General features: G+C 39.3%; 1 protein-coding gene across 1 annotated transcript; it reads right to left on the reverse strand.

Moving 5' to 3' along the window:
- Window positions 1-7311: 7311 nt before the first annotated feature.
- On the reverse strand, window positions 7312-57964 carry supv3l1 (SUV3-like helicase). The gene is made up of 15 exons (XM_028795967.2): window positions 57572-57964; window positions 50697-50774; window positions 47391-47498; window positions 44795-44909; window positions 43218-43386; window positions 37731-37842; window positions 34706-34783; window positions 33013-33104; window positions 31149-31329; window positions 30822-30915; window positions 27772-27991; window positions 24158-24238; window positions 21697-21873; window positions 16919-17067; window positions 7312-8719 (listed from the first exon to the last, which is right to left on the reverse strand). The coding sequence occupies exons 1-15, from the start codon at window positions 57846-57848 to the stop codon at window positions 8251-8253; spliced, it is 2400 nt and encodes a 799-aa protein (XP_028651800.1). The 5' UTR covers window positions 57849-57964; the 3' UTR covers window positions 7312-8250.
- Window positions 57965-62499: the final 4535 nt, after the last annotated feature.

Here is a 62499-nt window from a genome sequence, read left to right on the forward strand (position 1 = left end):
CAGCCTGTATAATAATTGACTCTCCTTTCAACAAAAAAGATAACAGTTGTATGTCTTTCATTTCCTAGGAACATCTGAGTTTACCGAACAAAGACTTTTAGTGAAGCAGTATTTAGTTGTATGAAATGAAATCAAATGTGAAAAACTGGCTGTGCACAAATGTGGGTCCCCTTGTAATTTTGCTGCTTTGAATGCCTGTCACTGCTCAGTGCTGATTACTTACAACACCAAATTGGTGTGATGAGCTCGTTAAGCCTTGAACTTCATAGACCGGTGTGTCCAATCATGAGATATAAAGGGATTTAAGGTGGTCAATTACAAGTTGTGCTTCCTTCCCTTTGACTCTCCTCTGAAGAGTGACAGCATGGGGATCCTCAAAACAACTCTCCAAAGATCTGAAAACAAAGACTGTTGAGTCTCATGGTTTAGGGGAAGGCTATAAAAAGCTATCTCAGAGGTTTAAACTGTCAGTTTCAACTGTAAGGAATGGAATCAGGAAATGGAAGGCCACAGGCACAGTTGCTGTTAAACCCAGCAGGTCTGTCAGTCAAGAAAAATACAGGAGCGGCATATGAGCAGGATTGTGAGAATGGTTACAGACAACCCACAGATCACCTCCAAAGACCTGCAGGAACATCTTGCTGCAGATGGTGTATCTGTACATCATTCTACAATTCAGCGCAATTTGCACAAAGAACATCTGTATGGCACAGTGATGAAAAAGAAACCCTTTCTGCACTCACGCCACAAACAGAGTCACTTGTTGTATGTAAATGCTCATTTAGACAAGCCAGATTCATTTTGGAACAAAGTTCTTTGGACTGATGAGACAAAAATTGAGTTATTTGGTCATAACAAAAAGTACTTTGCATGGTGGAAGAAGAACACCGCATTCCAAGAAAAACACCTGCTACCTACTGTCAAATTTGGTGGAGATTCCATCATGCTGTGGGGCTGTGTGGCTAGTTCAGGGACTGGGGCCCTTGTTAAAGTCAAGGGTCGGATGAATTCCACCCAATACCAACAAATTCTTCAGGATAATGTTCAAGCATCAGTCACAAAGTTGAAGTTACGCAGGGGTTGGATATTCCAACAAGACAATGACCCAAAACACAGTTGGAAATCTACAAAGGCAGTCATGCAGAGGGAGAAGTACAATGTTCTGGAATGGCCGTCACAGTCCCCTGACTTGAATATCATCGAAAGTCTATGGGATGATTTGAAGCAGGCTGAACTGAACTGGAGAGATTTTGTATGGAAGAATGGTCAAAAATACCTCCATCCAGAATCCAGACACTCATCAAAGGCTATAGGAGGACAGCGTCTAGAGGCTGTTAGATTAGCAAAAGGAGGCTCAACTAAGTATTGATGTCATATCTCTGTTGGGGTGCCCAAATTTATGCACATGTCTAATTTTGTTATGATGTATATTGCATATTTTCTGTTAATCCAATAAACTTAATGTCACTGCTGAAATACTGCTGTTTCCATAAGGCATGTCAGATATTAAAAGGAAGTTGCTACTTTGAAAGCTCAGCCAATGATAAACAAAAATCCAAAGAATTAAGAGGGGTTCCCAACCTTTTTTCCTATGACTGTATATATATATATCTATATATATATATATATATATATATATATATATATATATATATGAGGGCACCGTGGCGGATGTTAGCAGATTGCTGGCCAACCACAAAGCGTTACCTGGTAGGTAACCACCCACACTAACAGATTGTGACACAGACTTCGAATGCCGTGAATGTAATTACCCCGATCTACATGCTGTCAAATAAACGAACCACACGCCGTGGCACGTTAGGGGCATCGCCTCTGACGCTGACGTCCGAGGTTCGATTCCCGAGAGGGAGTGCAGTGGAGTGTGTACACCTGATGAGCCCAGAATGAGGGCGAAACACGTGTCGTGTACTCTTTGCATTTATTTGACAGTAAACTATTGCAACCATTCTATGATCTGCTCTTCACAAACTGAGGGCACCGTGGCGGATGTTAGCAGATTGCTGGCCAACCACAAAGCGTTACCTGGTAGGTAACCACCCACACTAACAGATTGTGACACAGACTTCGAATGCTGTGAATGTAATTACCCCGATCTACATGCTGTCAAATAAACGAACCACACGCCGTGGCGCAACGTTAGGGGCATCGCCTCTGACGCTGACGTCCGAGGTTCGATTCCCGAGAGGGAGTGCAGTGGAGTGTGTACACCTGATGAGCCCAGAATGAGGGCGAAACACGTGTCGTGTACTCTTTGCATTTATTTGACAGTAAACTATTGCAACCATTCTATGATCTGCTCTTCACAAACTGAGGGCACCGTGGCGGATGTTAGCAGATTGCTGGCCAACCACAAAGCGTTACCTGGTAGGTAACCACCCACACTAACAGATTGTGACACAGACTTCGAATGCCGTGAATATATATATATATATATATATATATATATATATATATATATATATTATGTGACCCTGAATAACTCAAATTAGCAGTCTGATCTCACAGTATATTCATATGGAGTCTAATTTTATGAAAGGAGTGATGCCCCCTAGTGGCTAAAGGGGTGAATTATGAAATACAAGCCTTTTATCTTATCTACCAATCTAATAAGACATCTTTCCAATCTATCTATGGAATATATGATCTTTTCAATCTGCGTTTATCTATCAATCATATGGCACCTTTATAATCTGTCTATGTATTATATGACCTTTTTGATGGTGTCTTTCATATCATTTAACACCTTTTCAATATTTCTCAGTCTTTTATGGGGTATTTCCAGTCTGTCTATCTATCATATAGTGCTTTTGAAATCTATGTATCTATTTAGTGTAGGGTTTCCAATCTATATACTCTCACCAGCCACTTTATTAGGTACACCTTGCTAGTACCAGGTTGGACCCCATTTTGCCTTTCTTCCAGGCATAGATTCAGAAAGGTGCTGGAAACATTCCTCAGGGATTTTCGTTCATATTGACATGAGCAGTTGCTTCAGATTTTTCAGCTACACATCCATGATGAGAATCTCCCATTATGCCACATCCTAAAGAAGCTCTATTGGATTGAGATCTGGTGACTGTGGAGGCCATTTGAGTCCAGTGAACTCATTGTCATGTTCAAAAAACCAGTTTGAGATGATTTGAGCTTTGTGACATGGCTGGAAGCGGACATAAAGGGATGGACATGGTCAGCAGCAATACTCAGGTAGGCTTGGCATGTGTGCCAAAAAATATTCCCCACATTATACCACCAGCAGCCTGAACCACTGATACAAGGCAGGATGGATCCCTGCTTTCATGTTGTTGATGCCAAATTCTGACCCCACCATCTGAATGTCACAGCAGAAATCGAGACTCATCAAATCAGGCAATGTTTGCCCAATTTTGGTGAGCCCATGTCAATTGTCTCCTCAGTTTCCTGTTCTTAGCTGACAGGAGTGGCACTCAGTGTGATCTTCTGCTGCTGTAACCCATCTCCTACAAGGTTCGACGTGTTGTGTGTTCAGAGATGCTCTTCTGCACACCTTAGTTGTACTGAGTGGTTATTTGAGTTACTGTTGCCTTTCCATCAGCTCAGACCAGTCTGGCCATTCTCCTGTAACCTCCGGCATCAACAAGACATTTTCGCCCAGTGAACTGCCGCTCACTGAATATTTTGATGGTTGTAGATCAGCCTGTTTCTGAAATTCTCAGACCAGCCCATTTGGCACCAACAACCATGCCACATTCAAAGTCACATCAGTCACCTTTCTTCCCCATTCTGAGGCTGTTTGAACTTCGGCAAGTCGTCTTCACAATGTCTATATGCCTACATGCATTGAGTTGCTGCCATGCGATTGGCTGATTAGATATTTGCATTAACAAGCATGGTGTATCTAATAAAGTGGCCGGCGAGTGTATCTATTATATAGTGCCTTTCGTCATTTGTCTGTCACCTGTCTATCCAGTATAGGGTTTTCTAAGAACTATTTTTTTAAAACAGTCTTTCTCTCCCACTGCCACCTTCATCCAATGACCAGTCCATTTCTCACACCATCCCTACTATGTGAACAACTCCCACCACATCAACTGGAATGGCCAGTAATATGTTTACCTTTGCTGTCCACAACTGAAGACCAATTAAGCGGACAACTGAGGAAGCTACACACAGGAAAAGCTTTTTGGACCACATGGAGTCAGTCCTCAAATTCTTAGTGTCTGATGACCAACTCTGTGGTGTCCACTGTCACCTGTTCAGTCGGTTCCTAAGGCTCCAGAAAGTGTCGCTGCAGTAGAAAACATCCTGCATTGTGCCTGTCACAAAGAAGGCAGGCGCCTCTTCACTTAATGACGTCAGACCAGCAGCAACAATTTAGGACTCAGTGCCACCCTCTGCAAATGGATTTTTGACTTCCTAACCAACAGACCTGAGCACTTGTGGACTGGCAGCATCACATCCTCCATGCTGACCCTCAGTACAGGAACACCACCAGGTAGTGTACTGAGCCCCCTTCTGTATTGTGTGTGGCCAGACACAGCTTTAACTCCTTCATTAAATATACTGTTACCACTACCAAGGGCCCAATTACCAATAATGAAAGGACAGCTTAAAAAGAAAAGGTCTCAGAGAAGAGCTGACTCAGTGGTGCCAGGACAACAATTCCATCTTTAATGTCAGCAACACCAAGGAGCTCATGATAGACATCAGAAAGCAGACAGAAGGCTGCACTGACATCTGCATCACAGGGGATCCTGTTGAAAAGATGAGCAGCTTTAAATTTCATTGAGTGACCACCATTAATGAACTGAAGTGGGCACAACACATTTCGTCATATAAGACTGATTGTTGTAATCATGAAGTAGCCCTGGATATCTACTCTCAGTTTAAGCTTTGGCTTTCACCACTGAAGACTGTATTTGTAGTGAAGAAGGGCAGACCAACATGAAGACCACAGAGCTGTCTATGGGAGCTTCAAGGCCTGGAGTCGGAGACCCCTGTGCTACTGACACTCTATAGATGGGCATCTCACTTCACCTGCCTGTGCTCCAACTGGAAAAACAAATGAAATGTAACCAACTGGATCTCTGGGTAGTAAGCTGCCTTGAATCAATGTGTCAGTCAAATACTAAGAAATAATATTATTAGGTCACTGGAGCTGCTTACTCTTGAACATACAATACCCAGTTGTTTATGAGTAAAACATTCCTGAATTAGATCAATTCCTGCTTTTCCTAGTGACTTGGCTTTTACTGATGGTCATTGTAAAACACAGTTTTACTGGAAAGTTATATTTTTAGAATTGAAATGGGTAATCAGGAATAGAAATTCTGTAATGTGACATTTTGAGTATAAATACTACTCAAAAAAATTAAAGAATCCTTTTTAATCAAATTATAGCATCATGTCAATGAAATTTCTGGGCTATTGATCTGGTCAGTTAAGTAGCAGAGGGGGTTGTTAATCAGTTTCAGCTGCTTTGGTGTTAATGAAATTGCCAACAGGTGCACTAGAGGGGCAACAATGAGACGACCCCCAACACAGAAATGGTTTAACAGGTGGAGGTCACTGACATTTTTCCCTCCTCATCTGTTTTTTCACTAGTTTTTCATTTGGCTACGGTCAGTGTCACTACAGGTAGCATGAGATGATACCTGGACCCTACAGAGGTGGAACAGGTAGTCCAACTTCTCCAGGATGGCACATCAATAAGTGCCATTGCCAGAAGGTTTGCTGTGTCTTCCAGCACAGTCTCAAGAGCACGGAGGAGATTCCAGGAGACATGCAGTTACTCTAGGAGAGCTGGACAGGGCCGTAGAAGGTCCTTAACCCATCAGCAGGATCCACCGGTATCTATTCCTTTGGGCAAGGAGGAACAGGATGAGCACTGCCAGAGCCTACAAAATGACCTCCAGCAGGCCACTGGTGTGAATGTCTCTGACCAAAACAATCAGAAACAGACTTCATGAGGATGGCCTGAGGGCCCGACGTCCTCTAGTGGGCCCTGTGCTCACTGCCCGCCCGGCACCGTGGGGCCTTGATTGGCATTTACCATATAATACCAGAATTGGCAAGTCCGCCACTGGCGCCCTGTGCTTTTCACAAATGAGAGCAGGTTCACCCTGAGCACATGTGACAGAAGGGTGAAAGGGTTTGGAGAAGCCATGGAGAACGTTATGCTGCCTGTAACATCATTCAGCATGACCGGTTTGGTGGTGGGTCAGTGATGGTCTGGGGAGGCACATCCATGGAAGGACACACAGACCTCTACAGGCCTGACAACAGCACCTTGATTGCCATTAGGTATCGGGATGAAATCCTTGGACCCATTGTCAGACCCTATTGCTGGTGCAGTGGGTCCCGGGTTCCTCCTGCTGCACGACAATGCCCGGCCTTATGTGGCAAGAGTATGCAGGCAGTTCCTGGAGGATGAAGGAATTGATACCACTGACTGGCCCCCACACTCTCCTAACCCAAATTCAAAAGAACACCTCTGGGACATTATGTTTCGGTCCATCTGACGATGCCAGGTTGCACCTCAGACTGTCCAGGAGCTCAGTAATGCCCTGGTCTAGATCTGGGAGGAGATCCTCCAGGACACCATCCGTCATCTCATTAGGAGCATGCCTCCCCGACCCGGAAACACTGTGCATGCATACAAGCACGTGGGGACCATACAAACTACCGAGTACGATTTGGAGTTACTGCAATTAAATTTCAGCCAAATGGTCTCACCTGCCGCATCATATTTTCACTTTGATTTTCGGGGTGTCTTTGAATTCAGCCCTCTGTAGGTTGATCATTTTCATTTCCATCAAACAATGTGCCATCCTTTCATTCCTAACACATTACTAGTACCATATCAGTAGAGATACCCAGCAGGATTTTTTTCCCATTGAGATGTGATGTGTTTTCAAAGTGTTCCCTTTAATTTTTTGAGCAGGTTACTTTCATCATTATTAGATGTTTATAATTTTCATTTGTTTATACTGATCACTCATGTACAATATTTCTTTGTGTTTTTATCAGTTCAATGTAGTTTTCATTTAAAGTCTACAGGTGTGAATGTATATCCAAAGCAGTGGTTAAAGTGCATATGCAAAAGTGCTGGTACTCTGTGTGTTCCACTGATAGATTAATGTAAAGACCAAAAAGATACAATTTTTGTGATTTCCCGATTAGAAGTACAACACTGAAATATGCCATTGACACAAACATTCCGACCCTTTACTATGACACTTAAAATCTGGCTCAGATGCATCCCATTCTATTGGTCATCACTGAGATGTCTGGACTCCACCTGTGGTGTCAATGTGACATTTCACTTTTTTATTTTTAATATATTTGCAAAACTTTCTTAAATCCTGTTTTCACTTTATCATTCTGGGATATTGAGCATTGCTTGATGTGGTTAAAAAAAACACATCAATTTAAATGATTTCAGCAGAAGGCTACAGTATAATAAAACAAGATGTAAAAAAAGAGAAGGGGCCTGAGTAGGCACTGTACACTCAGGACCTCCATAAATGACTACCCTGATTAAGGTTTGAGGGGAGAGTCTAACATGTGTCGTCTTTTCACAGGTATTCACAGTCACACACTGCGGTTTTGTTTATGTATGTCTAAGGCTGATAAACAAATAGTAAAGCTATAGCAGCTGCTAACTGAAGATGACATCCATCACTGAAGTACTAAGTATTTGGCTCAGAAAAAAAATCTGCAGTGATTCATCAGAATAAACTATGAAAAGATTCCACCTGATGTAAAGTTATCAAATCTTTCATATTTTTCTTCTTTTGAGAAAATTTCCCCAAGATTACCAGTGTTAATTAAACATTATCGCTCACTATAGTCTGGGTGGTCATTTTTTGGGATGCTGAACATATTGCTCTAGTATTTAAAGAGGGCGCAAGCATTCAGACATTGCATGAAATAAAAAAACAACAAAACAAAATTTTTGGTGATTCTTATAAAATGCTCACCTTCTGCACTGTGTGATGAGAGCTGAAAAGGCCAGGGTGGAAAATAATTAACCAGGAAAAGTCAAGCTCTTCTATAGTGAATTAAAATGCCTCCAAGTGCTCACTGAAATTAAGCATTAAAAAAAAAAACAAGTAAAGCTGATCAGTGAGGTTTATTAGTTTGTCTTTTCAACACCAAATATGAAAAGCTTTACCTATGATTGCTATAAAAATAATTCTTCTGGCGGACAGTGTTAAATGGACTATAAAATCTCTGAACTGCAGTGATCGGTTATTTCTTTTTCTTCTTCCCTTTCACCTTAACTGTTTGATTGTTCCCTGAGGGTTCCTCCTGGGCAGCTGACCACTCCTTCTGCAGCTGCTCCAACAGGTTTGCAGTGAGCAGCCCTTGCTGCACTAAGCGTGAGCTCAGCAAGCCATCATTGTTCTCAGAGTTGTCAGTAGTGGGCCTGAAACCCAGGGCCTTGGAACCACGAACTCTCCTGTGCCCTTGTTTCTGACTCAAGAGATCTGCTTTGTCCTGGGACAGCCTTTCTGACTGGAATATCTTATCCTTAACAAAAGCCTTGCATACAAGGATGTCATCGTCCAGTTCAGAGGTAGTCTCAGAGGCGGTGCTCGTTTCAGAGGCTCGGATAAGATGGGTGATGTTGTGCACGCCAAGCTGGATGATGCTATCCAGCTCTTTCTGTATGTCTCGGATGAGGTTGGCATCTGGGAACATGTCCATAAAACGGTAACTACGGAGGGAGAGAGAGAGAGAGCGCAAGTGAAGACAACAGTGTTGAGATGGAATGGCACAGTGGCAAAGAAAGAAACAAACAATCACACAAAAGTGACTGGCAAGGATTACAGAGACACCACCTTACTCCATTTTTGGACTTTTGTTTATCTTGATCTGATTAGAGGGGGTTAAAGTATATTCTGGAAACTCACAGTCGGTACACAAACCGAACTCACATTTGTGAACATGGGATCTGTTTATCCAGTGGGTGGTGCGGGGTCACACACTTACAATAACATCTTTAGTTTGGTTCTTTTGACATAAAGCACGTCTGATGATCGGGGCAGCATGATTAATTCAAAAAAAGGAGAGCACACACCAATAAGACAATATAAAGAAAATCTGGGAAAAAAGGGACGTGTTAGGCTGGGTACATGTGCCACCTCTGACATGCATTACTAGGTGACTAGAGGGGATCATGCTGATGCTTAACAGCCTCTTACAACTGAAACAGTTTTAGTTTTGCATTGTGTCTCAACGCATGTACTATGTGAAGAGAGGGAGGTGTAAATTTATTTAAAAGTTTTATTTTAAAATTAGTTCATGTGAGAAAGCAGTAAGACAATCTGAAGGATTTCTCATCACTGCACTTCAATAAAATTTTTATTCACTCAGACCTGGTCGTTACTTGGAGCAGAATACTGTGCGAAAATGATGACCTACCATACATTAGGAACTGTTTCCAGTCTGAGAAAGACAATGAAAAACATTAATTATCGTGTGACACACACAACTGAAAAATGTGATGTATGGTGGCCACAAGCAATAAGGCTTCAAAAGATTTTTAAAAACTAAATGGAGAAGTCCTGTTTTAAGAAAAGTACTGACTGTAGGCAGTGTATCTTGAACCCTCCCGCAAGCAGATTTAGGCTCTGGGCTACAAAGCACAAGGTTGCTAATGCGCCCCCATCACTGATTAACTGCATGGCCTTGAATGAGTCATTTAATCTATTACTATTCTGAAATGTGCAGTTTTAATTTGAGAGACAATTTAGATAAGAACAGACAAGAGAAAAAACAAAAAAAACTCAGTGGGAAAAAAGGAACAATCCAGTAACAGAAACATTAAGATGCATTCATTTTAATGAACCATTTAAAAAAACCTGTTGATTCAAGTGCATATTTTTAGAACATTCTAGACAAGACCAGGGCACTCAGTGTAACAAAGCTCTCCAGTCTTATCTACCTAATTCATCCAAAATAAGAGTTGTGAAGGTTCCTGAACCCCTAGTGTCTACCACACTACTTGGTAGCTTATTCCATGTGTCTAAGGTACATCAAAATGTTTGTGTAAAATGTACCTTTAACAGGTTTCCAACTGTGTCCCCATATTCTTGGTGAACTTTTAAAATCACAGTCTCGATCCACTGGACTAATTCTCTTCATAATTTAAGGCACTTCAGTCAGGTCTCCTCTTAATCTCCTTTTACTTAAACTGAATTTGGCTCAGCTCTTTTAGCCTTTCCTCATAATTCATCACCAGCCATCCTAAAATCAACATATTTGCTCTAGCAGTGCTTTGTCTTTTTTTGTAACCTGGAGAACAATACTGTACACAGTACTGCAGATGAGGCCTTACCTGTTTGTTATAAATATTAAGCAAAACCCCCTTGGACTTGTGCTCTACACATCAGAGTGCTATATAACCTGACATTCTGTTAGCCTTCTCAATAGCTTCTGAACACCGTCTGGCAGTTGATAGTGTCGAGTCCATTACAACTCCTAAATCCTTTTGATTTTCATATGTCCCACTTTACATGCAAATCTAACATTTTTATATTAAATGTCATCTGCCACTAATCTGCCCGAGCCTGTATGCTGTCCAAGTCCCTCTATAATGATTCAACTAATTATCTGCCAATCCACCTAGCTTGGCATCATCAAGCTTGTTATTTATATTCCTATCAAAATCATTTATATATATATATATTAAAAATAGCCATGGCGACACCACTCTTAACTTCACCCAATTCTCTGCCTTCCTGTGTTTTAGCCAATTTTGAATTATCTATACACTACATTCTTAACTCCCACTTCTTTTAGTTTTATGCCCAACATCTCACGTGACACCTTATCAAATGCTCTCTGAAAGTCAAGATGACTAATACTGCATGCACCAGTCTGGTCATATCCTTTTGTTGCTTCCTCATTGAATTCCAGCATGTTAGTTAAAATATGGCCTCCCTCATCTGAACCCATGCTGACTATTCAATAAAACTCCTGTTATTGCCACGTGTTCCTCAATCTTTTCCCTAATAATTCCTTCCATTAATCATGAAAGTTACCAGTACAGTGGAACCTCGGTTCACGAACGTCTCTGAACACGTACAAATCGGGTTACGACCAAAAAGTTTGCCAAACTTTTGCATCTGTTCACGACCACACACTCGGTATACGAACAAGCCAGTTTCCCTTTCGATTTGTGCGCGCCGATGATTTCCACAAGTGTTCAGTCTCTCCTTGTGCAGCGAGAGAGAGAGCGCGCGCGAGAGACACACACACACACGAGAGAGACAGAGAGAGAGCTGGCCGCATAGGGCTGAGTAGGCAGTTAAAGAATGCACCGGGCTTGTTTTTAAACAGACTGATTCCAGCATTGTTTTAACCTCGTTGTATTTAATGAAGACTTTTTTCTATTGGATTTTAACCTTCACTTCACTTCTGTTTACAGGGATCGGTTCGTAGCGTGCATTGTTGCAATGTTACTTTTCTTGGTTGTTTATTAAATTACAGATTTTTCAAATGTTCATTTTTTTCCCTGTGCTTAAAACTCATTAAAAAAAAAAGTGTTTTTAGCGAGTGGTTCGTAGCGATATAGTGCCAACTCTTGCAAATTTTAGTTTTCTCTGTTGTTCAAGGTTTTCTCAGTGTTATTCAATGTTTTTACATTTAGTTTACTATTACGCTGTGCATTATATGGTATAATTAACTATATTTGTGTTTAAAAATCTTTAAAAAGCATATTTACATACAGTTCGTATGGTCTGGAACAGATTAATTGTATTTACATACAATCCTATGGGGGAAGTTACTTCAGGTCACAACCAAATCGGGTTACGACCAGAGTTTTGGAACAAATTACAGTCGTGACCTGAGGTTCCACTGTACTTTTAATGAATAATTTCTAATATATAAGAACAAAACTAACAGAATAAATGAAAATGAACAATGTTGTTTTTCCACTCACATTTGTTATCCAATAATGTCCTATTATTGAGGCCCTGATGGCTATTTTTGCATGCAAATCTAGTACCTATAAGTTTATGATGGAAAATCTCTACAATTAGGACAATGTAGAATGTCCAGAAAGGGGAGAATCCAAATGCTCTTCAAAACTTCATGCCTTCTGCTGTTATGTTCACCCAAAATCTGGAATAGCTTGCCAATAGGAATTCACCAGGCTAATACAGTGGAGTACATTAAAACACTGCTGAAAACACATTACTTTAACATGGCTTTCTCATAGCTTCATCTTAGTTAATTCCTAACGTTCTGTATGTTCAATTAATTATCATTATTATTCATGGTGGCTCCAAAATCTGTACTAATCCCCACTCTCTCTTCTGTTCTTTTTCCAGTTTTCTGTGGTGGCGATTTGCGCCACCACCACCTAATCAAAGCACCATGATGTCCCTACATTGATGGATTAACACTAGAATTACCAGAGTCTACGAAAAAACTTGTAGATCCGGCCCACCTTAAAACCGTTCTCACCTCTCTTTTGTCTTCTAAATGTGCCAATTAAGACGAGCAGCAAGCAGCTGGCTATTCCATCCCTCACCGCCGCAGAACGTTCACTAAGTTTTCCCAGCTCATGCCTTGTTTGATTATCTGGGAATGACTGAAGTGCTGGAGTTTTAGAGTGGAAATAATAGATCGCTATTTGGAACACACGCATATTTTAAATAAATAAATATTTTTCATATTTTAGTAGTAAATGACAAAATGTAGGCATAAACTATACAATGTATGAAGCCTGAATAAACACTTTCACAAAAGATTCAAGGAATAGAGAGCTTCAATGGCGTAGCAGTAAGATTTGCTGACTTATTATCAAGAGTACCCGGTTAGATCCCCACTCACTCCTATATTTGCCGTTTTCAGTTGTGAGCTGCTCCTTTTGTTAATATTATACAGTACACACATACATTTGGTTTGCGTCTGTAACACACGGTGTGCATTTATAGGACTTGTGAAAGTTACCGTTTTTTTAACTTTTATTCTCTCTAAATCACGATCACGATACATACTACCAAAGGGATCTGACGCTGTTACTTTTCATTTGAAAAGGAATTACTGGAGATGTGAGTGGTGTTTTGAGACAATGAAACTGGACATTCTCTCATCTGGAGGGATTAAAGCTGACACACAAACGCTGGCGAATCTGCCTTCTTCGTATCTCACCGTCACTTGATTTTTTTTTATTCAGTTTTATTGAGTGTTCCTGCTCATGCTGAATTAGTGTGCACCTTATGATGTATGATGTCAAAAAAAAAAAACACAGACGTAGGTATATATATGATATTTGGAATTATTCGTTTTATGACCTGTACAGTACATTTCAGAAAACTTTATGGCACGGATGCAACATTATTCATGTTATTCATATTCATTCGCATAACATCTTGCGGTTTGTAATCAGTGACTGTGTGTTTTTTTTCCACGATCTTGCCAGTCCCCACATGTTGCTGTATGCTGTTTCTTTTGTACTCCAGGACATGCAGAGGATAGAATAGTACAGAGCAGTAAGTTCAGCGCTATATGCAATAATCAGATTCAAATGTTAACTGTTCACACACACACACGCACGCAAGGATCGTCTTTCCAACATTTACAACGTGTGTACCTGTTACAATGTACACGCTTCTCTCTATGCTGTGGTTCCTATTACACACCTGAAAGAGAGAGACAATATATGTGAAAACATCATCGCACTAACACAATATTATTTGAAAACGAAGAGCATCAGATCAGGTTTGGATTTATGCTGGCGCTATTACTGAAAGAAAAAAAAGATCAACATGTGCCTTGATTCTGCAGCACTGAATAAGCTCACGCGCTCAGTGCAGCAGGATCAACGCACATGTTGATCTTTTTTTTTTTTCTTTCAGTACATGTATGTGCCTTCCCTGTTTATTTATATATCTAGTGACTTTTCTGCCTGTCTGTCTGTCTCTCTATTACGCAGTGCTCTGTCTGTCTGTGTGTTAGGGATCTTAAAAATAACAGTTATAAGGACACTTGTTCATTGTTAATTGCAGTCTCAATTGTTAAAAAATATTTTAAAAGGAGCATCCCACATAAAAATATAACGATCTCATTAACTGACAGTGCATACCAATTTATAAATTTTATGTCAGTTTGAGGTTAAAAAAAAAATTTAAAAAAAGGAACACTTTCTCCTCTACGGGGAATCGAACTCAGGTCTCTGATGGACAGTAAGCCTGCTGCGCTCTGAGACAGCAAATCTTACCGCTACGCCATGGAAGCTATTGTATTGTTCTTGAAGCTTTTGTGAAAGTGTTTATTTGATGTTTGGACTTCATGCTGCTTCACACCTTCTATAGTTTATGCCTACATTTTGTAATATTTATTACTAAAATATGAAAAAGTTTCTTTTTCAACAATGTGTTTACACAGATTACTGTAGAAACGGAACACACATGATATGCGTGTGTTCCAAATAACGATCTATTATTTCCACTCTAAAACTCCACTTCACTCCCAGATAATCAATCAAGGCATGAGCTGGGAGATGCTCGTGCACGTTCTAAGTCGGTGGGGGGATGGAACAGCCGGCTGCTTGCAGCTTGTTTTTATCGGCACATTTAGAGGACAAAGGACACTGGCGGAGAGGTGCGAATGGTTTTAAGGTAGGCCGGATCTACGAGTTTTTTCGTAGACTCTGGTAATTCTAGTGTTAAAGACCAGAAGTCCATGTGACCGTCTTCATCAAGTCCTTCCATGAGAACCCTGAATACAATAAGGACTGATTGATGTCATTTATGATTGGTAGAATGCCTAGAGGGGGCTGGGCGGTCTCATGGCCTGGAACCCCTGCACATTTTATTTTTTCTCCAGCCGTCTGGAGTTTTTTTTTGCTTTTTCTGTCCTCACTGGCCATCGGACCTTACTTTTATTCTATGTTAATTAGTGTTCTCTTATTTTGTCTTTTTTTTTCTCTTTCTTCATCATGTAAAGCACTTTGAGCTACATTATTTGTATGAAAATGTGCTATATAAATAAATGTTGTTGTAGAACTGTGGCTTTATTAGTTTCAACTCTCTGCAGACCCCACTGAGGTTTATTTCCCCCAGGAACAAAACTGACTGTAGGTTTTTTTTTGTTTTCTTTTCTCAGCTGTCAAAATGCCATTTCTCAATGATAATGTTGTAGCAGTCTCTTGGTCTCACAGATTCACTCAAACAATTGCAAGATCTAACAAATTTTGCAGTACAATTCCTGGTCCAGGCCTTGGTCTTTTCACAGCTGGACTACTACAAATCTCCACTGGCCGGGGTAGCAGCATGTGTCTCAAAGCCGATGCAGATGATTAAAAATGTAGCAAAATACTTGGTGTTCAACCAGCAGAGACGGGCACATGTCACTCCTCTGTTCAGCTCACTACACTGACTCCCTGTTGTAGCAGGTATTAAGTTCACATTATTGATGTTTACATACAGAGCAAGTAATGGGTCAGTACCTGTATATATGGAGACAATTGTGAGGTCCTATGCTCCTTCTCACCCATTCAGATCTACTGACGAATGGTATCCTTTGTATGGAATCGAATTTTAATTCAGAACCTTTTAATGTGTAGCCCCTAGCTGGTGGAACAAGCTCCCCACTTCAATTTGAACTGCTGACTCCATCAGTGTGTTTAAGAAGCATTTCAATACTCTCTTGTTTAATGAATATCTGTCTAACTGATAACAGTTAAGAGTCTTGTAAGAATGGAAGTGTAACTTGCTTGTATTTTGTTCTGAGCTCTTCACTTGTGATGATCAATTGTGTAAGCTGGTCCAGTAATAGTTGTTCCTTAAACAGCCCCCACACTAATGTCTACCTGATTATGTTGATCTCTTTTGTAAATTGCTTTGGATAAAAGCATCTGCTAAGCAAATAAATGTAAATTTGAATGTAAATGATAATGTTAAGGTGTTGTTATGATTTAGGTCCTTCACTGAGATTCATTGTCTTTCATTGTGTATTTAACGTGACTTGTATATTTATTTATTTAAGAGTACATGTATAAAGACAGATTATTCATTGTTAATAATATGAATCTGCTTCTCACAAAGTGGCTTCTTTTCACTGTAACCCATTCCTATAATCCCACTTCATACTATTTGATATTAAAATGCTCTATTAGATGGCAGTTCAAGAGTAAGGACTTTCTTCAAATTATATAACTTCTACTTAAAGTGGTGAGCATTCCATCATTCATGTAAATTTCTAGGTATCCCCTGCAACCCCAGCATATCCATTGGAGCACTGAATGTGCTTAACCAGATAACCTAGTTTTACACCCTGGTTAAGTTTCATTAGCAGTGAGAGATCTTCAAAATTTTCTAGGGTTGCATACCATTTTTAATATCAATATTTAATTTGTGTCAGAGGTGCTACAGTATGTAACACTTTCCACTAATGTATTTGGGCAGCATTGTGGCACAATGGTTAACCCTGCTGCCTCACAGGTATTGGATCCTGTTAGTGTGCAGTGTTTGCATGTTCTCCCTGTGTCTATGGTGGGTCTTTCCTCAGGTACTACTGTTTTCCTCCAACATCCTAAAGATATGCAAGTTACGTTAGTAGTGTGTATGAGAGTAGCAGTGTGAGACTGCATGGGCCACGTAATTAATTGGTGGCCAATTCAGTGGTTTGCTTCTGTCTTATGTCCAGATATTTTGAAATCCACAATTCTGAACTGGAGTGTGTTTTAGAATGATATATTAAGTTACTAATGACTATGCAGGTCACAGTGAACTATGGACAGTTTCCAATAAAAGAAGAGTGGGGATTAGGCCATAAGGAATACTGGTATAGTTATTTGTATTTCAGAATGCCATAATGCAGGACAGCAGAAACCCATGTTCCAAAACTGTAAACATTTGCCCACAGTTGATGCACACCACTTTTTAGTCAGTTTGCATACCTTAGCCAGAGGTAAAGGTCAAGTACATCATGAACTGCTTCCAGGTGCACTAGGTCTTTAATGTTCTTGGGTGTGGCAACAGGCCAGCCAATGTGCCGGCACACCCAATCAAATGTCAGAGGCTCATCACGACTGAACTGCCTGGCAAACTACAAAAAGGAACATTAGTAAGTCAAACCAACAAAGCAGGACATTAATTATCAGAAACAGAACCAGTAAAGCCCACTGCTTATCATCATTCTTAACTTTCAATTAACATCATCTTAAATTCTGGATAGGGAAAATATCTTCTACCCATTACAAATCACTTATTTTGGGTTACATCTGTTTCAATTTAATTAACTATGCACTTTTCATTTGACTTTTTTTTTTGTTTATCCATAGTCTGGATTATGGGAACATGGAAAAAGGAGAGAGGCAGAAATAAAGCAGAAATCTTTGCAACCTTTAAGTACCTGAATGAGATATTGGGACAGCTTATAATTACGTAAACAAATGAGCTAGATGAACTGGATGATCTCCTCATGTTTGTCAAATTTCTTATGTTCTAATGATCTCCGGAGAGGACACTGATCCAGTGTGGGGTACAATAACACATATAGTACATACAGCTTTACACTTACACCATGTCAAATTAATTTCACAGATCAGTCTACTTCCATGTCTTTGGACTGTGGGATAAAAGTAATTTAAAAACACAGAGAGACACTGCCAACCCCCCACAAAAGAAAAGGCGGTTACAATGTTTTGTTACTTTGAACAAAGCATAGAGGAATGGTGACCGTAAAATAAAGCTAGGTTGTAGAGGCACTGGATTGAAGTGGTAAAGAAGATTATAATATATAAACCACATATGAATGTGGGAAAGAAGAAAATGAGACGTGGAGAAGAGACAGGAGCTGCATTATAGGGCAGTACACCAGGCATGCATTATTTAAGGTAAACGTTTTGGGAGTAATAATCTTCACTGCACAGGCTCCGGGTTGCAAGTTCATAAAAGCTGTAGAGGTATGAAGGTTGTTTGCTGACAACAAGCACATGGCTCTCGTGATCCAAGTGTGTGAAGGGTTGATGGATGCTGGTATAATAAGTGGAAATATTGGCAACTGAACTGCATAAATTAAATGGGGATGTTCTGCTAGTTAGCTGACATACAATCTGTGGATGCATTGAAAGACTTGGCAGTAGCAGAAATGGTAATAGGTGAACAGAAGAACTTCCAGAAGCTTTCCTACATTCTGACTTCCAATAGAGCCCCACTGCCAGTGGATGTATTTTATGCAAGCTGTCTAGGGGCAATATATGGCCACTGGAGGCAGAACATTGAGCAAATTTAGTAAGGAGTGAGGTGAAAATGGCATACCTTCTGGGGACTCCCTCGTTCTGCTGGGAGACTTCAATGCTCACGTGGGCAATGACAGTGAGACCTGGAAGGGTGTGATTGGGAGGAATGGCCAATCTAAACCTGAACGGTGTTTTGTTATTGGACTTCTGTGCTTGTCACGGATTGTCCATAACAAACACCATGTTCAAGAATAGGGGTGTTCATATGTGCACTTGGCACCAGGACACCCTAGGCCTCAGTTCGATGATCGACTCTGTGGTCGTGTGGTCGGACCTGTGGCCACATGTCTTGGACACTCGGGTGAATAGAGGGGCAGAGCAGTCAACTGATTACCACCTGGTGTTGAGTATGCTTCGATGGTGGGGGAGGATGCCGGTCAGGCCTGGTAGGCCCAAACGTGTTGTGAGGGTCTGCTGGGAACATCTGGCAGAGTCCCCTTTCAGAAGCAGCTTCAACTCCCACCTCCGGCAGAACTTCAACCACATCCCGAGGGAGGTGGGGGACATTGAGTCTGAATGGGCCATGTTCCATGCCTCTATTGTTAAGGCGGCTGACCGGAGCTGTGGCCGTAAGGTGGTCGGTGCATGTCTTGGCAATCCCCGAACCCGTTGGTGGACACCGATGGTGAGCGATGCCGTCAATCTGAAGAAGGAGTCCTACAGGACCCTTTTGTCCTGTGGGACTCTGGAGGCAGCTGATAGGTACCCGCAGGCCAAGCGGAATGTGGCTTTGGTGGTTGCGGAGGCAAAAACTCGGGAGTGGGAGGAGTTTGGGGAGGCCATGGAGAATGACTTTTGGACAGCTTTGAGGAGATTCTGGTCCACCATCCGGCGTCTCAGGAGGGGGAAGCAGTGCATTGTCAACACTGTATATGGTGGGGAGGGTGCGCTGCTGACCTCGACTCGGGACGTTGTGGGTCGGTGAAGGGAGTACTTCGAAGAACTCCTCGATCCCACTAACATGCCTTCCAATGAGGAAGCAGAGCCTGGGGACTCGGAGGTGGGCTCCCCCATCTCTGGGACTGAGGTCACTGAGGTGGTCAAAAAACTCCTTGGTGGCAGGGCCCCGGGGGTGGATGAGATACGCCCGGAGTTCCTCAAGGCTCTAGATGTTGTAGGACTGTCTTGGTTGACACGCCTCTGCAACATCACATGGACATCAGGGACAGTGCCTCTGGATTGGCAGACCGGCGTGGTGGTCCCCTTCTTTAAGAAAGGGGACCGGAGGGTGTGTTCCAACTACAGAGGGATCACACTCCTCAGCCTCCCTGGAAAAGTCTATTCGGGGGTCCTGGAGAGGAGGGTCCGTCGGATAGTCAAACCTCGGATTCAGTAGGAACAGTGTGGTTTTCGTCCTGGTCACGGAACAGTGGACCAGCTCTACACCCTTAGCAGGGTCCTGGAGGGTGCATGGGAGTTTGCCCAACCAGTCTACATGTGTTTTGTGGACTTGGAAAAGGCGTTCGACCGTGTCTCTCGGGGAATCCTGTGGGGGGTACTCCAAGAGCATGGGGTACCGGACCCCCTGATAAGGGCTGTTCGGTCTCTGTACGATCGGTGTCAGAGCTTGGTCCGCATTGCCGGCAGTAAGTCGAACCTGTTTCCAATGAGAGTTGGACTCCACCAGGGCTGCCCTTTGTCACCGATTCTGTTCATAACTTTTATAGACAGCACCCAGGGTGTTGAGGGGGTCCGGTTTGGTGGACTCAGGATTGGGTCACTGGTTTTTGCAGATGATGTTGTCCTGTTTGCTTCATCAGGCCGTGATCTTCAGCTTTCTCTGGATCGGTTCGCAGCTGAGTGTGAAGCGGCTGGTATGGGAATCAGCACCTCCAAATCAGAGACCATGGTCCTCAGCCGGAAAAGGGTGAAGTGCCCTCTCAGGGTTGGGAGCGAGATCCTGCCCCAAGTGGAGGAGTTCAAGTATCTTGGAATCTTGTTCACGAGTGAGGGAAGAATGGAGCGTGAGATCGACAGGCAGATCGGTGCGGCATCCGCAGTGATGAGGGCTCTGCATCGGTACTGTTGTGGTGAAAAAGGAGCTGAGCCGCAAGGCAACGCTCTCAATTTACCAATCAATTTACGCTCCTACCCTCACCTATGGTCATGAGCTATGGGTAGTGACCGAAAGAACTAGATCGTGAATACAAGTGGCTGAAATGACTTTCCTCCGCAGGGTGTCTGGGCTTTCCCTTAAAGATAGGGTGAGAAGCTCAGTCATCCGGGAGGGGCTCAGAGTAGAGCCACTGCTCCTCCGCATCGAGAGGAGTCAGATGAGGTGACTCGGGCATCTGATCAGGATTGCCTCCTGGACTCCACCCTGGTGTGGTGTTCCGGGCACGTCTAACCAGGAGAAGGCTCCGGAGAAGACCTAGGACACGCTGTAGGGACTATGTCTCTCGGCTGGCCTGGGAACGCCTTGGGATTCCCCCAGAATAGCTAGAAGAAGTGGCCGGGGAGAGGAGTCTAGGTATCTCTGCTCAAGCCGCTACCCCTGCGACCCAACCTCGGATAAGCGGAAGAGGATGGATGGATGGTTGGTGAGGTGAAAATGACTGGTGGGCTGGGTGAAAAGGTTTTAATTATGGGACAGGTTGTCAAGGTGCTGAGATGAAGGTACTGTTACTGAGGTGAAGCTTTGTGTAGAAAGAAACGAGCTACGATGGTGCTTTATTATGGAAGGAGTCCTAGGTCGAACCACTTATCAACTTCAGACTCTTTATTATATAGACCTGAACAGAGTGTCCCAAATCCTCACTATATATTATACTTACAATTAATAGCTTGTTAGAAATCAAAACATTAGAAAGGGGTATGCTTACATTATAGATTAAGGTTTTTAAATGTGGTCAAATCAGAAGCAAAACAATGGGTGTGGCAAAATAATACAAATACAACCTGGATATATAGAATCTTTTCCTGCTAGGAGTCCAGATATCCAATATGCCTAGACAATTAACTGGCTCTTTGTCTTAGAAAGTTGTCTGGTCTTAGAACAGACATGGTCTCTGGATGGAATGACAGAGTAAGACAGCTTCTCTATTAGGCTGAACGTACAGTAAGATAGAGAATGTCCAAATAAAAAGGCTCACTGAATGCATGGGGGGTATTGAAGCCTAGATATAGGTCACAGAAGTAGTACTGGTACAGTAATGGATGATACCTTTAGGGATGTCATAGACTGTAAACAGTGGACAAAGAGAATATAAAGAGTGACCAGTCAACCATTTTATGATAATGTCTGTTAGGTTTGTGATTGACTGCTGTTTTTCGGTGTAGCTCTGATGAGAACTGCATGCTTTTACTTGGGTGTTTAGTCACTATTACTCTCTCTCATGTGACACAATACATATACTGCTTGCACAAATTAAAAGCTTCTTATTGTATTATTTTCCATCCTGTGTTGGGGAAGATGTATCAGGTAGTCTCCTTACCTTTAAAAAAGATGTGCAGACGAATGGCTGCTTTTTATTAATGGGTGCTGTGCAGAACACATATCGAGATCTCAGGTTTAGAGGAATGTGCTGAATCATGTCTGCTAGGAACTTGAAGTCTTCTACATTGCACACAAAGTAGAGGCCATCGACTTGTGACAAGCTAACAAAAATATCCTGAAGGAAACAAAATAAAAACAGGCATACAATCTGAAGTGAACTGTGTACATATTAGAGATAATAAACTGATTGCCCGAGACTGTCTTCCAACATCCTCAAAACATAAAATAATGGAATTCCAGCCTTCTGAAGTTCAAGATCCAGACTCCTAAGGAAAATCTATGACAAGAGGCACTGAAGCTTTTTGAATACTTTTTGATTCAAGTGTTTACCTTATTTTTTCAGTTACCTGCACCTTGAATTTATTTAGTTTAAGCATGTATTCATTTCAACATTCATTATTTACCCACTTGCTTATTTTCTGCACAATTTCACTTTCACTGTGCATAGTATGTTTACAGTGGATTCAGAAAATATTTAGATCCCTTCCCATTTTTCATATTTTGCTATGTTGCAACCTTGTACTAAAATCATTTAAATTTATTTTTTTCCTCAAATCAAGCAACACTCAAGAATGACAAAGCAAAAACAGCATTACAGAAATGTTGATAAATTTATTGAAAGTACTAAACTGAAATATCACATTGACACAAGTATTCAAATGCTTTACTATGACACTTAATATGTGGCTCAGGTGCATTCCATTCTATTTATTACAATTGAGATTTTTTTTTTTTTTTTTTAAACCTTGTTTGGAGCACAGTGGCCACCATAATTCTTAAATGGAAATAGTTTAGAATAACCTCGAGGCTTCCTAAAGCTTGCTACCAGGTCAAACTAAGCAAATGCAAGAGAAAGGCCATGGTAAGAGAGGTGAACAAGAACCCGATGCTCGCTCTGGCTGGCCTCTAGACAACCTGTGTGGAGATGGAAGAAACTTCCAGAAAGACAGCCGTCACTGCAACACTCCACTAATCTAGTATTTATGAAGAGTGGCCAGCCAAAACACTCTCCTCAGTAAAAGACAAATGGCAGCCTGCTTGGAGTTTGCAAAAAGATACCAAAGGAACTTGAAGACTACGAGAAACAACATTCTCTGGGCTGATGAAACCAAGATTAGCATCCTGTCTGGAGGAAATCAGGCACTGATCATCACCTGTGCAGTACCATTCCAACGGAGATGCATGGTGGTGGCGGCATCATGCTGTGGGCATGTTTTCTGTGGCAGCAACTGGGATAAACTTAACTAGAAATGGAAAGATGAGTGGAACAAAGTATAAATATATCCCCAATTAAAACATGCTCAGAGAGCTCTAGACCTCAGGCTGGGATGAAGGTTCATTTTCCAAAACCATAATGACCCTAAGCACAAAGCAAAAACAACACAGGAGTGGTTTAGGGACAACTATCCTTGAGTTGCCTAGCCTGAGTCTGAAATTGAACCCATTCAAATATCTCTGGAGAGACATGAAAATGGCGATCCACCAACAGCCTCCACACAATCTCACAGAGTTTGAGATAATCTGCAAAGAATGGCAGTAAATCCCCAAATCCAGGTGTATGAATCTTGTCATATCAAACCCAAGATAACTCCAGAATCGAATCACGGCCAAAGGTTCTTCAAAGAAGTATTACGAAAAGGCTGTGAATACTTCTGGCAAAATAATATTTCACTTTTTTATTTTTAATAAATTTACAAAAATGTTCTTAATCCTGTTTTGCTTGGTCATTCTGAGGTATTGAGTGATGCTTTATATGTGGAAAAAATGAATTTAACTGATTTTAGTACAGAGTTGCAAAATGAAAAAATGTAAAAAGATAAAAAAAAAAAAAAGAAGGGTCTGAATATTTTCAGTCCACTATATACTGGCACATATACCTTATGTTTCCACTTTGCATTTACATTTGAGAACTTCAAACATAATGAAAATCAAACATATATTTTATTTTCACTTTGACAAAATCTGCAGTGTCAAATGCTAATAGGCACGTGTGCTTTGGGCTTGAATTCAATTAAAACACAGATTTTATCTTGCTTTCAAAAGACATTTCAAAGTACTCATCGAAAGGAAAAAATAAAATATTGAAAACACGCAGAACATAAAGTGTTTAATTAAAATGAAAAGTTGTAGATTCAATAAGTAAACAACAAGATAGCCAGGTTGTAAAGTAAGGTATTGAGAAAATCTGTGTAGAAATAAATAAAAGCAAGGAAAAACAATCAGTCAAAGCAATTATTTATTGTTTAGCTAGTTACACTTTTTTTTTTATTTCTGTGTAAGTCTCAATAAAGTAACACTAAAGTCTACTTGATAGAGACTATATTGCAATCGGATCTTACACATAATCTCAGTGAGTTATTTACTGCTCATATACATTTACACTGCTTCCCCATACTTACAATAAGATTGGACAGGGTCGCCTCTGGGAGGTGGTAGGCAAACATTTCAATCTGTTCGGCTGTGGGGTGCAGGCCTGCAATCTTTAAATGCAAATAAGCACACAGAAAAAAAATCAAGTCAAAGTCAAACCAATGAAGTATACAGTACATCCAAAGACATTTTAATTTTACACCAAAAAAACTGAACAACGCTAGTCCTTTTATAATTCTGCCCATTTCTTGTTTGTTGTAGGAAAGCACTGAATAGTTATAAAATAAAAACCCAAACTTATAAAGACCCTATTCAGATCTTTTAGTTTAAATAATATCTAAATTATCCAAGTATAATGTAGAAATTTTCTAAATTATATATGACTTGATTATGTGTTCCGTATTCATAAGACCACTTGAGGAAAGTCGCCTTTCCTAGTTTCCATTTTGAATGTGCCAATGTGTTTAAGAGTCACTGTTTAAATAAAAAACAATTATGTGGTATCAACTTCATACAATGCCTCTGAGTACTTGGAAAACCAGGAGACTAAGCCCTCACATAACCATTTTCAGTAGCAGATTATCACTGTACCTTGATGAAATTATGAAAGACCTATAATCAAGCAAATTGATTCAGTACTTTGCACAGTAGGCACAGCAGGCCAAGAGTGGGCTAAATTAGATCTAACCTAAATCATTAGTGATATTTTAAAACTGTATTAGTTATCACAACTGAGAATTTACTGTTTTCACTTCTAATATTAATGTACTTCGAATGAAAGCTTGAAAACTAGGATGTACAGGTGTCTGATTTTCTGGAATAAATAACGTCACATTGATCAAAACAATCTGCTGGAATTACATACAAAGAGATGTTAACCTGTTGGCAACTTACCTTCGTCCTGTGCTATGTAAAGTGAAACATTTTGGTCCAAGCATCATTTCAGTCTTTACCAATTTATACTGTTTAATAGGAGCAGCACCCAGTGTTGTCTGTGTAAGTAATGTTAAGCTCGTCTTTTTATCTGCTAGTGTGGCTTCTGTCTGTTCTGGTGATTCACCTGCTCTGGACCTCAGTGGCACAGGTGAGCCACCTGGTCGCTCCGTAATTTAAACTTTTTCTAGTAAATAGAAACAAAGACATCCCCAGAGACAAAAATTTGGGTTCCAAAGTAGTCTAGTGTCTCTCCTTGACAAACTGAGACGTGTGCAAATCTTTGTTGTGATAGGACAAAGGGTGTTGAAATGTGTAAAGAACAAGCATACACACTCTGCCACATTGAGGTTTACATATAAGAAAAGAGGTTGGTAGTAATGGAACTGAGAGTATGTTGAGGAAGGAAATAATGATAATGGTGAATTATTGAGAACATGATGATACTGATAATAAAAAAATGGAAGGACCTAGTTGCAAGTTATTTTTAAGAGAGAAAGGGAAGAAAGTAAAGCAGAAGGTGCAATTGGAGCAGGGTCAGAAACTCAAAGGATGAAATTATATTACTTTTGCAGTTCATAAGAAATGTTTTCAAACAGAGTGCACAGTTTTGAGCAATCACATTTTGGTGTAGACCATGAAGGTAACAGAAACAGTGAAATGAAGTCTGATTTTACTTCATGACTAGGAAAGAAACCACAAACTATTTTTGATAAGACAAATGCACGGCAAAGTGGCAGATGATGAGGGGAAAAAAGCTGTATTAGCCATGTGTAAAGCTAGGAAAAGCAGCTGACAGGTTGCTGCCAGAAAATGCTAAATGTGAATGAAACCGTCACCAGTTACGTTGCACTATAAATAAGCAAACAGTAGCTACAATACTGAATGAAAATAGTGAAAGCTATGGTGTGAAAGTGGAACTTCTCTATTTATTTGTGGTTTCCATGACAGTGATGGAGGGCATGAGCAAAGTAGTACAAAAGAATTGAATATGGAATGTCTTTTATGCTGAATCTTGTACAGGTGGTATAAAGTGAAGAAAGCCAAATTAGAACAAATCAAAGCCTGATGCAGGAAATGGTAGGTTGATGGCCTGATGAAGACAAGAACATTCCCTACTGCACAAGCTGCCAGAAGCAGTTTTTTTTTTTTTTTTTTTTTTTTTTAAAGCGGTGTATAAGGGCTCATTTATACTTCATGCTCAGAATGCGTACGCGCCCACATCATGGCTGCCACGCGTTCCCAGCGTTCATTTGACGCGTCCTCTGAGCAGGTCCTCAGAAATTAACGCAACGCGTGCATGAGTTGCAGTACCAAAAAAAGTCGGGGGACACAGTGTGCTAAAAGTCAGAACGTGACGTCAGAGCCTCTGTTTACTATGTATATGTGACAGAAAGCCTCTATGCAGATCCTACAGGATCAATGTGTGCGCTTCGATATTTGATGAATGGTTCGATGTGGTGAAGCAAAATGCCAACATACAGATGCATTTGTGGTGCTTTTATATTCAAGTGTCGCATATTCCCGATCGTAATGACACAATACATTTTAAGTCTCATATCATCTTTTGTGCCATCTTTTTTTTTTTTTTTTTGCAACTTCACAGCAGCAACATAATGTACAGCACTGTGTTTGAGTCACTGAGAAAAAAAATTAAGGACATGGTGAAAATGTGTATTTTGTGATTAAAGTGGAAATTTCGGCTTTAATCTTGAAATGTCCACTTTAACCTCGTAGTTTACTTTATCATTAAAGCAGACTGTCGTAAATGTCATCCAAGTTTTTAATCGCTATGGGAAGCAGCAATAGATCACCACACAGAACACATTAAATGTATGATATTCCAATTCACTGCAAATTTAGAATCTTTAGATTTATACTTGATATCAATTTCATGATGAAATGTATTAAAGTATGTATGTTACATTTTACAGATAAATCGTTAATTTAGTTTAAATAATGAATACTGTTAATAATTACACACATGGGGGTGACACGGTGGCGGAGCAGTAGCACTGCTGTCTCGCAGGGAGTCACATCGCTGGTATTCCCTTCCTGGAGTTTGCATGTTTTCCTGCTTGGATTCCACACTGTGCTCCACACTCCTTCTAAAGTTATGCAGATTTGGGGATTTGATGCCGCTAAACTGACTCCAGTGTATGTGTGTGCTTGTATTCACCTTGCGATGAGCTGATGTGTGCAGATACCAAGCACAAATATAGATTGCACTCTGTGAAAAGTGTGCCAGAGTCAGAAACTAGTGAATGTGTAAATTTAGGTACTGATAATGAAGTTATTTTGAAGGCAGTAGTGATGTACTTAGGTGAACGCAGGGAGTTTTAGACTGAGCAGCAGGGGAGAAGTCTGCTTGAACCTTAGTTTAACTTGGAAACAAACCTCTCTGGATTGAAGTAGAAAGCTTAAGCAAACTGGCCACTGGTAAGAATGATATTGATTATTCACACCTGAAGCAAAGGGAGGTGTCTGATGGAACCTTGGATGAAGCGCTGATTAGACAAGCTAACCAAATAAGATGTGAATGAATTGGTGGCAAATGGCACAAGGAAAGGGCTTGCCTTTAAAGATGTTCAAGATGGAGGAAATTGAAAAGGGCGGGGATCTGGAAGGAAATATGCTTATCCATGTAAAGCAAGCTAAAGGCTTGTGCAATGGTGATTGCTGATGAACCCAAACTCCAAATAATACCCACCTCAACAGGGTCAACAGGCCGATTTAGAATCTCACGAAGAACTGGCAAGTCATCCCGGTGCATAGTAGTGACCTCACCATCCTGAAAGCTGGAACCAAACCGACCAGCTCTGCCTGCAATCTGCAGGGCCTGTGAGGTGGTGATGGTGTCCATTTCTTTCTCTCCTTTCTCATTAACAGATGGTTTCACCAAAGAATTAAAAATGATTCTTTTGATGCTCCTGTTAAAGGCAAAGATAATAGCTGCAATTTAACACTACTACAGTCAAACTAGACATAACTGACAAACTATAATCAAAATTATTTTAAAATAATTAATAATTTATAAATTGTGTATTCAGAAATAATCTGAATATTAGCGATTCGCATTGGCATATGTTTAAATGATTGTGACAGACTTGCATCACATCCTGGGCACATTCCTGCCTTTCATTCATGGTACCACTTATCAATTCAGGGAACTTATTTTATGTCACACTAGTTCTCTTTTTTATAAATTATTGCTTTAAAATCATGATAAAAACTATGTACAAACACAGTGCTAAAAATACAATGAACAGTCAACTGTTATTTATGATGTGCACAACATGAACGGGAAAATCAGTCCAGATGCATGTGTATAAAGTGCACACACACAGAGAAGAAATATTCTTTTAGACTTTTGTCAGAGACCGGTCTCCTTAATTGGTCTATTACTGAATGGAGTACTTTTCCCCAGCACAACCAGTTGTACTGCGGTGGGCTGGCGCCCTGCCCAGGGTTTGTTTCCTGCCTTACGCCCTGTGTTGGCTGGGATTGGCTCCAGTAGACCCCCGTGGCCCTGTAGTTAGGATATAGCAGGTTGGATAATGGATGGATGGATGGATGGACAACCAGTTGTACATGTTTCTACCTCATTTATTATCATTTTAGGAAAACATACAGTGCAGTTGTTGCTGCTCCAGTGGTCGTATCTTCAGTTAAGACGAAATAAGAGAAAGTACGTGTTATAATGTAGAAATGATTACCTGAAGCCAACTAGACTAAAGCAGTAGAAAATGAAACAAAAAGAAAATCTAAGGCCTACATTGCTGTTGGCTACACAAACTGGAGAACAATTAAGTAGATAAAGGAATGTTGTTTGGTGTGGATTGATAGTTGTCTTTGCATAGGTTTACGTAACTGTACAGTTCTGTTCTAATGTTAAAAGTGACACCTAAGGAAGTGTTTGCTGCATATGCAAGACATTACAATGCTAGGAGGAGTTTTACTACTGTTATTATTATTAATAAATACGTCACACAGTTAACATGTGGCTTGTGCACTACTGTGAAAAATCATTGTATAATGCAGTATCCATCATAATGTTTGGGACAAAGACACATTTGTCCTTGATTTAACCCTCTGCTCCACAATTTAAAATTACAAATCAAACAATTCTGACATGATTAAATTGCACATTGCAGACTTTAACTTAAGGGTATTTGCATACATTTCCGTCACACCATATAGTAATTACAATACTTTTTCTACATGGTCTCCCCCATTTCAGGGCATCATAATATTTGAGACACAGCAGTGGGTAGTATATTAAAGCAGTCATATTCAATGCTCACTTGGATTTAAATTGGGTGACTAGCTTGGCTAATCAAGAATTTTCCAATTTTAGCTTTGAAAGTTTATGGATGTGGTGAGTATAACGGAGCAAGATGACGAGGACAGGAAGATATGGGAAAAAAATGACCTGCTATGGCAAACCCTAACGGGAGCAGCCAAAAGAAGAAGAGCTTTGAAAAACTCCTGTGTCATGTTAGCAGTTATGTTGGGGTCATTATCTTCTTGTAGGATGAAGCACCATCCAGTGAGTTTCAAGGCATTTACTGGAACATGAGCAGATCAGATGTTTCTCTACACCTCACAATTCATTGTGCGTCTGCTGTGAAAATTTCCATCATCAATGAAGACAAGTGTGCCAGTACATGTGGCAGCCAAACAACACCCCCACCACCATGTTTAACAGAGGAGGTGGTCTTCTTTGGATCTTGGGTAGTTCCTTTTCATCTCTACACTTTGTGCTTGCCATCACTCTGTTACAGGTTCTTTGTCTTGCCTTTTCACAGACCTTTATCCAGAATTCCACAGACTCTTTTTTGGGGCTTTTTCTTTACCATAGTGAGGATTCTTCTGTCATCAGCAGTGGGGGTCTTTCCTTGGCCTACCAGTCTCTTTGCAATTACTGAGCTCACAAGTGCGTTCTATCATCCTAATGATATTCCAGATAGTTGATTTAGTTAATCCTGAGGTTTTACTGATGTCTCCAGCAGTTTTAATTTTTGTTTTTCAGCCTCATAATGGCTTCTTTGACTTTCATTGGAACAGCTCTTGTCCTCATGTTGAACAACAACTACAGACTCCAAAGGTAGTCCGTAGGTGGAAGCAAGCCTACAGTAGGTATCTTATGCCTGCCCTAATGAAGCAATGAAACCCACCAGAGGAATCACAAACACCTGTCATGCCAATTGTCCCAAACATTATGGTGCCCTGAAATGGGGTGACCATGTATAAAAAGTGTAGCAATTTCTACATGGTGTGACCAAAATGTATGCAAATTTCCTTAAATAAAAGTCTGCAATGTGCACTTTAATCATGTCTGAATTGTTTGATTTATAATTTTAAACTATTGAGCAGAGGGGTAAAATCAAGGAAAAATGTGTTTTTGTCCCAAACATTATGGGGGGGCACTGTAACTATAGTCTACACTTTCAAGGCTAAGTGAAATTACATTGTTCACATGAACCAAAGCCAGGTGTAGCACTTTCAGTGTATGATGAACCCATGCTCCGCAGAATTAATTGGATTAAGATAAAACAATAAAACAAAATCAAAGTAAGAGAGGCATTTCAAAGAAAATTAGGAAAAAGGCAGCTGAGACAAAAATAAAATGTCTTTGACAACTACTTCAGCGAACTACCGGTAAATAGAAAAGATCTGCACAAAATTATGTTTTCCCAAGCAATTTACTTCAACTAAGAAGCCATAAATTGAGTTGCTATGTAATAATCTGACACTTACAGGTTCAGTCCCATTCCTATTGCATCAGTAGCAACAAGAATCTTGCAGGGGTCGCTTGGATCATTGAATTTCTTTGCCTGGTCCAATTTAGTTCCTATTGGGGAACAAATATTTATTTTGAATTAAATTTTATTGATTTAATACACAACATGACAAAGAGTAAGTCGTAGCTCAGCCAAGCATACAATGGTATATCATGCTGAAATTAAATCCAACACACAACTCCCGTACCCATCGAAACAGCAAACGGCACATCAAAAGGTTAGCAGAAGTAGTCCATTTCATGCCAAACCTTAATGAAAAATTGTGCAACTAATTCTGACTAACCTGGCGGTAAACTGCCATATATTACAGCACACTCCAGTCCTCGAGCCTCGATCTGTCTGCTTATTGAGTAAATGTCATTTTTATTAAAGCAGACAATACAGTCTCCTGGGTGCAAGTTATCCAATGACTCCACAGCATGATCCAAGATTGAAATTGGAGTTAGTCTTTTGTAGTTTCTAACCTTAAAAAAGGAAAGATGCTTTTTGAGACATAAATTAACATAACACTATCTAAATAAACATGGACTGTTCACACGATTAGCAACCAGCCAACCTGGGTAAATCTAGTCATTAATAAACATTATTTATTAAATTAAATTTCTCAGCACTGGAAATAGGTTGACTTTTGATATGGATCTGGTAATCAAATTGATTTAAATGCCATGATTATGTATTAACTATTTATAAATTTACTTCTATTATAGTATGATAGTAAAATAGACAAATATTACAGCAGGGCATGTCTGTCACTATGATGTCCCCTTTCAGCAAACTACTGATGAGAATCACCTAAAAGAGAGTACTAATATAAGCAATAATGCATCTTTTACTATAATTCTGCAACTAACAGGTTCACATTTGATACCAGTATAGTCTGTGTTCTCTTTATAAAGGAATTCCACTATATGACCTAATGGGTAATAACTATGCCAGAGTGCTACAGAAAAGATTCCGTTCAATAGATAAAGCTAGGACCTATAAGAAAGAATGAGATATGGGCTTTGAGGCTATAACATTGTTCTTGCACAGATAATTATTGGACAGTGCACCTGCATCTCTACTGTCAAGTCCATTCAGGGACAACTGTAGAAAATTAATATCTTACCAGCATTGCTGTGATTTTCATGTACAGAACATTAACGTAAACTTTCTTAAGTATGCAGTTCAACAAAAATAAAGTGACATCAATGCTGTGTGTGGATGAAGAAGTCTTTAAACCTGATCTGAATGTAATCTATTATGCACCACATATCATTGTATAGTTATGGGTGCCACAATGAGCATTAGAGATTGCTTACTTTGCAGCATTTTAAAACAAAAAAAATGTATCCCTCTATAGGTGAGGGGAGGTGCATACCTGAGGAGTCTTGTTCATGAACAGGGAGAAGGGAATTGTGAAATTAACTATCATACTGGTGGAGCATCTGGTGTGATGGTTGTTGCTCCAGTCTGTCTTTGCAAAACATGTTCAGAGCTGGATAAATGAGATTTTTCTTCTTAGTTGCAAGGTTTACACTTTATGAAGAGACAAGCAGTTTGGTAATCTGCAAAAACCTCAGAAAACTGCAACTGGTTCTTTAGACTGAAAGGTGCCAGTGGAGATGGTTAGAGCATCTGAGGATGCCCCCTAGGTGACTCATACTACTAAATTTACCAGGCAAGACTCACTATGATGATTCCATGTTAGACTCTAGAAAGAATGGAAGGATTACATAGCTTAAGAATATCCAGGTCTTTATGAGAAAGAACCAGAATCTATTACTGGAAAAATGAAGACTTGCCTTCTATAATCTGCTTGTTACCATTACAAATATTTCCAGGAAAATGGAAAGAATGACACATTTTCTAAATTCCTGTTCTACCACTGGTCAACCAAATATTCTTGACTGTCCATGATGTCATCCGTTGCACAGCTGCACTTGGTTCCTAATTTGGGATTCTGAGGTGATTTGTATTGTGGTGTGTGCAGCAATGTGCTGTATCAGTGCATGCTCCCAACCTCTCCTCTCTCCAAATGACCTCAGAAATTTTAAGTTCACTGATCTCATGTGCTTCTATTTTGTTTTATTATACTGTTTGTGTGTTTTACTATACTGTTTGTGTGTGTTTGATCAGTTCTACTACAGATATGTAAATAAACCAACCTCTAATTCTTCTCCTGTAGAATACATAAGTTCTGTAATGAAATTGACAGCTGCAGTTTCACCACAAACATGAATCTCTTCAGCACACAGGCCTGTAAAAAAAATCCACAAATTAAAATTAAATGAAGGCACTTTCTGAAAGCCTTCGACCATCTACATATATGGTTTCACAAAACAGTGATAACAATACAAATAACTAGAAATCAATCCATGCACTTTCTTTTTTTAATTTTACTGACTTTATAGATCATGTTATAATAAGTAACACAGATCAATCAAGTAAATAATGAATACTACACTTCAAATATTTAGGCTTCATTGTAAAATCAGTCTGCACACCACTCCCCTACTTAGTTTGGTGGAAGAATGGTGCTGGTCATACAAAATATCAAATAATCATTTAACTAATTTTTATTAAAAAGATCTTCATGAAAACTGGGGGAAGATGATGACCGGCACTTACACCCACTCCACTTTCAACGCAGAAACAAAAATCATGACGATTGTTGGTGTTCAAAAAAAAGAGGAAGAGCAGAATTCCTAAACACAAAACTGGGAAAACATGTGCAATACATCCTCCTGAAAAAATTTAATATTAACCATCTACACATGCAGTACCATAACACAAGAGAATTCAGCCCCTCCGAAATTTAATCTCAGTAATAATTATCCAGAATGCAAATATGGGAAGATCTTATTTATTAATATAAACAGTGGTGCACAGTATTAATTGCATGCAGATACTTCACCAATTGCAAATAAACCACATTTTAATAATTATTACTGTTTCATGTCACAAAGTAAATGTACTGTCCATGTGTATGTTTTCACAAAAGCATTCATGCTACTTTTCTAAATATTACCTTTACTCTGTTGTAAAAGAAACATACAGCGGCACAGTATGTAGTTGATAAAACAATATGTAAGTATTTTCTGCATTACCAAGGCACAGTAATGCACACAGACATCAGCATTTGGCTATGTATGTCAGTGAGGCTTTCTCAACATCAGTTGTTGCCTTTTAAAGTTTAAATTAACAGAGTTATTTTTAGAAGACAGGCATTACATTTCATCTGATGTACAATCGGAGGAAATAAAAATTTAAAAATGAAATATACATTCATAAAAATAACTTGAATGAAAAAAAACAACTTTCCTCTATATTTCTGTCTGTCACTATCTCTTACTGTATATGTGCAGTGGCTTACACTGTTGCACTTTTACAAAATAATATGCACCTCTTTTTGTTTAAATGCAGCTCGTCAAAATAAACTGAATTTTAAAGCTAAGCATATTCAATTTTGGAAAAATGTCTTTTAATAAATGAGATTTCAAAGCACTTGTTTAATTGGTGCAATGCTATAGTAGTCATAAAAATTGGAGTCCCACAAACTAAATTTGTTCAAAATCTGAATTTTAATGGTAGTGATTGGTTTACATATTGATTATGTATGTCACAGGTATTTTCACAAAAGAAATAAGCCAAATCATATTCAAGGACACGTTCAGTGTGTAAGTCAGTCAAACACTCAAATTTTGACTACACAATGTATAGAGAAAATAAAATGAAGTACTCACACTTACAGATAATCAATATTATGTAAAACAACCAGAAAAAAAGGTACTTTCATTTTAATCAGCAGTTAGAAAATCTTATTTTGTATGTTTTTTCCTGCTTATGAAAAACATATACCTAATAGAGCTCTTGTCCAAGCCCATCCTCTGGAAGGATCCTTGATCATCTGGATTTCATCAACAACAGCAACTTCATCTGAGAGACAATTAGAAACAATGATAATATTTAAACTGCAGTCCCAAAGGGTAACACTTAATCTTTGAGTATTCATACACACTTTCATACATTTTCATATTAAAAGTGCACTATAAAACATATTATATATTCTACTGTGCATTGATACATAGTGTACTACTTATCAGTAAGTTTTAAACCATTTTAAAAATAATCAAATTCTTAAACGACACCTACTATTTTATATAATGCAATGCCAAGTAAACACAAATGCAATAACAAAGCAAAAAAATTACACCCAATTTTGTGGGAAAAAACACTAAAATGTTAAAAGTATTATTTATTTTTTTCCAGACTGCCGTCTATATTTTAACTCTCAGTTTAACAAAACCAAAAGCTGAGTGTTTCTCTGCTGATATTTCCTGTTTTAGTCTGCTCTTTCTAGGTCTTTACTAGAAATTCTCTATGAGCAAATTAATTTGAGAAATGAGTGGCAAACTGAATACACATGTCCTCCATTATTCCTAAAAGACAACTTGAGAACTGCATAACAGCCTTACAATGTATACCATTTACTATTTTCTTAATGTGGTCACCAAAAACATTTCCTCAAGTAAAACATGGATGTCAAAAGATTAACTTTGAGAACAATACCTAGATTTTGAAACAATCACGTTATGTATGCTTTTAATGTTCCAATACTACTTTCCTAATATTCATTGGGAACATCCTTCTTTCTGGTGTACAAATGCCTATTTCCTGCCAAGTTCACCACAAAATTGTATTCACTTTGTTTGTTCCTCCTCACAAAACAGGATTCAATAGCTACCAAAATGTTAATTTTCAGAAGGACGACAGGGCCAAACAGTTTCTTACATCAGGCAGTTGTCACTTTTGATTTGACTCGCGTGAAACTTCTCAAATTCCAACAAACTCTGTCTTTTCCCTTCAATGAGTGGAACATGAAACTACTTACAGGCAGAAAGTCGATTTATATTTTTTATGTAAAAATATTTATACTTTTAACATCTACCCAACCACTCTCCAATTTGTTTATTTAATTAAGGGTCACAGGGAAACAAGGTGAAGGTGGGAACCTCTGAACAGGTTTGCAGTCTATCACACACAATACACTCAGACAAACTCATACAGGACCAGCTCCACATGACATATTGATCTGGTAGGCAAATTCCTAACATAAACTGTTTGTTTTTTTAGCACTGGAACAAAAATCACATTGTTATTGTATCAATCTCCAGTATACCACATCAGATTACACTACTGAATGAGTCGGCTTTGAAATTAATATCTGGAGATTTTGACATTCCATTTGAAGGATGCTAATCTGGTATCAACAACTTTCACTATAATAAAGGTTCAGCCATTAGAACAAAGCCAGTCAAATTTAGGTAATTGTTCCTTATCCACTGACAACATTCAAATGGGGGTTTGGGGGTTGGGATTACTTTTGACATTTGGATGAAGTATTGTTTCACCATAACATTTACTCATAAACTGCTTTTGTACAGACTCATCATATGGAGTTTTGTGACATACATTTTCAGCATAATGTAAACAGGCCTGGACAGGACACAAGGGTCCTCTAATGCACAAACCAGTGGTGGATTTATGACAAACAGTTTCAGAGATTTTTCAGGTAAGGAAGGCACCGGTTTTGAGCTAAAGTCATGGTGCCAAACAGTGATGAAGTGTTGCATCTTGGTTAGTACATGCGAGTAAGAGTCTTCACAGTACTCTGTACATGTAACAATAATAACCCTACAAACCACAGTGTAGTTTTATTAGATGAAGAGAGATGACCATAAAGAAGTTTTTAAAGCATGCTCTACTGTGCCTAGTTCACATATTGTCAATGATTTTTACTTTCTCGTATACACAGTATAGAGAAAGTATAGGAATCGTGAAAAAATTCGACCTTGAGATTTTGATGAATCTTGACGTTTTAGACCTTCCTGAGTCCGAAAATACCATTTTTGAAATTATGTATGTCTGTGTGTAAACAGGAAAAAACTCTTGGTCAATGAGATTTTGTACACCTGCTTTATACAGTATTAAAAATAAGGAATCCTATCAACTTTTGGGACACTCTTTAACTGAATACTTTTGCGAATTTTCTAGTAAACTATGGTTATAATTGCAGATAGATGATTCAGATTTTGTGTAGATATTTATAATGATAAAAAGCAAACAGATATGAAATATGAGAAAAATTACTCAATTGGAAGTAGTATTTTATTTAAATAACCATCCGAATTGTTTGTATCATGGAAGTATAAATTTGTACAAGATATTAAAAACTGTACTCAATATAATGCATATTCTTTCAGTAACTATTATTAATTTCATTTTAATTTACACATCATCAGTTTAATAATAATGTGTAATCATTGAACACGCCATGTAAATATAAAGATGTAATGGATACAATAAGTTGCTACATCTCCGTCATGTTCCTGGTAATACATTTATTTTTATTATTATTTTTTTTTATTTCTGCCATCATTATCTTAATTACAGTAAATGTAGCTAAATGTAGTTTAACCTATAGCAATTTATTTCAACAAATATTATATAATACTAACACTATTTTTTTTATGTTTTTAGGTGACTATAACTCTTTTATACTTTGCACATAATCTAGGTATTGCATATGTAATCATGAAAAAATTCCACCACCATTTTTGACTTAAGTGAGAAAATATCATTTTAATACAAAGTTTGATTATAAATAAATGATTGTGTATCAATATTATCAATTAGTTATGATGAGAAACAAAGAGATATTATATTTAAGAAATACTGAACAACTGGAAGTGGTTCGATGACCTTTTCCTTTATCTCAGTGTACGAGAAAGTCGAGGAGAGCAGACTCCCAAATTTTTTTAAAATAAATGTGTTGTGAATATAGTTGCTTAGATGTATTAATCTGTAGTAAAATGGTACTGACAAGGAGTGTTGACACTGCACATTTCAATAGTGCAAGCCACATGGTTGGATGGTCTTCCTTCTGGGTCAACAAATATCCGCTCCTCCCCTGTCACTAAATCGCATGGTACACCCTGAAAAAAAGAAAATTTTAAATAAAATTAACAACAAACTTACAAAAAAAGAATTTCTGTCACCCAAATGCACCACTCTTGACATGCCATCATACTTTTGTCAGAAAAAGCTTAAAAGTTGTTAATGGAGTATGATATCCCTCAAAGCAAGAGAATATATCAGTGTACTTTATAAACATCCCCAGTTCTCATTTTCTTATAAATAGCTATAAGCATAGAAAGTAACCATATAAATCTAAGTATTAGCATAAGTTTCTCAATTTAGATGTTAACTAAAAAGCACAAAGTATAACTGCATCATATGCCTTCCTCAATAGGGCTAAAAGTATGACTTTAACAGTGCCTCCAAATGGCAGAAAAACAAAAACAGATGGCAGGTAATCAGCAGCTTAAGTGCCTTTCCCTCTGGTCTGCACATTTTGACAAGGTAGCAGTTTAATTAAACTGCTAGCAGGTCTCAAACCAAACTTGTCTGTGCTTTCACCTGATTCAGTTACCTCTGCTGTGCAAGTGTTCCCTTCATGTGTGAAGATCAATCTAAACAGCAAAGGAAGATTCCTAAGCAAGGGAAGCTTCCTAAACTCAGAGTGGGTAACAGTCATAAAGTTATGGCTATTCATCCTGCACAGTGACCGACTGGAGATACCTTTTGTGACTTAGGCACCTACTAAGAAGGGATTTTTCAAAATTCAACCCCTGAGGGGGTGAAAAGGGGTGATAATTTTTTTTTAGAGTGACACCTGTATATCAGAAAATACTTAACTGAGAAACACAAAAATTGGTATACAGACACTTCAATAAAATAAATAAATAAACACGTATTTTTAGATTTTTCAAAATTCAACCCCTGCAGGGGTGACAGAGGGTGTGCAAGTTTGTATGGAAAAAAATTGAAAACTGGACTTTGGTCTTCAAACTTGATAAATATGCTCTACAAAAGAAATAATTAAACACATACTTTGGAGTTTTTCAAAACTTAACCCCTGAGGGTTATATACACACACATACATACATATATATACTGTATATATTGTGGCGAACAGCCCGGACACAGACAGGTAGACATGATGTTATCACCACACACACATTTATTCATCATATTTCTATTATATACAGTGCACATACCCAGTGCCTCGGCACCAATCACCCCTTTAAGTCCTGGCCACAACACAATGCCTTATCAGTCTCTGGTCCGCCTCCACTCCTCTCCACCAAGCTTCGTCCTCTTCCACCCGACTCTTGCCCCTGACTGGAGGGGGGTGGCCCCTTTTATTCACCCTGGATGGGCTCCAGCTGCATCCTGAGGGCCTGTAGCCACACCCCTGTGTGGCGGAAGCCCCAGCAGTGAAACCGGAAGTCCATATCTCTTCCCCCTAGCACTTCCCGGTGTGGCGGAAGTACTGAGGTCCAACATTCCCACGGCATCGGGGCGCCCCCTGGCGGCGACCACGAGCCCCTACAGGGTAGAGCTTCCAAGCTCTGTACCCGTGGCCCCCAAAGCAACCAAGGAGGACACCCCCTCGTGTCCTGGAGGAGGCACAAGCTCTCCTCCGCTCATCCTGGGCATCCCGGTTGGGTGGCAAACCCAGCCGGGTGCCACAATATATATATATATATATATATATATATATATATATATATATACACACACACACACATATACATACGCACACACACACATATATATCTTTATATATAATACGCTAACGTGGTTGTTCGTTTGTTTGTCCAGGATTTTAAATCACCTGTAGCTCGCAAACAGTTTCACCTATTCACCTGAAATTTGATACACATATACTACGTGACGTCTACTATCTGCGTTCGGGGTGATGACTTTTATTACTACTTTTTATTTTTATTTTATTTTATTGTAGAATCAACTCTCGGCAGTGTGCAGCAGGGCGGCCATGCAGCGCATGCGTATGTGCATCGTTCTCATTCCCTACCACCTTCGCGGTCACTTCCCCTACCTCTTCATATCTTTAATTATTCTTGAGGCAGATTGAAGACTTGTGCAGCTTAAGTGAAAAATTAAAGAAAAAGTACTAAGTAATTCCAACACAAAAACTAACAATCAGTTTTAAAGCGAAAAGATGCCGACAAACGAAGAGAAGCAGCGGGCCGCTAGGGTGGAGAAAAGAAGAGCTGCTCAGGAAGCAGCAAGCGCATAAACCTCTGAGCAAACGAATGTTAAACGTGCAGAGAAAGAGGATGAACAGTAGGAATGCTTAAGTCAAAAATTACAAAAAGAAAAATGATGTACAATACACACTGGCCAATAACAATGCCAACCTAGCAGAGGAACTTGGAACAGTTTCTTTCCACGGTTTGACAAGGACAATAACCAGCCTCCAGTCAGCTTCGAGCTGACCGGAGACTCACAGCCTGTGGTCGTACACATACATGATGTGCGGCGAGCACTCGAAAACATCAATGCAAAGAAGGCAGCGGGTTCTGATAATGTGCAAGGATGTGTGCTCCAGGCCTGTGCTGACCAATCAGCGGAAGTATTTACACACATATTCAACTTCTCTCTCTCTCTCCTCAGGTTTAGTCCCCTTGTGCCTGAAATCCACAACAATTGTACCTGTTCCCAAAAAACCGAGGATAACCTGTCTTAATGACTATCGACCAGTCGCTCTCACTCCTGTCATCGCAAAGTGCTTTGAACAACTGGTAATCACCCACATCAAAGCCTCCATCCCAGCTGATCTAGACCAACACCAGGTTGCCTATCGGTCAAACAGATCAACTGAGGACACCATCTGTGTGGCTCTACATGCTCTCCTCTGGAAAAGCCCAAAACCTCTCTCAGGATGCTCTTCATTGACTACAGCTCAGCATTTAATACCATCATACCTAACCAGCTGATCAAAAAACTCTATACACTAGGATTTGCTCCATCCATATGCAACTGGTTACTCGATTTTCTCACCAACCGTCCCCAGTCTGTCAGGATGGGCAAACATACATCCTCCACCCTTACTCTGAGTACTGGTGTGCCATAAGGATGTGTACTAAGTCCCCTTCTCTATGCACTCTTTATCCATGACTGTCAACCCATCCACCAATCAAACATTATTGTTAAATTCGTGGATGATACGACTGTCATTGGGCTTGTAACAGACAACAATGAAGCTGCATATAGGGATGAGATTCAGAATCTGACAGCATGGTGCAACACCAACAACCTGGTCTTAAATACCAAAAAGACCAAAGAAGTTATTCTGGAGTTTAGGACCACTAAAAAGACCAATCACAGTCCAATAACAATCAATGCAGATGATGTGGAGAGAGTTTCCAGCTTTAAGTTTCTAGGAGTCACCATCTCAGAGGACCTGTCCTGGGCTGACAACAACTTGGCTATAATAGGCAAAGCACAACAACGCCTCTATTTTCTCAGGAAGCTAAGGAGAGCTGACCTCCCCCAGAAGCTGCTGGTTCATTTCTATAGATGCACTACAGAGAGCATCTTAACTAACTGCATGATGGCCTGGTACAACAGCTGAACCAAGGCTGCTAAAGAAGCCTTGCAGCGGGTCGTAAAACAGCAGAGGCCATTATTGGGACTGAACTGCCATCACTCGAACTCTTGTATAAGACTCGCTGTGTGAGAAGGGCCAAAAACATTCTCAAGGACAAAACTCATCCTGGGAATTCTTTGTTTGAGCTCCTCCCGTCAGGCAGACGCTTTAGGTCAATCTGTGTACGCACAAACAGACAAAAAAATTGCTTTTTCCCATCTGTCATAAACTTTCTGAACTCTGAATCTCCTCAGTCTGAGATCATTTTTAATTGAACATGTGTAATAAGCTATATTAGTAATGTGCAATATACTAATGTAACACAATATATACTATGTAATGTACTATTCATTAACAGGTGCAATAACAATTTATGTTTCTGTACTTTGAGCAATAATAATTTCATCTGGTTACTTGATCACTTAACACTGTTCACTGTACAACATATTTGGAATTATTTGACTTTTCTTTAAATGCACCTTGGGGCTGTCACAAAAAGTAATTTCGTTGTGTTACACAATGACAATAAAGTGCTTTATATGTATATATATATATATATATATATATATATATATATATATATATATATATATATAGATGTAGATGTAGATATATATATATATATATATATATATCTATATCTACATCTATATATCTATATATATATATATCTATATATATCTATATATATATATATATATATATATATCTATATATATATATATATATATATATATATATATATATATATATATATATATATACACACACACACAAACATATACATATATATACAAGTCAAGTCAAGTTGGGGAGCATGCATAGGTACAGTGCGTTGCCGCACCCACTACACAATGAAACAACTCGGGATCCCGGTTTGCAACCCCCCCCAAACCCCCCAGGCAGACACGCAGGCTAGTCCCACCCTCTGGAAATGACCCTCTATCTGCCGCAGCCAGGTGTTACGTGGGCGACCCCTTAGTCTGATCCAGCCACGCGGGTCCCTAACAATGAGGATCTTACGAGCTGGATCACCCTCGGGGAATTGCACCACATGGCCGTAGTGCCATAACTGATGCTCCCTCACAATGCAGGTAAGGTGCCTCATTCGGGACTCCATGAGCAACACAAAGTCAAACCAACGGTACCCAAGGATTTTCTGGAGAGACACAGTACCAAAGGAGTCCAGTCTTCATCTCGGGTCACTGGATAGCGTCCATGTCTCGCAACCATATAGCAAGACAGGAAGCACCAGGACTCTAAAGACTTGGACTTTCGTTCTTTTGCATAGATATCAGGAATGCCACACACCCCTTTCCAGCGACCTCATGACCCCCCCATGCTCTCCCAATCTGTCTACTGACTTCATAGGAAGAGTCACCAGAGAATGTCACTGCCAAGGTAAGTAAACCTCTCAACATGGTCAACACTCTCTCCGCAAACAGACACACTGCTGATGGCTGTGCTTAAGAGGTCATTAAAGGCCTGGATCTTGGTTTTTATCAGGACACTCACAAGCCCAGACATATATATACATACACACTCATAAACACACCATTCAGAACTTACAAATAAGCTACAAAAATCTCAGTCATGTAATTCTATTACCTTACGACAAACTTTTTAGTTGCTCTTAAGGCTATATATCATATCTAGGGAGATGATGACTTCAAGACCAATCAAGGATTATATTTAGAATAGCCTGTCATTTTTGAAAACACAATCATAATTTTTTATGAAAATATAAGAGCAAATTACTATACAATATTAAATTACACTAATAAAATACCAAAGATTCTCAATAAGTAACAGTGAGGACTTTAGTTGAATAAGCAGTTTAGATATACTAACAGAACTGCTGCTCTTCTCAAATATCTCATGCGCCAGAAGCTTCAGTGGACCACAATAGACTCCAGACTTGGCAGTTAAAAATCTCTGAATAGCATGATGTGTCTTGCCACTGTTTGTTGGCCCAGCGTGAAAAATAATCTTGCGAAAAATTGCTCTGGCTTCTGGATACCTAAAGCAGATAATGTGTGAAAATATTAAAGGTTAATAGGCCAATTTTTAGAACTCCATGCAATACCCTGTTTTCTTGTTAGAATTTCTAAAACACAGACTATAAATTTTGGTTCTAGTGGGCAGCATTAGTTACAGATTCTCACTGATTTACTTTATGTACATGAATAAAATGTCTGATCTATTTAATTCCTTATTGTATTCTATTTGTATTGAAAATTGAAAATCACAAGATAGTATACTAAGTACATTCTAGGAAATGCTCTGCTCTCCCAAGATTTGCCCTGTTTTCCACATTATTAACAATACCAAGTATTATTTCTTCTTTTTACCTTGAGGCCAACAGCTGAAATCTGCAAGTGTTCACACCATTATTTTTATTCATTTATTTTTTACAGAGAAATAACAGACTAAACTTTTACAGTAGAAAAAATTGGTAGTCATGTTGTTTAACAATTGTTAAAAGAATACATTTTGGATGCTGCAATGAATATGGGTTCTTTCCAATGTTAAAGCAACGTCACATTACACGACTTGTCCTGCAATGTTTAGTTATAACATTCATTAACCTGATCTCTACAAATTGGAAGCAGTCAGCGGTGCAGTCCTGTGAAGCCAGCCATGTAATGTGACAAACCGAGCGACTCAGTCCAACTACTGTAGTCCATTTCTCGCTCGTTGGTCATAGGGGCAGACTCTGTTTGCATGAGAGCCGACAACCAATGAATCCATATAATGCATTGATGAGGAATAAGTAACCAAGTGTTTTGGATGTCACAGACAGTACAGAAGCTTGACTGTCTGATGTTGTGTACCAAGACAGAATGGAAAAACAAACTGCCAAGATTGAAGCTCAACTCACTATAGCTGTCAATCCTTCATACAGGTCCAGGTCTGTTAAGAAGGATCCTATTGGCTATCAGAAAAAGGGGCAGATAGTGTGCTGTATTTAGACAGTAACTGTGACAAGGTCAGCAGTTTTTTGGTTGTTTAAATTTACATAGTCCAGTGAAGAGAGCAGCAACTGCAATCAACAAGCCTGACACACTCACGACTAAAAAGCAGCATAATGTGAAATCAGCTTTAGTCCCTATCAATCAGCTGATTCTGCTGCTGCAGGCTCTGGCCCCCGGCAACACTGAAATAGGTCAAGTTATTTGGAGAAAGTTATGTTAACTCTACCATACAAATTGATGCTAATAAATAAGTATAATACTAAAGGCAATCCTGAACACAAAAACAGATAACAAGGAAAGTTACTTAGTTAGACAAGTCATTTACATGGATACGTTAGCCATTAACTAAGTTCTGAATCTACAAAATACGGCAGCTACATAGGCGTTCCAGGACCAAAGTTTTTCATTCCTGATCTGAAAATATTTAGTTTTTAAGATTTTGCATCTACTTACCAATTAGCTGGTAACCTCAAGTCACTAATTTTACGAAGATCATCCATGCATTCTAGCATTGGAAAGATTTGTTTTGCATGCCGCATAAAATAGGGGAAAAGATCATCTTGATGGCCTACAAGTGGAAATAAAATGCAAAGCACATGACTAAGAGCTCATTTGATATGTGTGGCATTACAAAACTTGACATCCATGCTCTAAATCCTACATAAAAATGGAGCAGGCATACTGCAGAGAATATTTTAATATTTAACTATTTTTTTTAAAAAGAAACACTTAGGTAGAAATATGAAATAAGAAAGAATCTGAATAGAACCAATATAATGTAAAAGGCTAAACTAATTAACCTGTATCAAAAGGTGTTTTGAAGGTTAACGAATGGCTTAATATATCTCACAGCACAACAATAAAATTTTTACCATGAAACATTGTCAGTAAAATGAGTGCTCCAGCTCTATTTCCAGATCACTTGTGTGAATTTCCCCTTGGAGATTAATAAAGTACCTATCTATCTATCTACTTGTATTAGTTCTATCATGCTTCTGTAATGCTGACTACCCAGCCTCTATTGCGTAGTCTGGTTTAGCCGTGGAAAATGGCGGTAATTTATACATTCACAGTGAGGACTGTCCAAGGACTTTTTGACTATTAAAGTAAATGTGTGCCTGTATTGTGATCGGACAAGTCACTCAGTTTTCCATATTGTGGGAGGTGTAAAAAGACAAGTGTACATAAAGTAAAAGGGAACAGGTCAAGGAAGTTAAGCTTTACAATCAACAGAAGCATGAAAAGGACAGCTGTGACACAGCATAGCAGACTGTGGACAGTCCCTTCCATCCAGACTAACATAAAAAGGCAAAAAGTATGATCCATCCTACAATTGTCTCCCTTCTTCATTTTGGCAAAAAACTATATATTAAGGAGTCATGTTGAGTTGTGGATTAATGAATGTTTTTTGTATGAATTATGTTGTATATAATGTAAAGTATTGTATTCACCTGTTTATGGTACTGTACAACTATTATTGAGCCTGTGGAAGACATGTAAATAAGAATTTTAACCTACTGTTTACACTTGATAATAAACTTGACCATTACATTCTCTCTGACCTTCAATTCAACCAATCATTATTAATTTGTTTAAATATTTTTTTATTAAATACAAGGATCCATAATAAATATTTATTTTTATGATATAAGAACAAGTGTCTTCTGCGTTTTAGAAAGGCTTGATGCAATAAAAGAAAAAAATCTGGCAAAAGATTTACGAAAACATGGCATTTGAGTCTCTTCATTCAAATGCATGACAGGACGCACTAAGAGTGACCGAACAACTATTTCCTAGGGCACTTCCATATATGAACCCCAATGTAGATGTCCTAAATTATTATTTTAAAAAATCTTTTATTTTACTCGCATTCCAGATTTGACTAACAGCTTTTCCAAACATTGCACTCTACAGTATGTGTGTTGATTCAGACAAGGCTTGTGTGGTACATCACCATTCACAATAGTTATATACACAATAGTTAAGATCTGACTAATCAAATGTCCTGTTATTGTGCTTGGAACAGCACTAGTGCTATGGCAAGGCACCTGTCATCTGGACTGCTTGCTTTGGCCATACATGCACACTGTGAAAGATCACTTCAAGTGACAAATATACAGAATGAACAGTCCTGCGCCTCCTGCTAAGAAAGAATGTTTTTAAATTCTGTTTTTGCACATTTTTGTGGAACTATCAGTGACTTTCAGAAGCACTGTTCATTTGCTTTGATATTACACTACAGTGTTTGTGGTTTATCTCCTTGTTTTCATGTCACTGATGATTTTACATTCTCTCTACACTGCACTAACATCTTTGCCTATATGACTTCAGTAGCTATGTTAGACTGCCTTCTAAATCTGCAAATATGTTCAATGTTTAAACAGCGCTAACATGAGTTAAAGATAAAGTATTACTGTGCACTGGCAAGACAGCAGAAATATAAAAAATATTTTAAAAATGTAGCGCATGTTATGAATCATGATAAACCAATTCATAATTAATCTAACATCCCAATAATACAGTATTGGTTCCAGGAGAATTTGGTTACCCTACTCACCAGGGCTTCAAATGTGCTTCCAACTCCAAAACAAAACCGTTCTAAGATAAATGGATAAAATACAATACCCACAAATTACTATTAGTAGAAAATAAATATATGTTTTGGAAGTAGCAGCAAAGAAGAGAATTAAAACAAAACTGATGGTCATTATGAACAATGTTGCATATCTATTCTCAGACACACTGAGTACTTTCAGTCAACGAATTACTCAGCAGAAGTGTGTCTGTATGATACCTCATGGGGACGGAGTCTGACAAGTCAGAATTTTTTATTTCTGTTTAAAATTTTTTTAGTCATTCTAGTGTGTGTGTTCCGATAATGGTATATTATATATTTGTTTAAAGGACTTCTGTAAAAAAGCCAAATTTCTCCCTCAGGACAAGTAATGCTCACTCTATCAAGTTCTATCCGTGTAATAAGAAGCTAATATAGAAAAAACATTGCAATGATGAGTTCATTTGGTTGTTTTATTAAATATTTCCATCTTACCTGCACCACAGCAGATATCGTTTAGGACTATATGGAGGTCTGCATCAATGGATTCCAACTCTAAGACATATTTTCTAAAGCTGATAAATGCTTGGTGGAACAGACGAGCTGTAAAAGGAAACAACCACAGTTTGAATTCTTCTTTTTGACCCTAGTTTCTGTCAATAAGCACTGCAAGTAAAACATCTAGATTGAACGCACATGGCAAATTTAGTTCTAGATGGTAAACAAACAAAACATATCTTGTCCACTTTGGGTAAAGCCACATAACCCAGAAGCTCAAATGCCTCACGGGCATCACTAACAAACACAAGTGAAACCCACACACGTCAGCTGAAAGTGCCTCAGGATAGAACAAAAAAGGGCAATAAGTCAGGCATTTAAAAAAAAAAAAAAAAATCAATAATTTGTTTGAGGCGCTTCAATCTTCTTCATCATTCTGCCTTTTTCTAGTTTTTTTTTTTTTTTTTGATTAAGCATGTGCAAGACACAACATTGCAAAATAAATCTAAGGCTTTTATTAATAACACAATGCAGTGTCATCAATTCAGGTTACGTATACAAAGTACAATTAAACTACTATGTGCTATTTTTACTATAGTGACTCACACTTCATGGCCTATGTAAAATAACCACACAAATTCCAAAAAAAATGGGGGGTGTCATAAATCCATGATCACTGCAAGTGCACAAACACACAAGTAATGCATTCTTACTTCAAGAAAATAAGACCAAAAATCTGTGATGTAATGATTATTTCTAGTTTTTTTTATTACCACAAGGATGTTTCATAAACGCAGAGGGCACATTTTCTTAACTCAAAGTCTTTGCTGCTTCAAAGCAGATGTATTTGGTAAGCTTTTAAGACTTTTTTTTTTTTTAATGGGGTACGGACACAGAGACGGGGTTACACAGAGCTCCATGTAAGCTGCTACAACAGACAAAGCATTCACTTTAGCATGCAATTTTATATGGCAAATCATATATATAGTAATGAAGTAGTGAAACAGGTCAAACTAGCTAAGCGGAGGCAAGGAACACTTCAAAACACAGAGGTTAGACCAACTCGAATGGAGGCTGGCACGTGAGTGAGGACAGAACTGCCCGGCTCCCCACTCCTGACATCATGCTTCCCTCTCCCCTCGGCCTGCAGCCTCTGTCTTGGATTAGCATGATTATATTGCTGCTGCACGCAAACTATGATACTTAGCGCGATGAGAGAAGTTGCAAAATCAACCGGAATGTTCAAGAACATTATAGAAAAAAAACCCGATCTAAATCCATTAAGTAGTTCTCTTGTGAAAAGTGGACAGACATACAGACATTAAATTTTATATATATATATATATATATATATATATATATATATATATATATATATATATATATATACTGTACAGTGCATCCGGAAAGTATTCACAGCGCATCACTTTTTCCACATTTTGTTATGTTATAGCCTTATTCCATAATCGATTAAATTCATTTTTTTCCTCAGAATTCTACACATAACACCCCATAATGACAACGTGAAAAAAGTTTGAGATTTTTGCAAATTTATTAAAAATAAAAAAATTGAGAAAGTACATGTACATAAGTATTCACAGCCTTTGCTGTGAAGCTCGAAATTGAGCTCAGGTGCATCCTGTTTCCCCTGATCATCCTTGAAATGTTTCTGCAGCTTCATTGGAGTCCACCTGTGGTAAATTCAGTTGACTGGACATGATTTGGAAAGGCACACACCTGTCTATATAAGGTCCCACAGTTGACAGTTCATGTCAGAGCACAAACCAAGCATGAAGTCAAAGGAATTATCTGTAGACTTCTGAGACAGGATTGTCTCGAGGCACAAATCTGGGGAAGGTTACAGAAAAATTTCTGCTGCTTTGAAGGTCCCAATGAGCACAGTGGCCTCCATCATCCGTAAGTGGAAGAAGTTCGAAACCACCAGGACTCTTCCTAGAGCTGGCCGGCCATCTAAACTGAGCGATCGGGGGAGAAGGGCCTTAGTCAGGGAGGTGACCAAGAACCCGATGGTCACTCTGTCAGAGCTCCAGAGGTCCTCTGTGGAGAGAGGAGAACCTTCCAGAAGGACAACCATCTCTGCAGCAATCCACCAATCAGGCCTGTATGGTAGAGTGGCCAGACAGAATCCACTCCTTAGTAAAAGGCACATGGCATGAAAACCTGCTCCACAGCGCTCTTGACCTCAGACTGGGGCGACAGTTCATCTTTCAGCAGGACAACGACCCTAAGCACACAGCCAAGATATCAAAGGAGTGGCTTCAGGACAACTCTGTGAATGTCCTTGAGTGGCCCAGCCAGAGCCCAGACTTGAATCTGATTGAACATCTCTGGAGAGATCTTAAAATGGCGGTGCACCGACGCTTCCCATCCAACCTGATGGAGCTTAAGAGGTGCTGCAAAGAGGAGTGGGCGAAACTGGCCAAGGATAGGTGTGCCAAGCTTGTGGCATCATATTCAAAAAGACTTGAGGCTGTAATTGCTGCCAAACGTGCATCGACAAAGTATTGAGCAAAGGCTGTGAATACTTATGTACATGTGATTTCACAGTTATTTTATTTTTAATAAATTTGCAAAAACCTCAAGTAAACTTTTTCCTCGTTGTCATTATGGGGTGTTGTGTGTAGAATTCAGAGGAAAAAAATGAATTTAATCCATTTTGGAATAAGGTTGTAACAGAACAAAATGTGGAAAAAGTGATGCGCTGTGAATACTTTCCTGATGCACGATAGATAGATAGATAGATAGATAGATAGATAGATAGATAGATAGATAGATAGATAGATAGATAGATAGATAGATAGATAGATAGATAGATACTTTATTAATCCCAAGGGGAAATTCAGTTGTTGGGCGGATCGCTGTACAAAATGTTTGGAAATCACAGCTTTAGGCTACAGACTCTACTTACATCTTATTGACTTGTGATTGTGTGACAACGTCACAGCTATTTGAACAAGTGCACTACCTCAAGAACAATATTGCTTTCATTAGTGTCAATTTTTTAAAATATTGTTAATGTTTACAAAACTGCACTGCATTTATGTTCTTTTTAGGGATTGTATTCACTTTTGAATGTATGGCTATTTCAGACGCTTTTGAACAAGTACAAATTCAGTTATAGTCAGCATGGGGGTAAAATGAAGAATTAGAATAACAACAGTCATGAATTATGCACCATTCCTATCCAATATACACACATCAACTAACTTTAACATTAATGCAATTCACTTCAAAATAAAAACACTGCACTTCTGGAAAAAAATTAAAAGAGCTAATACTTACCATCTAAGCCATAGTCAGATGCCAGTTTCTGCATTTCCTTCCGTTTGTAGAATTTGTTAAGGATTTTTAGAACTTCACCTGTTGAAATAACCAGCAGGAAAAAAATCTATGAACAATGCCGTAAACAAATCCTGCACATTTAGTTTATCCACCTGTCGAGTGGAATGTAAAGGACTTGTGTTATTTTTCATGCAATATCTGGCTTCCCTTAAATGGGTCAGGCCGGGCTCCAAAAGCTAATCAACAAATGGATGGATGGATGTGGAGGAACAACAGTTCCTCTACCAACTGAGCTAAGAATGAAACCCAGTTACAGCTGTCTTAGCTGGTGTATTCAACCCCAGCAATTTCAACATACAGAATTCCAGAAAATGAACTCCAGCAACAAAGCTTCACTTATATCTTACCTATTCAACTTAATCAAAAACTAGTTCTGGATATGTTACCAGATTTTTTTTTCTTCTATCTGATCTGTCAATCAGAAACAAATTAATGCCAGCCATTAAAAGTTTAAAATTTCAATTTTAAACAACATGTTTTGTTTGAGAATTACACAAAACAATGCATCATTCATCTTTTTAAATATACATCTTCTAGATTACTTGGTTATTAACAATGGCCCAGTGTGACTTTAGGAAGGTGCATGAGTGGATCCTGCAATGGAGTGGCAGCCTATCCAAGGCTGTTTCCTGTCTTGAGCCCAGGCTTGCTGGAATGATGCTGTGCTCATGAGCTATAGGACAGATGGGAAATCGCAGTCAGAAATTTGATGTGAGCATCCTCCAAAGTTAGAGTACCATGTGGGAGATAAAAAAACTGCTTCTTCAATTTTCTATGTTGTGACTAAACACTGACCTTTCACCTCAGTCAGTTGTATAAGATGAAAGAAATACATACCTAGAAATAAGTTATACTTCTGTATATAAACCTATTTACCTGTGTGGCAACTAAGGGTGTCTCCAAGCCTCAAACCTTCAATACAACTACAAAAACAGTCACAGAAGCAAATATATGTATCCTATTTTGGCAGATACTTCCGGACTTCTTCTTCAACACAATTACTATTTATTTACTTTCCTCTTCTTCCAAACTTCCCAGGTGAGCTTTGTCCAAATGCCACTCCCAGCTTTGACTCACTGAGGAAGGTGAGACAGCTCCTTTTATGCCGGACCCAGGAGTACTTCCGGTATCATGACACGGCACCAAGGAAACACTTCCAGGTCAGGCAGAAGTGCCTTGGAATAAGAAAACCAATTCTCGGCAGTTCCCACTGGCAGGACCCAGCAAGGCTGTCCAAATGAACTACATCTGCCAGGCTGCCCTGAGGGTCTGTACCTGGGTGATCCAGCTAAGAATTGCCACCACCTAGCGTATGGGTGGAGTGTAGAGCACCAACAGGCAGTCTCCTCTTGTCCCATCCAGGAAAAAGGAACATCATTCATCTTGGTCCGGTCATCTACTCATCTGGTGTTTTACTCTACAGCTTGGTTCAAATTTATACGCTTGCATACACAGAAAAAGAGGCCCAAGATGAGTGTACGCAACTTTCCACACAAAAGTCAGTATTCACAAAAGAAGACTTGTCAGGAAAACTTACATGTATTTATGGCAACTCTGACACATCCGCACACATTTCAGAGAAACTGGGAAATGAAGACACCTTTGATCAAGCAGGGGAATGCAAGCAAACTACCTGATAACTCATGTGTATAATAATTGATCTCAGAGCTGTTATTATAATGTGCGTTGACATGACAAAATATTTAAATCCTTAAATGTGTTAAATATGATGCACAGACTATACTTTAATTCCCTTTTAAGAGGGTCAATACTGCATAACTGCACAAGCCAAGTTATACAGGCTACCTGTTGTAACATCCCAAGGAACTGGCCGACAGGTCAGGAATATCTCAGACTGGCTTTAGCTCCATCATGCCCACGGTGCTGGAAGGAATTAATCAGCTGACAAGGTGCTACATTAAGTTTTTGTATGATATGGCTGTACATACATAAAATTGCCAACATAAAAGAGGCAATGTGCAGCAGTGTCTAGTTTCCCTAATGTAATTGGGGTGATTGACTGCACTTATACTGCAATAAGGGGACCTAGCAAAAAAGAAGGTGTGTTTGTTAAGCAGTTCATATTTCATAAACACAAAAGTCATCTGCAATATCAACATGAGATACCTTTCAAATGTTTTGGAATGGCAGCCTGGGTCAACCCATGATTCACATGTCCTATACTATTTATTTTAACAACAATCGCATCCTTACATTTTCCAGGTGATCATGGCAAACTACTCAGACGATATCACCTTACGGCTTTCCCTAACTCCACAGCACAGAGGAAAGACACTACAATGCAGCGTATGCTTTTCCACGATCAGTTATGCAGCACACCAGATGACTGCTCAAATGCAGGCGGCAGTGGCTCGATACGTCAGGTGGGAGGCTGCTCTACCAGCCAATGAAGGTCTGCTGTGTTGTGACTGCATACAGTATGTACAGTCGTGGCCAAACGTTTTGAGAACGACACAAGTATTGGTTTCAAAAAATTTGCTGCTTCAGTGTTTTTAGATCTTTTGTCAGATAGTTCTATGCTATACTGAAACGTTTATGCAAAGAGTCAATATTTGCAGTATTGGCCTTTCTTTTTCAAGACCTCTGCAGTTCACCCTGGCGTGCTGTCAATCAACTTCTGGGCCAAATCCTGACTGATGGCAGCCCATTCTCGCATAATCAATTCTTGGAGTTTGTCAGAATTTGTGGGTTTTTGTTTGCCTACCCGTCTCTTGTGGATTGACCACAAATTCTCAATGGGATTAAGGTCTGGAGAGTTTCCTATCCATGGACCCAAAATTTCAATGTTTTGTTCCCCAGGCCACTTAGTTATCACTTTTGCCTTATGGCACGGTGCTCCATTATACAGTGGAACCTCGGTTCACAACCATAATTCGTTCCAAAACTCTGGTTGTAAACCGATTTGGTCGTGAACCGAAGCAATTTCCCCCATAGGATTGTATGTAAATACAATTAATCCGTTCCAGACCGTACGAACTGTATGTAAATATAGATTTTTTTTAATTTTAAGCACAAATATTGTTAATTATACCATAGAATGCACAGCGTAATAGTAAACTAAATGTAAAAACATTGAATAACACTGAGAAAACCTTGAACAACAGAGAAAACTAACACTGCAAGAGTTCGCGCTATAGCGCTATGAACCGCTCGCTAAAAACACTTTTTTTTAATGAGTTTTAAGCACAGGGGAAAAAATGAACATTTGAAAAATCCGTAATTTAATAAACCACCAAGAAAAGTAACATTGCAACAATGCAGGCTACGAACTGATCACTGTAAACAGAACTGAAAACAAAAACAAGCCTTCTCTACCTTATGTGTCCCTCTCTCTCTCGCTCACGCCTGTGTGTGTGTGTGAGCGTTTGTCTCTCTTTTGCGAGCCTGGAGCGCCTGTGTGTGTGTCAAACAATCGGAAAGGGGATTCATCAGAGAAAATGACTTTACTCCAGCAGTCCAATTCCTGTACCTTTTGCAGAATATCAGTCTGTTTTTCTTGTCTTCTTTGCTGCCCTTCTTGACGCCAGGCCATCCTCCAAATGTCTTCACCTAACTATGCATTGTCACACATGTGCAAGTCGGAGACAGCTAAAGGGACTGAGTAAATGTAATACTACACCAGACCAGGGGGTGGCAGAGTGTACTGACTGTCTCAGTTTCTTGCAAACCCTTCTTGGGAAATCTCGCCAGTTCCCGGCACCTCTGATGATGTCACTTCCAGCGCCAACACATCTGTTGATGTCACTTCCGGTTCTGGCATAGATGACATCATTTCCTTCCCCAGACCTTAAAACTGCCATCTTACCTCCAAGTATTCAGTTCTGTTTTGGACTTAGTTTTGTGAACATCTCTGTTCAATTATTTCAAACTTTTGCAGCTGGGATATAATATGTGGATGGCTGCCCCAAACCTTTATAATGCCTGGAGACTCATCCTTCTCACAGCATGCAGATGCACTCCCACCTATCTGCTGTTACTCCTGAGTGAGCTCTGCACTGGTGGTTCCCTGATCCCGCAGATGAATCAACTTTAGGAAACGGTCCTGGCACTTGCTGGACTTTCTTGGGTGCCCTGAAGCCTTCTTCACAACAATTGAACCTCTCTCCTTGAACTTCTTGATGATCCGATAAATGGTTGATTTAGGTGCAATCTTACTAGCAGCAATATTTTTGCCTGTGAAGCCCTTTTTGTGCAAAGCAATGATGGTCCTTTTATGGCAGGGCTGAAATGTAGTAGAAATGGGTTTTTTGGGATTAAGTTCATTTTCATGGCAAAGAGGGACTTAGCAGTTAATTGCAATTCATCTGATCACTCTTCATAACATTCTGGAGTACAGTGATCCCTCGCTATATCGCGCTTCGACTTTCGCGGCTTCACTCCATTGCGGATTTTAAATGTAAACATATCTAAATATATATCACAGATTTTTTGCTGGTTCGCGGATTTCTGTGGACAATGGGTCTTTTAATTTCTGGTACATGCTTCCTCAGTTGGTTTGCCCAGTTGATTTCATACAAGGGATGCTATTGGCAGATGGCTGAGAAGCTACCCAACCAGAGCACATATTATGTATTAAATAAAACTCCTCAATGATATACGATATGCTTCCCACGTGGTGCTTCGCATACTTAAATGCCCGAACAGCCCTATTGATTTTTGATTCTCTCTGTCTCTCTCTCTCTCTCTGACATTCTCTGCTCCTGACGCGCATTCCTTTGAAGAGGAAGATATGTTTGCATTCTTTCAATTGTGAGACGGAACTGTCATCTCTGTCTTGTCATGGAGAACAGTTTAAACTTTTGACTGAAGGGTGTTATTTCATGTCTACAGGGCTCTAATAATGTTAAAAAACGTATTTAGAAGGCAGTAAACTGGTTTTCTATGCTCTAACTGCGAAAATATTCGATTTATATATAAAGAATCGTACTTCACTGAAATGTATTTATCGCGGTAGAGTCTAGAATGGATTAACCGTGATAAACGAGGGTTTACTGTATATGCAAATTACCATCATAAAAGCTGAGGCAGCAAACTTTGTAAAAATTAATATTTGTGTCATTCTCAAAACTTTTGGCCACGACTGTATGAGGATGATTAGCATGGTCACCGTATGGTTATTTCAGGATGGCAACCGGGCAGGGTTTAAGGTGCACTCACATACGCACACTTACAAGATAATTGTGATCAATAAAGGGTAAACTGTGTTGATATGTGTGTATGCCTGCTTTAATATATCAGATTTCTTTTACTTTTGGACTATGCATTTTCCTTTGAAGCTCAAATCCACACAAGGTTTTATAAATGGTCAGCCAGAAATTCCATTTTTGTAGTCAAACTAGATATGAAGTGATTTGATGATACTTAGTTTGCTCCTTACTTTTCAGAAAAAATATAGTTAATCTTAATTGCTTTTTCTTACAGATTAAGCAATTTATCAACAGCAACCTCCCATTTCTCCAAAAAAATCACAACCACAATGCCATGTGAACATACTGTACTGTTGTTGGAAGGTGAAATGTTAGCGACCCAACACGCTGATAGCATGTGAACGCAGCTCAAGCTCTGGTACCATCCATCCATCCATTTTCCAACCCGCTGAATCCGAACACAGGGTCACGGGGGTCTAGTGGAGCCAGTCCCAGCCAATACAGGGCACAAGGCAGGAACCAATCCGGGGCAGGGTACCCACTGACATAAATTGAACTCAACAGGTTCCAAAAAGTTACAGACTTCTATATAAGATTGTAACGCCTATTTCAGCAACAACTATCGATAGATATATACTTTATTAATCCCAAGGGGAAACTGTAATCATAGGGTACATTCATCTTAAAACCCATATTTATTTGCACCTTTCCACATCATTCACCACTCAGTATAACACCACATATTTAGTCTGTGGTTTGAACCCAGAGTCCCTGGACAAATAAATATGCCATATGTAACAAATAAGAAATAATAGGTGGGAAGGATGTATATCTTGAGGGTGACTTGCACAAAGATCTTACTAGACCCAAAACTTCAATGCATCCACCCATTTTTTTTTTCCAAACCTTCAATACATCCATCCATTTTTTTCCATGGGTCCAGTTTAGGATCAGAAGAAGTTAATCCTATCCTTGTAGTACAGTACTGGGCACAAGATAAGAAAACAGCCAAGACTGAACAGGGGTGCCAGTACAGTGCAGAGTTCACTTGCTCCTATTGAGCAAATTTAGAGCCGTCAATTAACGCAACATACTCCGTCTTTGGTAATGGAGAGAAATACCATTTATCTTCTTTTTTTTTTTTTAATAAATAATCTCAACATCCACACTGCTTGGACTGAGATTTTATCCCAGTGTGCTGGACCTATGAGACAGAAGGGCGAACTAACCACTGCATCACCGACCCACTCATAAAGAAAGTTTTCTTTTGCGAATGCAGAATTCTGTTTTCTGTTACAATGACGCTGAAAGTCTACAAAAGTTCTCATGTTTTATATATATATATATATATATATATATATATATATATATATATATATATATATATATATATATATACACGCATACAAAAAAAATAGCCCTGAAGTTGTGGATTCAAATCCCGCTATTCATGCTGTGTGACAATCAATAAGTCACTTCAATTGCCTGGGCTCCAATTGGAAAAATAAAAGAAATGTATCAGTTTGTATTTAAAATAATTCGCCTTGGATAGACAAATGATAAGTAATAATAATGTGACAGTTTAAGACAGCACTGCCACGTCTTTCGACTCCACGTCAAAAGTAATAAAAAGAATAAACACATCACCTTTATCTAATGGCTTGGTGAGCTCCGCTCCCACTACTCCCTCGAAACTGCTAGGCGCTTTAATCTGCAGGGGGACGAAGAGAGAAGTATCGGGCGGCTTGGCGGAGCTGTTGGAGGATGAGTGCCGGGCTTGAGCTATGACAGCAGAACCGAGCGAACCCCGGCACGCTGCAGCGGCTGACCGCACACTCGACTGCTGTAACACGCCGGCAGCATGGAGAGAGATCGCCCGTAAACGAGACAAACACAGCAAAAAGGCGCCATTCTTTAAGGACATGGCGAAAAATCGGGCGCCTTTCAAAACGAAGAAAAAAAAAAACAAACTAGCTGCCAATCAACATTGTTTCGTTTTCCATGAAGTGAAGCAATGTAACACGTGAAGGACAACACTGTCACTACAAAGGACCCCAGTTGTCTTGTATCTTGCATGTGCGAAATTGTTTATTCTAGTGTCTTTATTTTTATATTAGTTAAACATACTTTAATGCAACCAATTACAACAACAACTAATAATTCAATAAATAGTTTTCGTAATATGTAATTATTACTACACTGTTTCAGGCTCTGTACAGCACAAGTTTGACAAAGACGTCAACATGACAGGACGGTGTTTGCACTCTCGGAGGACCTGTGTCGCGTAGTGATGTCGTCATATGTTAGAGTTTACTTTAAGTTCCGGCGAAACAGGAGGAGCTTGTCGCTACCCGATCTGCGTGCCTGAGGGCATTTATATCAGCTCGGGGTACGCTGATTACATTTATGATTCAATTATAGAATTGGTAAATGTCTGTTAAGCTAATAATTTCATAAACAACTTTGTTGGTAGAGAAGATAACATACAAGAACGTTATTTCTCCACAGCATTTTTATATTTTGGAATAATGGGGATATGTTGTACAACAGTGAGTGTATTTACCAAAAAAATGGTTTGATAAAGGCATCCTTTTTGGCAGGTCAGCTGTTGAACGCACGGGGTACTGTCATAAGGTATTGTAAATGTATTTCTTATTTTAATTTTTTGGTTACAGCTAAAGAATTTGACTATACCTGATGGTTATGCCAGGTGTTTAACATAATCCTGTTTCTTTAGTTAACCCTATTAAAGCAACTTGTGCAATTTGTTTTTCACAGTCCTTTAAGAATATACCCAAGCTTCCCGTTCTTTGTTTCAACATGAGGTGGTTTCAGTACCTTGTATAACAGTGGAGAAAGTCAGTTACCTTTTTGTACTGTTCGCATCTGTGAAACCCATTTTCAATGCTTGCTTAAAAATACAACAAACTATTATTTTTTCAACCTGAAATTCAATGTTTTTGGCATATTTTCTTTGAAGAACATTGTATGGCTTTTTATTGAGTACATACAGCACCCTCACCCTAATACATTTTCATTACATTGGTGCTAGAGAATGAGCAATGCATGATATTTGGATGATAAATTGGACTGGACTGCCAATACTGATTCTCTGTGCAAGAGAGGACAGAGCCGGCTATACTTCCGTAGAAGACTGGCGTCCTTCAACATCTGCAATAAGACGCTGCAGATGTTCTATCAGACGGTTGTGGCGAGCGCCCTCTTCTACGCGGTGCTGTGCTGGGGAGGCAGCATAAAGAATAGGGACGCCTCACGCCTAGACAAACTGGTGAGGAAGGCAGGCTCTATTGTAGGCACAGAGCTGGACAGTTTGACATCCGTGGCAGAGCGACGGGCACTGAGCAGGCTCCTGTCAATCATGGAGAATCCACTGCATCCACTAAACAGTATCATCTCCAGACAGAGGAGCAGCTTCAGCGACAGACTGCTGTCACTGTCCTGCTCCACTGACAGACTGAGGAGATCGTTCCTCCCCCAAACTATGCGACTCTTCAATTCCATCCCGGGGGTAAACGTTAACGTTATTCAAAGTTATTGTCTGTTTTTACCTGCATTTTTATTACTCTTTAATATTGTTTTTTGTATCAGTATGCTGCTGCTGGAGTATGTGAATTTCCCCTTGGGATTAATAAAGTATCTATCTACCTATCTGCAAGTGTGGAAACTTTCTGTAAAACAACAGTAAGACCACTTTAGAGACATTGTTACAAAATACCCCAAACCTAATCCTATCAGACATTTACATCACCAACAACAATGAACATCCCGATTTGCTCCTCCATACACATCCAGCCTCCAACAATAACTTTCCCTTTCATACAAAATACCTAACCCCATCAGACCAATCATTCTAATTTCTTTTCTAAACCTGCAAAATAGACTCAAGATCTGGGCTGCTTGTGATGCTACTTCATCATATGCATGGAACATGCAGGTATATGGCGGGAAGCCTGATGGAGGAGAGCCTGAGTAAAACCAAACCATGCAGGTTGTTCTGGATATGACACAGTCGCAACATCACCTGTGACAATTCTATTTTACTTTGGTCAAGTTGGGACAGGAACTTCTAATGAGAAAGCTTATGAGTACAAAGAACAGGCCTGTACATTCTAGAAAAGTTTCTATTCATGACTGGCACATCATGTATAAACGGTGCGCACGCACAGAAATGTTGCGTACGAATGTTTCCACGCTCAAATCGCGATGTATAAAACCTAAACTTGATGTAAAGCCACGCACATTTCCATGGTACCTCATACCCTGGCGTACGCAATTTCTCCCCTCAGTTTTGCAGACTGGCGGCACCCAGCGTCAAAGCAGTGCTTTGTGTGTTCCTGTGTGGTTACCCTTTCTTTCTTTCTTAAACCAACAAATAGTACGTTTTTCCTTTGCCTCCACTTGGTATTCACTGAAATTCTTATATTTTCCCCTGTGCTTTTCCCATTGTCTTTTCACAGAAGGCTATTTATATCGATTTGCATATTCAAAGAGGCATAATTCTGGGAGGAGTTGGGGCGGGACAGAAGGCGCGTGCATGTGCATTACTTATAGCGCTGATCGGGATTTATGTAGTGGAAGAGCATGAATGTTTGCATACGCGCAGATTCTTGCATCTGGATTTTAATTTACGTACGCACATTCCCGCTTTTGTGCTTATGCCATGTTATAGTGTGAGTTCTACGCACGGCCTTATACATGAGGCCCCTTGAGTCTAACATCCCAAAAAAGGGAAAAAAAAACCATGGTACTTACGAGCATGCTGCATAGGGATCGGAGGGTCTGTGGCAGGGGAGCATCATAAACCAGAACTCGTTATGGATTACAAAGCTGCAATAGAAGGAATAAATAAATTGGATTTGTTTGTGAGTGGCTATAGCTGCAAATGAGGCTGGCCACTTGCAATATTTTTCAATATCTTTCACATCTCCACTTGCAATGCATTTGTCATCTGGAGAGCACTGAATCCAAATGCGAACACAGGAAAGCCCCAGAAGAGATAACTTTTTCTTCAAGAGTCTGACAAGGAGTAAGTAAGATAACTGTAAGCAGAATTGAAAAATGACTCTTGAATAATTGTGACTTGTTAGTCTATTTAAGTTAGCATACATGCAGCTGAAGTAGGGACAGTCCTTTCAGGCAGGGGTCTTGGATGATTAAAACAGACCTGACATCACTTTCAAGAGGCCATGAGTGATTAGAGCAGGTGCATTGTGTGCACAGATTGGAAACAGATGCTACTTTGGTCTTAGAAGAGCGCCATCCTTAGCTCATATGGGAGTTACCCATACCTGGCAAGTTTGATAAAAGGCTCACAGAATATGCAAAATGTGTGAGTATTTATAATGGTTAGGAACATTCTACAAGCCAGAAAGAAACCTGTACTCTGTCAGGAATTTGAAATGTACAGTATGTGAAAATTGTTGTGATTGTTCACAAAGAAAAGTGCCACAAAAACTGTACAAGTGTGTAGTACAATGCAAATACAATTTATTTTTGTATAGCCCAAAAATCACACAAGAAGTGCCGCAATGGGCTTTGACAGCCCCCCAGCCTTGACTCTCTAAGTAATGACAAGGAAAAACTCCCAAAAAAAAAACCAAACATAGTTGGGGAAAAAAATGAAAGAAACATTGGGAAAGGCAATTCAAAGAGAGACCCCTTTTCCAGGTACGTTGTGTGTGCAGTGGGTGTCAAAAAAAGGGGGTAAATACAACACTATACACAGAACAGAACACAAGTAATCCTCAATACAATAGTAAAATAAAAGTATTACAAGTAAAGAGCAGAATTTAACAATAGATGATATCACATGTAAGATTTGGATTTGAATCCAATAAAGTGATCAAGTACTGTGGTAGACAGTTGGACTTTAAGGACCTTCAAAACTGGATGTGATGTTGGTTGAGCTGCCACCACATGGTATTGCACAGGTGATAAGGGGTGCCTGGTTTCATCCAGACATGTTGCTAATCTTGGTTTCATCAATCTTGGTTTCTTACAGTCCGAAACTCCTTTAGGTGCCTTTTTCCAAACTCCCAAGTGGGTGTCCGTGTTTCTTTTACTAAGGAGAGGCTTCTTTCTGACTACTCTGTCACAAAGCCAGATCGATGGAGTGTTGCAATGATGATTGTCCTTCTAGAAGTTTCTCCCATTTCCAGTGTCACCATCAGGTTTTTGGCCCTTCTCCCATGATTGCTCATTCTAGGAAGTGTTGCGGTTGTTCCAGATCTCATCTTTTCAAGAATTATAAAGGCAATGGTGCTCTTAGGATCCTTCAGTACGATAGAAATGTTTTTGTAGCCTTCCACAGATCTGTGCCTCAACACAATCCTGTCTCTAAACTCTGCAGGCAGTTCTTTCAAAAAACGATGGCTTGGTTTTTGTTAAAGTGAGGGACCTCCTATAGGCAGTCGTGTCTTTCCTAACAAGTTCTAATCAACTTAAATGACCACATGTGGACTCCAAAGAAGTTGCAGAATTATATCAATGATTATCAATAGAATGGGATGCACCTTAGCCAAGTTTTAAGTGTCACAGCAAAGACTTTGAATACT

Source organism: Erpetoichthys calabaricus, chromosome 2, assembly GCF_900747795.2.
Source record: "Erpetoichthys calabaricus chromosome 2, fErpCal1.3, whole genome shotgun sequence".
Classification (NCBI taxonomy): Eukaryota; Metazoa; Chordata; class Cladistia; order Polypteriformes; family Polypteridae; genus Erpetoichthys; species Erpetoichthys calabaricus.

Coding starts and splice junctions, on each gene's coding strand:
- supv3l1 (XM_028795967.2), bottom strand. CDS start 57,848: ATGTCCTTAAAGAATGGCGCCTTTTTGCTGTGTTTGTCTCGTTTACGG. Junction 33,105..34,705: donor TTGGACAAGAGCTCTATTAG/GTATATGTTTTT, acceptor TTTTTTTTACAG/GCCTGTGTGCTGAAGAGATT. Junction 21,874..24,157: donor CGACCCTGTCCAATCTTATT/GTAAGTATGGGG, acceptor TGTTTCCTTCAG/GATATTTTTGTTAGCTTGTC.